The sequence below is a fragment of the Acyrthosiphon pisum genome, chromosome A1 (genome assembly GCF_005508785.2).
Source record: "Acyrthosiphon pisum isolate AL4f chromosome A1, pea_aphid_22Mar2018_4r6ur, whole genome shotgun sequence".
NCBI lineage: Eukaryota > Metazoa > Arthropoda > Insecta > Hemiptera > Aphididae > Acyrthosiphon > Acyrthosiphon pisum.
In genome coordinates, this window is record NC_042494.1 from 91,251,019 (window position 1) to 91,313,100 (window position 62,082).

At 29.9% G+C, this 62,082-nt stretch overlaps 3 protein-coding genes across 10 annotated transcripts in view; 1 reads left to right on the forward strand and 2 right to left on the reverse strand.

The window, feature by feature from the left end:
* Positions 1–11,085, reverse strand: part of LOC100161941 (zinc finger protein 33A) — a 12,169-nt gene extending 1,084 nt beyond the window's left edge. The window contains exons 1-5 of one of the 4 annotated variants that reach the window (XM_029487764.1): positions 10,876–11,085; positions 10,616–10,653; positions 10,153–10,548; positions 9,949–10,077; positions 1–3,476 (exon numbers count right to left, since the gene is read on the reverse strand). The exon at positions 1–3,476 is cut by the window's left edge and continues 1,084 nt beyond it. In XM_029487764.1, coding sequence (XP_029343624.1) covers positions 486–3,476; positions 9,949–10,077; positions 10,153–10,317 — 3,285 coding nt within the window. In that variant the 5' untranslated portion in view covers positions 10,318–10,548; positions 10,616–10,653; positions 10,876–11,085 and the 3' untranslated portion in view covers positions 1–485. Of the gene's footprint in view, positions 3,477–9,948; positions 10,078–10,152; positions 10,549–10,615; positions 10,836–10,871 lie in introns of those variants that run through there. The other 3 variants (XM_001946166.5, XM_029487765.1, XM_029487763.1) reach the window with 3 other exon arrangements.
* Positions 11,086–24,786: 13,701 nt separating this feature from the next.
* Positions 24,787–54,081, reverse strand: LOC100167066 (ras-related protein Rab-37). 5 transcript variants are annotated; one of them, XM_016803815.2, is made up of 8 exons: positions 53,880–54,081; positions 46,673–46,888; positions 46,240–46,350; positions 30,575–30,683; positions 28,687–28,797; positions 28,446–28,590; positions 28,115–28,234; positions 24,787–25,399 (listed from the first exon to the last, which is right to left on the reverse strand). In XM_016803815.2, the coding sequence occupies exons 1-7, from the start codon at positions 53,901–53,903 to the stop codon at positions 28,126–28,128; spliced, it is 825 nt and encodes a 274-aa protein (XP_016659304.1). In that variant the 5' UTR covers positions 53,904–54,081; the 3' UTR covers positions 24,787–25,399; positions 28,115–28,125. The 5 variants fall into 5 exon arrangements, with proteins under 5 accessions (XP_016659304.1, XP_001948484.2, XP_008182396.1 ...); XM_008184173.3 differs by lacking the exon at positions 24,787–25,399 and having other exon boundaries at positions 27,118–28,234; XM_003244018.4 differs by lacking the exons at positions 24,787–25,399; positions 53,880–54,081 and adding an exon at positions 48,614–48,980 and having other exon boundaries at positions 27,118–28,234.
* Positions 54,082–55,109: 1,028 nt separating this feature from the next.
* On the forward strand, positions 55,110–59,599 carry LOC100160935 (chromobox protein homolog 2). Its single transcript, XM_001948580.5, has 6 exons — positions 55,110–55,918; positions 57,745–57,788; positions 57,852–57,917; positions 58,016–58,073; positions 58,154–58,328; positions 58,646–59,599. The coding sequence occupies exons 1-6, from the start codon at positions 55,865–55,867 to the stop codon at positions 59,497–59,499; spliced, it is 1,251 nt and encodes a 416-aa protein (XP_001948615.1). The 5' UTR covers positions 55,110–55,864; the 3' UTR covers positions 59,500–59,599.
* The last annotated feature ends 2,483 nt before the right edge of the window (positions 59,600–62,082 follow it).

Sequence of the window (62,082 nt, forward strand, 5' to 3'; positions counted from 1 at the left end):
TCATAACTCATTTAGATATTTTGGTGTACTATAGTTTATAGAATACGTATTAAAATAAAAAATACACAAGGCATTTTAGGAATACAAAATTTAAATAAAAATCAGTACGTAGTCTACTTTATGTTTAAACTTATTCACTAAATTCAATAATAATAAAAAATGTTAATTGTATTTTAAGTTAACTGTTTTTCCAGTTAAAATACAGTTATTTCAAAAACTTAAATAATTTTATGACACAAAATTAGTTGCAACAAACATTATAATAATAATAAAAAAAAAATGGGTTATCCAGAAAAAAATCAAATAAAATTATAATATTTTCAGTGTGTAGGAGTTTTTTTCTTTTAACTTTAGTTATAATAAGAGATTTTTCATTACACTTTACTAAAGTTTCATACAGTTACCTTCACTGATTACTACATGTCTGTGAAATATAGTAAAATTTATTTTAAAAATTTTAATTTATTTATTTGTTCCTCCATTTTTTATTCATTTGAAGAAGGGAGTGCTTTAACAGAGTTATTGATTTTGTTTTCATTTACACGATTAACATTTTCAGTATCGTTTAATGCAACCAATTCACCGCCCAAACAATTTGTCTTCTCTTCTTCCACAACAGAAGATATACTTGTTTCATTTTTATCTATTTCAGTGATTGTTTTGTCAATATAATTGTTGGTACTTTCTGAAACATTCATTGAGTATGCATGCTCAACTACCATTGTATCTTCATCATAAAGGAGATCAATTGTTTCACTATCATTCAAATGATCTATAATTTGATTTATACTTTGAGCAGTGTAAACATCAGTTTCATTTTCTCCATCATCATTATTATTAGTTATGTCAATGATTTCAATATTTTCTTCATTTGTATTATGTTCAGTTATATTTTCTTTAATTTTGTTATCAGGCCATTGAGATAATGTATTTTCATTTGCTTTTTGTTTAATGTGTCCATTGTGTTCCTTATTATTTTCCATAATTGTTTCAGGAATATTGTTAGCCATTGATGTTGTTTCGGGAATATTGTTAGCCATTGATGTTGTTTCGGGAATATTGTTGGCCATTGATGTTGTTTCAAAGATATTGTTGGCCAATGATGTAGTTTCAGAAATATTGTTGGTCATTGATGTTGTTTCAGGAATATTGCTGTCCATTGATGTTGTTTCAAGGATATTGTTGGCCAATGATGTTGATGCAGGGATATTGATGACTTTTGATGTTGTTTCATGAATATTGCTAGCCATTGATGTTGTTTCAGGGATATTGTTAGCATTTGATGTCGTTTCAGAGATATTGTTGGCCAATGATGTTGTTTCAGATATAATTGGTAACATTTCTACATAGTTAGTAGGAGTTACATTAGATGTAACAGCTACAGTATTATCTTTTACACCATGCTCATGTTCAATATGCATTATTAAAGCTATTTGGTACATAAATTTAAAGGGACATTGTTTACAAGAATACCGTCTGTATTTATGATATGGAAGTCTCTTTCCATGATATAGTCTCCAATGTTGAAAAAACGTTAGACGTGTAAAATATTTTTTACATTTAGTACAATAATATCTTTGAGGTTTACTTTTCAAAGTATTTTGCTGATCACAAAATTGCCAATGTCTTGCCAATCCTGAATTTGATTTAAATTTTCTTGGACAATTAGTACATTTAATTGTGTATGTGTCATGATTAACAGATTCTGTTGTTTCATTACTTAGATAATGATCAGATAATGTAGTCATTTCAGCATCTATTTCATTATTTTCATCAGCGGTGGCCATTTCAATGATGGATTCAATTTCTTCATCAAAGTGAGAAGTACTATTTTGATTTGTTTCTTCAGGTTCTTGTTTACAAGTGTTGACCACTTCAAGATATTCAGCTTTTAAATTTGGACTATTTAAATTACCCAATCCAAGATAATCAGTTTTTAAAGATGTATTACTCATTCTTTTTTTTGCAATTTTTTTTGGTGGAGATGGATTGTGAATCTTTACATGACTTGATAAGGCTGCGGCTGTAAGACACACTTTATTACAAATTATACATTTATAAGGACCTTTATACTTTTTAGTATAGGTAGTTTTAGATTTAGGTTTTATTGTTGAATTTGTTTCTACATTATTGTATTGACATGCGATCAAATGAGATTTGAAGTTATGAATAAGAATTCCTTTATGACAATATGCACAAATAAGATTCTTATTATTTTTTTTATTTGATATTAAATCACCATCATGCAAGGTAAATTTATGAATACTCAAACTTTGAAGATCATCAAATTGTTCAGAACATTCATAACATTTGAACATGCCAGGAATACGACAGTTACCTTTTACTTGATGACCTCTAAGATTATTTAAAGTAGAAAATGGCACACAACATTGCCAGCACATCAATGAATTCCCTAATTCAAAATGTTCACGATGATGAAATTTAAAAACATTAAAGTTTTGGAAGATGAGATTGCACGAAGGTTTTAAACAGGTAAAAAGTATATGTGTCGATGAACGTGGAATCTTTTTCACATTTCCTCTTTTACGTTCCAGCACATTTTTCAAAGGACTTTTATTAACCGGTAATAATTCAGTTTCATTTTCTGTAGGTTCTTTTAGTTTCATACCGTACTCAATTATATTTTTAGCCTGAATTTCAAGACAATGTTTAGTGTGCTCAATAATTGTTGTTAGATCTGGAGCCGATTTTTCACAATGAAAACATAAATAATTACCGAACGAGTTCATCAATCGGCCATTATGTGATTTTAATTTGTGATAAGCAAATTCTTCCATGCTGTTAAATACAACACTACATGCATAACATTTAAATAAATTTACAGTACGGCAGCGAATGTGATAATGACCACTGGCGTCGCGGTCAGTTTTTTTTATTTCTTGATAACAACGACGACACATAACTGCAGTTGAAGATAAGCCAATATGTCGTCGATAATGTGGTGTAAAATCTTTTTTTGATCTTGACAGAATGTTACAATTAGGCACCAAGCAAGTAAAGAAAGATTTATTGTGTTGAGAACAATCATGGTTCAAAATATTCTTCTTTTGACAGATGGAACAGTAGTACAATTTTTCAGCTTCATTTATAGATTCATTTTTAAAATTACTTTTACAAGTTTCTTCATTGTCTGATGATAATAGATCAACAATTTCAACAGGGTCTTTTACTACTGAACAAGATGGATCTTCATCATCTGATTCACTATCAACATATGCTGATTTTGAATGATTTGTAATAAATGAGCGACTAGAATCACCTTGTATATTATTACTGTTAATACTACTACTAGTACTGCAACCATTTATATTGTAATTATTTTCATTTAAATTTTTTGATATTGATCGAGAATTGGTTAATGAAGATGATTTTTTCTTAGTAGCCACTTCTTTATTCTTTGAATCCGGTGTTGAATAAGATGCATTAGATGTTCCAGGAATAGTAACACCACCAAACTAAAATCAGAAACATAATAATTTAAAATTAATTAAGGTTAGAAAGCGTTAATTGTACATTTGTAAAAGGGTATATTTCTAATATTAATATAGTATGGTATCTATTCACTAATTAAAATAAATAAATACTAAAATTTAGATCAGTGATCAATTCTGAATTGCTTATTAGTTCATAAAAACTAATACTCACTAACATTATTGTTAATATCTATAATAATACATTTTAAAGTAAAATAAAATAGTTAATAAAAGATTCCATTTAATAATAGAAAATATTGTTTAGGTTGATTATTTGAAAATAAAAATTAAAAATGACAATAAATGGTATTGTATGTGTCAAACAGGTGTCAAATAAAGATAAATAATAATAGTAAACAGAGCTGTTTAGGAATTAATTAATACCATGCTCAAAAGTAAAAATAGAGCCTGTTTATGAACAAAATGTATAGTAATTTTAATGTGCAATTCTTTTGGGATTAGCCTAATGGCTTTGTCAGTTCAATTAGGAACATATTTAATCAACTGTTCTGAAGGCTCCATATTCCAATAGGTATTGGTAGAAGACAATATTAATTTTGTAAAGCACAAATTATCTTATAACCTAAGTAAATAGTCACTATCTAGTATATTGTATATTTAAGAGGATGTGAGCGCACTATTCGTTTTCTCTCTCTGGCCCACGCACGACATAGACAAAACGCATTTACGCAAAACCATTTTTTTCTATGCGTTTAATTAATCTTAGAGTAAAGTCACTTATTAAAAAAAAAGATAGAGAATAATATTTTTGAGGGAATGACATATCGATTTTATATTTTATTATTATTTGACTTTGTATTCCACTTTCAAAAAAAATAAAAAAATGTTGTAAATTTAAATGATGTTTAAATTGTTTTGAGGCAATATTTAGACAAATCGATATGCCATTCCCTCAAAAGTATTATTCTCTATCTTTTTAGTCATGGGTGACTTTACCCTAAGATTACTTAAACACATAGAAAAAACGATTTTGTGTAAATGCATTTTGTCTATGTTGCGTGTGAGTCAGAGAGAAAACAAATAGTGCGCTGACAGCCTCTTAATATGAATTTATTATTTTTAATAGAGCCGTGTATAAAAAATATACAATATGAGTTAAGTTAAGTATATCTAGAAGTAGTTTCAAATTATAAATACCTAGATAATACAGTTAACTATAGTTTTTGTAATATAAGGATAAAACATTAAAATACAATTAAACCAGGATATTTTGGTTATTGTAGACGGTTGATATTTTTTCTTTAGAAACTTTGTTTAACTGTTCATAACGATTTATTCAGTGATGCCGAACCTATATATTTTTCAATAGGTGGGCAAGCAAATTGAATTTATATGAATAGATCCATTCAGGTTTTTGATAGTAAATTATTACTTTGAATCAAAAGTATACTTAATATGTAGGTATAATATATACTATATATTAATTAAATATGTTAAAAGAACAGATTAAATTGTATAAGCAATACAAATAACATAGGTACTAATCATAGTAATAATTGGACTGCTTATCTACTATGTTGTCCATTTTATATTATTCCTTACATATAAAGCCCAAACAAAATTCCCATATAGGTATAATGAAGCTGTGTTGTATAGAATAAAGTCTGACAAAATAAATACAGTATTTATAACTTTTTAAATAATAATTGTAACTTGTAAGTTTTATCGATATTTTCCCTTATACATTTGGTAATGGGTGTATAAAGTTCAAATAATAATATATTATATTAAAAACCGGCCAAGTGCAAGTCGGATTCGCGCACAAAGGGTTCCGTACTATCATCAGCTATAAAGATGTTGATAACACTGCTTATATTATATATTCTAGGATTTTTAGTATTTGTTGTTATAGCAGCAACAGAAATAAATAATCTGTGAAAATTTCAACTTTCTAACTTTCATGGTTCATGAGATATAGCCTGGTGACTGACGGGCGGACGGACAGCGGAGCCTTAGTAATAGGGTCCCGTTTTACCATACGGAACCCTAAAAATCAAATTGCTACTTATTTAATTTTGAGTAACATATTTTAATATTTCAGTATAAATAGTACAAACAAAAATACTCAGCTATATAGTAGGCGCAAATGTACCTTATAATCAAGAAGCTGGTACTGTAATAGATGTATTAAATTTAAATTCAAGAATAATCGTTGAATACAAATGGATTCTGACAATCTATATATTATCAAAATATATTTAATTATAATTACTAGTTTATTTTCTTACAAGTAAAATAATAGGTTGAATTAATTTTTTCCAAAAACATTTTTTTTTTTTTTTATCTCATTTATTATATTATCAATTATATACCTATTATTATATACCTAATATATTATTATTGTTATTAAGAGGACACTACACTCCTATTTGTTGTCTTCGTCTTACAAGTGCGTAACAAAGAAAATTTACACTCAGAAGAACGCGTTTAGCTATAAATGTTGAAAAATATATGTCATTATCATGCTTTAATACAAGGTTTTTTTCTCGGGTTTTTTATAAGTTGTTCTTACAGTAAATTTAAAATACAAACAATTTGATATACCTACTTAATTATATTAAATTTGCACAATTTTTATTTTATTGAATTCAATTGTTAACAAAATTGGATATTTAAATGTAAAATAATGATTTTAACTACTTATTGGTTATTTTGTTGTAATTCAAAAAGATACTATTTGTGGAGACTTTAAACTTTTCCGCTATTACATATAATATTATTCTCTATACACAATGAAATTTTCAAAATATTTAGATTAATTTATAGCTATTTATACCATGAACCTATTCACACCGTTAAACGGTATATCGATATTGACTACAAAATTAAGAAGACGCTACACAGATATTTGTTATATCCATCTTACAAGTGCATAACATAGAAAATTTACGCTCAGCAGATCACGTTTAACTCCGTTAGTTTAAAAGTTACAGTGAATCGACCTATCATCAAACTTGATGGTAAGTAAATTATTTGTGTTTGTAAGTGGGTTTTTTATGATAGTTCAATATTTTAGTAAGTTATGCGTTATTATCTACTCACTTAGAACCTAAATTATTGTTAAAAATACAAACACAGATAATGCTCTTACCATCAAGTTTCATAATAGGTTGATTCACTCTAATTTTTAAATTAACTGAGTTAAACGTGATCTGCTGGGCATAAATTTTCTATGTTATGCACTTGTAAAATGTGCCTCAATCGATTCCTCGTACATATTGTGGAAAAAAAGAATATTTTTCAGAATACAAATCGAGTTAATCGTTGCGAATTATTGTTGGAACTAGAATCGTATGTTTGAGTGAAAAATAAATATTTTTTCATGATCTCAATATTACATACTGACATGTGAGTGCGAGAGCCCTCTGTACCGCTACAATTGACCCGCATAGACGCCGCTCTCACTAACAATCATTTATGACTAACACATAGATCTCGGGTAGCGAAAACGAGATTAGAAATTGCCTAGATGATTCTCCTTAAATCAATGACATAGCGAGGCCCCTTAAACATCTTTTGTAGTGTCTGCTTAACCTTTAAATTAATAGTTAGAATTTGGAACAGATTTTACTATTTTAGCCACATTAGAAAATAAATATTATTTTTTACATAGCATTACATAGGTACTGTTATAAAATATATATTGAGGTAATAGTCGAAACTTGAAACATTGAAAAAACTTAAGTCTAATCAGTTAGTTATGAAATGTTTGTTGATTTATGGTAGTAAGGTGGGCAAAGCCCTATACTGTTTTATTCAGTATTTTAAATAGGTAGGGACCATAGATCTTATACTTATAAATAGAAGATTTTGTAGTTCACACATTCCATGACAGGTAGCATTTCACAAAGCACTAAACCACATGGCACATAGGCAGTAGTGACAGGTCCATATGTAAAACATACGATTGCTGAATAATTAAATCTATTGTCTTATATTAATACTAATTCTTTCGACCGTACCACTCTACCCCACCAATCAGGCATGATCCGTCTATTAGTATAAGGTCTATGGTAGGGACACAAATTTTGTATGTGTCATCAGAGTACCTTTACTATTTCTTAATTATTTTCCAAGTTAGCACTAGGTAATAAAGAGCTTAAATTTAAGTCTAAAATGTAGAAAATTGCATAGTACCTATTTGAAAATTAAATTTGAAGTATTAATGATACACTTCCTGATACACTTCCCACCACGCCAGGGAACCTCCTCAACATTAAAAGAAAAAGTAATATTGTAATGTTATCTAAGTTTCTACAAATAATAACAAAAAATTCAAAAGTTGTTTAAGGATAATAATTATTTTACGGCTGAATATCTATGTTGTCTAAATTTTAATTTCAAATGATCATAACAAATGTTAAGCTGTTAAGCTTCAAGTTTGAATTTTCTATAAATTCAAATAAAACATCTTATGAGGGATATTTTACTAAATTGTCAAGCTTTAGGTGTTAAGAGGATGTCAGCGCACTATTTGTTTTCTCTCTCTGGCCGGAGCACAGCATTGGCAAAACACATTAACGTAGAATCATTTTTTCTGTTTTTAAGTAGTCTCTGAGTAATAACCCATTATAAAAATACAGAGAACAATGTTTTTGAGGGAATGACATATCAATTTTATGTTTTATTGTTATTTGACTTTCCAAATAAACAAAAAAATGTTGTTAATTTAAATGATGTTCAAATTGTTTTGAGACAATATTTAGACAAAAGGATATGACATTCCCTCAAAAATATTATTCTCCATCTTTTTTGTAATGGGTGATTTTACTCTAGGATTACTTAAAAAACATAGAAAAAATGATTCTGCGTAAATGTGTTTTGTCCATGTTGCGTGTGGGCCAGAGAGATAAAACAAATAGTGCGCTGACATCCTAAGTTATAAATTTAATTTTTTTAGCTACACAATTATTTATATATTTCCCATTGTTAGCGTGATCACGTGGTTCTCAACGCACCAATCGAATCATTCGACATGTGCGAAAGCGGTATGTTCTCTTTTGAAAAGGAGTATAAGTAGGTATTAGGAAAATATTATTCTTTTTTATAAAAAAAAATTCTTCAGAACATTTTTTATATTTTATTTTTTTATATAATGGTACTTAGTTAGATATTTCTTTTATGGATTATTAAATTTAAAAAAAAAAATGATCTCAAAAATAACTTCAATTTTTATGTTTTATTACTGTAGACTAATATTTAAATTTAATTAAAGGTACAAATACTCAATTGTTTTAGGTGACAGATGAGATTATTGGGGTATACCTAAGTTTAAGTTGGGGGTGTGATTGGTAATTTTTGTAATTTTTAAATGTTTATTGACATCTAATTTTAAATCAAGTTTAGCCCTACTGTATTTATTCAACTGTCTATAATTTATAGGATTAATAGAATATTATTTATTATTTATAATTATTGTACATCAATACTTTAGTCGAATTTAGTTATTTCAAAAAAGTGAAACAGAAGGCCAAGACCTAGTTGATATTTAATGCTAGTTTAAATTGAGTTCTATACAATAAAAAAATAATTATTATTGGATATATGAAGTAATTAAGTTTAGTAAATCAGTTATGATTAATAGTTAAATAAATGTAGTAAGATTAATGTTAATGAACTACGGAAATTTGGTTAATAATACTTAACTTAATTAATAACTGAAATTTTATTAAACTAATATCTAGAACATAAGTTCAATAATTGAAAAAATACTATACTCAAATATTGATGTTTGAATAATTTAATTTATTACTTTTTCAGTAAAAAATTAACTTATATAACTCCAATACAGATTTTAAAACCCTATTAAGAAAAATTTAAGAGGACGTATCACCGCATGATTCTGCTGTAAGTGCGTAATAATAGTATTTTTTTTTAAGCAGTTCTCGATTAGCTTTATTAGTTTTAATATTAGAGTTAATTTACCTATAAATAAAACGTAAAACATGTTTTCTGTTTTTTTTTTTTTTTTTATAATTTAATTTACTAGTTAGATAGTTAAAAGCATTTTAAAATTAAAATATTTTACTTATACCTTCATCGCTTCAAAAATAAAATAATACATTTAAAAAACCACTGATAATGTTAAATTTGTTTAATAAAATTAATTCACTCTAATATTATAACTAACAAAACTTATCACTGAACATACATTTGCTATGTTATATACTTGTATGACATTTTCTTAAATGAGTAAATATCAATCATACAATTTTAAATTAGTCTATTTTAGAGATTTAGCTAAATACATATGTTAGATGTGAGTTTTTATAATTTGACTAAGCTAATGCTTACTAATATAGGCATATACTAACATAAATTTATAAAAACATACCATATTATGTTGAAGCATTTTAAAAATAAATAAACCTAAATCTTATTCTGTAGGTGCATATGTTAAAATATATAAATATACTTTTAAAAAGTCTCATACTTTTTTCGTAGCAATGTAATTGATAACAATCTGAGATTCAGCCGCTTTCTTCTTCAGTTCAATAAAGTCCACTAATAAACTATGACATTTTTCGCATATCATTTTTGGTTTTATATCGTCCTTCTCCACCTAAATATAACAATGAAAATATTAATTTAATTATTTGATTAAAATTTTTTTTTTCTTATAAAATATGGTACGAACTTTGATTCCTAATAGGTCTATCAACTGTTGATTCATATTAATTTCTCCATTACTAGGAGTGAATATGTGTATAAACTTTACGTGTCTGTTCGATTCCGGTTCTAACAGACAGAGTCTGCAGAGATCGAAGTTCTCGCTGTGCAAATGCATCTGATTGTTGCTCATGTTGAACGGTTCTTTGAGGAATTCTGCACCAGCGAAAACCAAACGATCAGACGGCGGCACCCAGCCGGGCAGCGGTTAAAGTTGTCAGCTACGAACGGTGGACCAATGACAGGCGGACATCGTTATTTATTGATTTTCGACGAAATTCAATTTCGTCTGAGCGGTGAACGACATCCACCGATTCAGTTGGCCAAACCCGGCGGACAGCAGATTTTCGGAGTCAACGTTGCACTACAAGTATTAAAAATATAATTAAGTTAATTTTATGATCGAAAATATTGCTTTAAGCGAAACTAACGTGTTCAGGGCGAACAAGGCTCTACGACGTCACGTCACCTACAAAAGTCATGTGTTATACATAAAATGACAACAATGTCAAAAAAAAAGCAAGAACGAATCAGCGTAAGCTGCGCCGCTACAACTACAGTGTCGGGCAACGGACAACGTCATGATAACGTTGGTTATGGCCAAAATACCAAATTTGTTTACTATAATATCGTTACATAATATTTATATGGCAATACCATGAAAAATTAAAATAATAATATATATACCTACATTGATAATTGACATTCAGTATTTTGGTAAGAACCTGCTTCGCGGAGTAAAATTATTAGTTATTACTTATTAGGTATTACGTAATAAGGTTACTAGACCGTAGGGTTAGTAAGGTACTAAGGTTGAATAAACTAACAAACCAGCCACCGGTCCAGGCTGTTCGTCGGACGTCGGTCGTCGATCGCCAAGATGGTAGCCGTGTAGGCATATAAACAAATAAATACTACTACAGTATTTGTTCTATGGTATTACTACTATACCAGTAAACAGTAAACATACCAGTAATTGAGTATGGAACCGCAAGCCGCAACTGCTGGACGCCCTGATTGATGAGTGGATGGGTGGGTTTTCTTTGATCTTCCCTTACAGTGGAGCCACAGAACACATTATGATGACATTTCGACAAACGTGATTTCTCCACAGCGAGGTTTTTGTCCGATTTCTGATTTTCCATGAAAAATGAACATGAATAGTTCCTTTGTTCCAACCGGTTATGGCCTTATGGGTGACGCTGGTGTGGCGGCACTGTGACTGTCGGTTATTTAAAAATTCGCTGTGTATAGAGACGGTGTATATGTACATACTGCGCATGCGCCGGAACTTGATATATTATATATTAACTTTTAAAAGTATTTTTGACTGAACATCCCCCGATTTGCTATGCAACACCCCAAGTGGGTCACAGGGTTAAGAAAATTGCATTTTTGTTGCACTGAGTCACCGAGCGGGGTCACTCGCTCGCTGCGCTCGCTCGGACAATTAAAAACGAAAATATCCCCCGATTTGCTATGCAACACCTCCCCAAGTGGGTCACAGGGTTAAGAAAATTGCATTTTTGTTGCACTGAGTCACCGAGCGGGGTCACTCGCTCGCTGCGCTCGCTCGGACAATTAAAAACGAAAATATCCCCCGATTTGCTATGCAACACCTCCCCAAGTGGGTCACAGGGTTAAGAAAATTGCATTTTTGTTGCACTGAGTCACCGAGCGGGGTCACTCGCTCGCTGCGCTCGCTCGGACAATTAAAAACGAAAATATCCCCCGATTTGCTATGCAACACCTCCCCAAGTGGGTCACAGGGTTAAGAAATGTTGTATAGTATATTGTGCAGTGATAACACGTTTTGCGGCACTCGTCGCTGCGCTTATAGTAGTGCTTATCAATACCCGAATGGTCGGGTCTCTTATCAATACCCGGATGGTCGGTTCTCTATACACTGTGTTAAAAATTTTAAATTTCAGAATTCAGATTTCGGAACTTTGTTACTTTACCAGACACCCTTTTTTTTGCAATTTTTTTTTTTAGATTTATGTGGTTAACTATACTGAGAACGATGGTGAAGTCAGAATTTGGCGGTCGGACTTAGTTTCGAAGTTATAGCTTAATGAAGTTCGCTATTTTACGATTTTTGGGCTTTCGCGCGTCAATAGTTTACTGCACCTATTACGAATATTAATTTTTTTTTCGAAACCTTTGTACTTCAACGAGTTAAGAACGACGGTGCAATCACAATTAGATAGCCAGACTTCGTTTTGAAGCTATATGCTCAGGCAGTTTCGAATTCTAAGTTTTTACGCATACGCTCAACGCTCTATATAGAAGCTCCCTACGCCTGCCGGCTCCGGTCGCCAAACTCGAGGTCTTGCGGACCTCTCGCTGGATGGGGGCTCGGCCCCCAAACCCCCCGGGGCTTAAATGGCAAACCAATGGGGGGAAGGGAGGCGAGCCCTTCGGGGTCAGGGGGGGGAGAGCATGCCTGCCCTGCGGGCAGACGGACGACCTAACAAATAATTTTAACCTTGTTAATTAAAGTAACACATTTCTAGTGGCTCTCGTCGATTATTGGCTCCGGTCGCCACACTCAAGAGACCTCCCTTCGCCTACCGGCTCCGGTCGCTATACTCGATGACCAGTAATATAAGTTTATAGAGGCTCGGCCCCTAACCCCCCCCCCCCCCGGGGCTTAAATAGCAAATCAATTACCATTCAAATTTGTACATATTGTTTGCAGCTATAGTCGAAAACCTTGGCTTTAATAAAAAAAAATAATTAGACATACTCGTACATGTCCGCGTCAAATACGACTTGAACAGTGAAGATGACAACACACCGGCTTATAACATATTCTAAAATTTATAACAAAATTATTAAAATGTTCAATTTTACTATTATACTTTTAACTTTTTAGTTTTTGAGTGAAATATAGGTTATAGATACTACTATCATAATAGTACCATTATTCTGCGCTTTTACCGTGCGTGAAACACAAATAAAATGAGGTAAAACAGAATACCGTGGTAAAAATGATCAGCCTAGATAAGTCGTTCTCGTTCATATTGACATAATATTATATTCCGATTGATAAATATTATATTATGGCAACATGACTAATGAACCTTATGTACTGAGGCACTAAGCTTATACTACAATTATTATAATAATAGATTAATTGTTATCGAGTTTTCAGGTAAGAGCGAAAAAAAACTAATATTCGTACCTAATAGGTGCAGACGTGCAGTAAACTAGTGACGCGCGAACGTGCAAAAATCGTAAAATAGCGAACTTCATTGAGCTATAACTTCGAAACTAAGTCCGACCGCCAAATTCTGACTTCACCATCGTTCTCAGTATAGTTAACTACATAAGTCTAAAAAAAAAAATTGCAAAAAAAAGGGTGTCCGGTAAAGTAACAAAATACCAAAAAATTGTTTACAAAAAAATAATTTTTCATAATAGGTGTATAGCTAAAAAGAAATAACATAGAATTGGGACTATCAAAGAAATAACTGTAAATAGGTACATTTGTTTTATTACAATAACTTACTTGCATAAATACATGTACATTGATTACACATAGTGACATAGTCAGTATAGATCAATAGATTTTTCTTTTTTAGATTAAAATCTGATATTATATATTTAAAAAAATCCGTAGAGGACATTCGTTTCTCACACCTGGATGTTATTAAAAATGAAATCACGCAGACACCCCCTTGGATATTATAAAATTACTTCAACAGAGAACTTAATAAACTTTCAAAGAAAGACTCCAATACATTTATAACCAACATCTACAATTCAATCGTCTCAAAATATCGCGATTTTACCGAAATATAGGTACACTGACGGATCAAAAATTAAAAATGGTGTCGGAGCAGCTGTAGTATTGCAAGATTACGTTTACATGTTGGGACTTTCTATTTCTTGATCTATCTACACAGCTGAGGCTCAGAGTCTGTGGCAATTGCTCATGCTTTGGACCTCTTAAGAACAAGACTCATACTCAAAGCAGTCATCCTAATAGCGACTTACTAAGCACTCTGAGGAATCTTGTAAACGTCGGTGTATAAAAGAATTTTTTCCACGCCTAATGAGATTGCCAGAAAAATCCAAAATCAATTTCATAACCTAATAAATTCTAGCTATTTAACTATCGTGATATGAATTCCAAGTCACGATGAAATCTTGGGAAACGAAAGAGATGATGAAAAAGTAGCAATAATAAATAATAGATACTATTAAAACTTCCCGCTCTCCTATAATTGAATCAAAGTATATTATGTCGTCTAATTTCCTATTAATTGTGTCAATTAGCCATAAACAAAGTAAAATATTTCAAAAAAAAAAAAAAAAATAGTGGACTGCTTAAAATTTACCTAGCGTTATGCATTTACGCGTATCAAAAAGAAAAAAAAAGAAAATGATGTTCTACCTGGAATACTTTTACTCAAATACTTTTACTTAAATACTTTACAGGACTGTATATATATAATATATTATGTAAATATGTTTAAGTATTTAATATTTATTACTGCTTCAGCCGCTTCAGGTACTTATCGGTTATCGCGACTACCTATGGATACGTAATGAATGGTGGTTATTAATAGCATTGCTATGGGGATTTCTTTTAGATAAGTAATATGACCTTTTACTTGCTACCCTACCCCTACCTAATACTTACCCTGTAAACTACTTAAGGTGATGTTGCATAGCAATTCGGGGGATATTTTCGATTTGCGGAGCGGAGCGACGAGTGTCGATACACGCGCAATCACTGCAACTTTGAACTTCCATAATTTTTTAACGGTAATTTTCCGGGAATATTTGGTAGTTCAAAGTTGCAGTGATTACGCGTGTATCTGCACTCCGCTCCGCAAATCGAAAATATCCCCCGACTTGCTATGCGACACCACCTTTAGTAGGTTACAGGGTAAGTTATGTCGTAGTATATAGGCAGTGATTACACAGTTAGCGGCACTTATTATAACACTTATTAAATATCTACAACCGTGCTGGATAGTACTATAGTAGTCGAGATAACAGAATTGAGTAGTCGCGGTAGTCGCGGCACCGGCGTGGTAGTCGCGATAACCGATAAGTACCCTGCTTCAAATTTTTGATACCAAACTTTGTCTCCTAGGACTCCTATAGGTACCTATTTGGTTTTAGTAGACTGAGGTTTATAAACATAATCAGTCCAACACTACAGTCGAAAACGGCTACATTATAGGGAAGACCAAAATTATTACTAATAATGTAATTGACAACAAAAATGTTTACAGACGGTAAAAAAATGCACATCATTGTAAAATCAATACATTAATTGATCCGCTCAGAATCTAAAAATGTTTCATAGAATCAACTGGTTAGAATGAAAATGACTCGTACCAATACGATCACACACAATTCCTGTAGTCCTGTGTATGCTGCTTATTTTATTGATATGTAATAAGCTAATAATTACTGTCTACTATAATATTATCATCGATATTCAGCAATAGTTATTTGAGCCGAAACACAGCTAAAAGGTTATCGTGGGGTGGCCGATAAATTCACCGGTCTCCGACATAAACAACACGTTAGGCTGCAACTGCCTATTTTATAATATTTTATTTTTACCTTTTTTTTGTTGTCGTATCGCCACATGGAAATGTGGGTAAACAGTTTGCACAATACTTACCCCTATGGCCCCATTATACAATATGGATATTATGGTCTAAAAAAGTAATAATGCAAGCTATATGCCTATATATATATCGTAATATCGTATACATTGTATATATCGTATATTATATCGTATACAGTGTGATTCCAAAAGCATGCTCCTCGTGTCCTTAAATAATGCATTTTTGATTCTAGGAATTTGTTAATTCCTAAACTTATTCTTGTACTTATTTATAAGAATATAAGACTTAACTACCTGCTGACCATTGACCATATCTAAAAATATTAGACTTTTTATAAAATGTAATAAGTTTCCTAATACAAACATGAAATACAGAATTGGTTGTGGCCACATTTAACATTTCTAAGAATGTAAGGATTTATAAAATATATTTACTTTTTCTGTACTTACTTAACTTTTTTCAATAAAGAGTTACAGTCATTCAAAATCGGTGCATCCTTTTTGAAGCGCCCCGTATATAGCGGCTATAAAAAATTGATTGTGGACTGCGTTGATTCTATAAGCCGAAGTACGATAATAGTTAGTAAATATCTACACAGATGCTTCTTAATTACTACGAATGTTATCAGTGGCGTCCTCGGGAATTTTCAATGGTGGGGGGGGGTTGTGGATAATTTCTAGGAACATAATATGTAGGGGGACTATCGAAGCACAAAAACACGGGCGCGTAAAAATATTGTGAATGGGTTGTGGGGGGGGGGGGGTTAACCTCATGACACTCTCCGTAAGTACGCCAAATAAATGTCATCTATATAATATTTCATTGCATTTCAAAGACAAAATTACGATTGCGGAATAGCGTGGCGTAACAGATAGATGATAGCCGATAGGTCACTAAACCAATAACAAGACAAATTAATCGCTCTATTTGCGTACCTACTATATTCAGTGCCGTAACTAGAGAGTCAAAAACCCAGGTGCAAACAAATGCATATGGGCCCCTCTTTCTTGAGATACATAAAAAAGTCGGACTGACTTTACATCATGGGAATCTTTACTTCTTAGATAGGATAGTATTTGTGGATGTATTGAATTTATTTACAATAAAATAGGTATAATAACAATTTTAGTTTCCATGTGACCATGTAACACTAGAAATAAAAATAAAAATAATTATTACTATTGTAATATAATAATATACCTGTTACATATTTTATAATATTTAAGTATTAAAAAAACATTTTCTTCCGAGCATTTGCGAAATCAGCAATAATCTTTTTAATATTTATTTCATCAGTATGACCTCTTTCAATACTTAATACTGATATATAACTGATAAATATTACTTACAAAATCTGTAGTCACATCTTACTTATGCAGTTGAGTAAAATCAAAGATTAGTAATTTTTCCAATATTTAGATAAACAATTAGTTTGATAAGTTTAGGGAATTTTAAAAATGAAACATGTATAATACGTGTATTGTCGTTAGGTTGTTAAGTTGTTCGGGACCCAATACTCAGGGGAAAAGGGGGCACCCCACGGGTCTGTGTATTATTACTTATTGCATCCCCTCCGGGCCTCCCTCTGAACAAATTCTTAAATACCAAACAAAAAAATTATTATCCTCCCCACCCACCCACCACTACTTTCCAGTCATCTAAATTTAAGAACTGAAGCAATCGCGTAATATGATATATATATGAGTTCGGCGCCACTGCACTGTGTGATTTTAGTACCCATGCATGGTGAATTGGTGAATTTTTGTCTCCACTACGCTGACCTCCCCTGTACCCCGAACCTTCACACTTCATAAACAATCTGCGCACCAGGTTCAAACTTCACTTTAGCCCGCTTACACCTTATCTCGTTATAGCCCGCAGTGACAAGACTTTTGATATTTTGGTTAAAGGCAAGAAAATTACTGAGTCCGTCGACTACACCTCATGCCGGTATACTTCATTAACCCTTTATTTTCAACCGGATACTTTCAATTTTCAAACAATTCAGCTGAAAAGAACTTCCTGGTTAGGCGTTGATAATGCCTCTGCCGCACGAAGCACATACAACGAGTAAGTCATACGACAATTCGCTCATGTCACCGTGACAGTTTTTCCGTTGTTTATCGAGTGCATTTTAGCATGAACTACTACACAGGACTGGACACTGCAGTGGGCTGGGAGTGGATAGCATGACGGCCACAAAGTTGTACGCTACCAAGTACCAGCCATAGACTTACAAGCTAATGGTCGGGGTACGATATAAGTAGGGTTGCCATATACGTCCCGGAAAGCCAGAACTGTCACCGGTTTTTGACTTGGTGTACCGGTGTCCCGAAAATAAATTTAGGGACCCCTTATTACGTCCCGGTTTTGGGAAAAAAATAAAAAATTGTTCAATTTTGACAATTTTTTCGAATAATAATTTTAATTGAGAGTCAAAATATTATATGAGATAATGTAATGATACGAAATCTATAGGCTAATTATAAAATAATAATATTGGGAAAATTCGAGAATCGAGGTGAATAAACAACCGCGCGTGCATTGTCTGTTACCGTGAGTTACTAGTTTACATGTTTTAATTTTATATTTTACCGACAGTTGACACGGGTAATGTTACAGAATAATGGCTATTAGATACAATTTATTGTATCAGTATTCAGTTGTACCATCTCCGATTAAAGTGAACCGAAATTTAATTGGCTGAATTTGCCCGGTTAAATAATCTGTCATCAGCTGATTAAGCGTAATCGGAGTTTAACCGTAGACGGTACAACTGAAGGTTTATAGATAATATTATATTATTTAACACCATGACAAATTATATAGGTATCATTACAGCATTTTGATACGCATCCTCCGCTCTTTACTTCGCCTGTAATGTAGTTCTCCACTTTTTATTGGCTGTCAATCATGTACATACATATATAACATAGAACAAAATCAACCTATGAGAAGTGGATAACTACGATATAGGCCGGAGGTGAAGAAGATGCGTATCTTCTGCGCAAAATTAGTACAACTGTAATGATACCTATATAATTTGTCATGTCTAATACTATCTATATACCTTGGATACAACTGGCCCTAGGTTCCTACATCAGTAATGCTCTATTGTATTTGTAGCGTATTTCACTTTTAGTCATTATGGCACCTAAAAGAAAATGCAATTTTCGTGATGAGTCTTCTGAAACTTGGAGATTTATAATATGAGGTAGAAATTAATTTGAAACATAATATTTTTGATAATTGAAAAAAGTATTAATTTTATAATTTATAATTTATTAAACAATAAATAAAATTTTCGAATAATACTTATTTTTATTATTTTTGCATTGGATTTATAAAATAATGTGTCATTACTTGTTTTCTTAAATAGGTACCTAATATGATTCAATAATATTTAAAAATTTTTTTTTGCTCTGTCCTGGATTTGCTTGATGAAATTATGGAAATCCAAGGAATGTTTATTAAGGGGGCTCCAGTCAACGAAAAAAAAAATGAATTTTAGACCAATAAGCTAGAGTGCTAGACAAAACTGAAGGAATTTGGTTTGACGGATTTTTTTTTTTTTGAAAACGGATTATGATTGATTAACAAGTTTACTAGGTTTTGCCAGAGGCAATTTTAAATATTAATTTTTTTAGCTGTGATATCCAAGAATAAAAATATGATATTTTTGTATTTATATTATTCATCATGTCATCACGAAACTAAAAATAATTGGAATATTAAAAATCACCTCTGGAAAAACCTAGTAAACTTGTTAATCAATCATTACCCGTTTTCAAAATTAAAACCCGTCGAACTAAATTCCTCCAGTTTTGCCTAGCTTATTGGTCTAAATGTCACTTTTTTTCATCTACTCAAGCCCACTTAATAAATTTGGCGTGTGAATAGGCGCGGATCTCCCCCCCAAAAAATCCCCAAAATAAGTTTGTGTAATTTATATAATAAATTGGGTTTTTGATTATTTTCGTGGTTCATCACAACTACAAAATAAAGTATTATAAAATATAAATTTACGAAAAATAAAATAATATAATTTTATATGTATTGTGTGCGAGTGTGTAATTGTGTTAGGTACTGTGTTAATGTGTTATAGGCTTATAGCTAAATTGCGTCCCGTCATCGATCGTCGTCGATGATAAACAATTTATTGTTATCGACGACGACAATTAGATTGTCTTCGTCGATAACTATTACCCAAAACCACTATTATTTTACCCGAAACCAAATATCATTATTATTGTACCATTATGGCATTATAAATAAATAAAATTATCGGTATGACTTGCCGTCGTCGACCATCCTTACCGTTGTCATTTCTGGGGAAAAAAAAAACATTACAAAAATATAATTAATAATATTATTGAAAACCGACCTCCATCGTCGCACATCGTTCAGTTTGTGAAAAGTGATATTTTTGTGCATTCGGCAATCGGCATTGCATACCTAGCGTGAAATATAATGTACGCTGCGCATAATATCTTGTATAATATTATACTAGACGTACTCTGTGTCTACGTTGTGTAATAAAACGGTTTTTGCTGGAGCCCTATACGAGCTGGATACGATTTTAAGGACAATTTTGCACACCCCCCCCCCCCTGATAAAAGTTGGATTTTATTTTTTCAATCTAGATAAATGTTAAATGCAGTAATCTTTATCTGTATCTAGATAAATGTATATAAAATATGATTATTTAAATTAAAGTTATATATTATCAACACTGGGCTAACGCTCGATTCCCGAGAGGCGAGAGGTTATTGTGGTGAGCGATAGAATATTCTCGATATTGCATCGTGAGAGACGAGGGTACCTACACTCGAATATTTTCAAACAATCGTCGCGCCACATGGCACGTATCGCGGGATGCCGCCGCAAGAATGTTCTCGAGCACTCGACTACGCGCCACCCGTGCGGCCTCGCAAACATTCTTCAGCCATTATAGTTTACACGTCCTGCAGCCAGTAAGTTGACCAATGACCAGTCTTTCTCCATAGTATAATAAGGGTTTAAGGAATGTCCGATACAATCGGTGTTTTCGTCCTAGTTCGCGCATGTGCACCACCGCCTCGTGTTTATGTCCATACTGCATTGTATGAGAATAAGATTAAATGTTACCTATGGGCTATGTTATAATGTTATATATGGCATTGTGACGTCACCTCGAGTTTTCTGTTGGTTGCATACTTGCGGATAAGTAATATAAATTATACATTGCCCTTTAAAAAAATATGCACAGTGTTATCATTGAGCATACTTCAGACTTCGTATTTCTTGTACTGTATTTTTCGACTTTCCATAATCCATGTTTTGAGTGTTGTTCATTTAGCCTTGTTTTGTTACTTGTTTTTACTATAATATATTCAGTTAATCACTGACCCCGCCACCCCGGTGTAGTATACAACAAGACAGCGTTACATGTATTATTAGGTTGAGTATACGGAATAAAGACTATTATGGTTATATGTTTACAAAGACTTGTAATAAAAAACACAAAATTACTTCTCGATGGTTGACGGACTATTACCGAAAAATCTATGGACGTATAAAATAGATAACAATACCGACTGTGATATAAACCTTATACTAATAGCAGTGGCGTATTTACGGGGGGGGGGATATGGGGGACAGATCCCCCCTTGACCTTTTTTTTTTGTGAAGCTAAGTTTACTTATTTTCTGTATTTCTCAATATGATACTACTTTTAAGTTTTAAGTAGGTATATCTGTTTTCTAAATGTTCTAGCCGTGGTATTTTGACCGCTTTGATATACTATACGCCACTAGTCGTTCGTGGCATAAATATCGGAGAATAAAAACATATTATACCTCTATGGTGGTATGGTATACTATATTTTTGAATTTTCTGCGAATTATTTTTCATGCATGAATGTTTATAATAAACCCGATAAATAGTCGGTAAATAAAACAAAATTACCACGAAGAGTGAAGACTGTATATTTACCATAGGGCATGGGTTTATTTTTAGTGACTGAAAACATTGTATTCACCTCTAGGTTACCTACATGCTTTAGATGTTTGTGATAAAAAGTTTTATCCAAATATTCATGAACTCTTGAAAATATTTTGTACTTTGCCTTTATCAACTGCTATACACCTGAACGATGTTTTTCAAGTTTTTATTAAGTATTTAATCTTACCTAATAAATAGTATAGGATATAATAGTATCACAGGAGTAAATATTTTATCAATTTTTCTACCTAATATTGAATATTAACTATAAATTAAATAGTAATTATTATATACTTTGTTTATTATAACCGACTTAGGGCCCTTAGCCCGTTTTACAATCACAGTTTAAACCTCGGTTACGCTTAACCAACTGATTTTATCAGTCGAATTCCGCGGTTTAACATTAGTTTAACTATTGTAATACGGACCCTTAAGAGGACGCTACTCCTGCGTGTGTTGTCTCTGTCTTACACACGCACGACATAGCAAATTGTCGTGCACTATTCTCAATAGTGAGCTCTTAGTTTTGATACTAGAGTGAATCGACCTATTATCAAACTTTTAGGTAAGAACATTATCTGGGTCTTAGCGTGGACGATTTTTTGATAATTTCATTTTCGAGAAAAGTAAGGGTATGTGAAATATTAAAAATTAAAAATGCTCATATCTCGCTTGAAAATTAAAATATTAAAAAATCGCTCACGCTAAGACCAAGATAATGTTTTTACCTAAAAGTTTGATAATAGGTCATTTCACTCTAGTATCAAAACCAAAAGCACACTATTGAGAATAGTGAACGACAATTTGCTATGTCGTATTGTCGTGCTTGTGTAAGACGGAGACAACACATACGGGTGTAGCGTTCTCTTAATGTGTTGGCTTTATTGGCATGTCACCGGTCAATACAATAATCATGCCAGATAAGGTTATCGATGAGTTGAGCATCCAAAAAATAGAAAACGGGATTTTGTATTGTGACTATTTTTTTTGTTTATCGTATTAAACACGGGATTGTCGTTAGTATGAATTTATAAAAAAAAATTTAATGCTATTAGGTTCTATACAATTTGTATTAATTCTTATTTCACCTTGATCTACAATAATCTCAACAAGTTAGCGGATTTTAAAAATGTATATTATATTCGTATTTATTGAGTGTACCTATTATTATATATTGTATCCCCCCCCCTATCAAAATTCCAAAATACGCCACTGACTAATAGGAAAATCAAAGTTATATAATTCTGAAAAGGTAACGGTGATATTTCCAAAAGATTGAGGAAATTGGATCTTGTTTATATAATTTAAATAATAAGTCTATTTCAAACAAATTTGATATTGTATCATATATCTTTATCAACTGTAATCTATAAATTGTGTTCCATATGGTTTTTTGGATGAGGGATGATCAGACACATATATAATATGTACAGACTACAAATATTACTAAAAATGTATCTCTTGACTCTTCCCCAAGCAAATTCCTAGAGACTATAACGAATCTGTTAAATTTGAATTGAATAATAAATCATTGTATACGAAAAACCAATCTGAGCTAAGACATTCACGAACACACGAACGACGATTTGTTAATTTATATATAATAATATAGTTTGTACCTATATAGCATGTATTCATTAATATTTGTTGTATTTTTGAATAGCAATAATAATAAGATAAAATCATTTTGAAATATCCAATTTTGGAAAAATTTTAAATTTTTAACTCAAAATATAGAAAGAAATTGTGCCGATCAAACACCCAAAAATTCATCAAAGTCAGGAACATTTGTAAATTATTTTGTTTTTTAGAACTCGGAACATAAATACATATACCAGTAAAAAGCAATTCCATAAAAATATAAAATAAAATATATAGTAATTTGTTCAGTGGGTATCTATTTAACGCATTACTTTTAAATTTTCATCAATAACACTAAAGTAATTACGTTGCATTAATTGATTTTTAATGAAAGAGTAATTTAAATAATTTAATTATAAGTACTTTTTTTCAGTGCAACAACTATAATAAATAATGAGTATTTTGGTTGTATATTATATTAGTGTAGGTATACTAATACCTACTTTTAAAAAGTAATAAAAAACCCTACACTGAAAACATATGCACATTAATAGTGTTTATGTGCTATATACACTAATTGCTCTGCATAAATACTAACGAGTTAATTCATTCACACTCATTCGGTCCAAATGTCGATTTGATGAATATTGGGTTTTGGGTGTTATTCTTTGGAACGGCGCGGCGTATAAATATAATATTATTAATATGTTTCGGCGATGAACAGTCGACACGTACGTTGTGTGGCCGCGAGTTTAGAATTAGGAGTTCTCTGCATGATCGAAAATCAAATTATTTCAAACGCATGTAAGTGTAAATGCCTGCTATCAGCGCCTGACTATAATTTTAAGCGCATACTAACATAATATTTTGTTCAAATGTCGAATTCATCAATGTCGGCCTGGCACACCAAAATATGTTCATGGAGCAAAATTTGAAAACTAGTTTTATTTTATTTTTCATTTTAAATTTACCCACACACATAAATAACAAATTGATACAATATTATATTTTATTGTTTTATCGCAGTCTGCGATATTCGACTAAACAATACTATAAGTATTTAATTTATGACTGAATAGTAAATAGCTAAACAGAAGGCAAACATAAAATACAGTCAGTACTCAGAAGTTGAATTACGGTACTTTTATAGATTTTATTATAGTATAGCCAGACTGACATAGGACGTTGTGTATAAATACCTTGATAAATATATATATATTATATATTATAAGGTATGTATAATATAATATGTCAAGTAAAAAAAAAAAATAAAAGGTATAAAAACCATGCACGTACAACAGTACGACGGCAGTATATTTTAAATATATTTAATAATTCACTCATTTTTTAAATACAAAAATGGTATTAGTTAATGGTAATATTATAAAAATCAACATCTACTAATTTATTAAATATATTATTTTTGATAAAAAAAAAATATACATGTATATTATACAACGTTAAATTAGAAACAATAACAATATTTTATTAAAATAATACAAGTTATAACAACAATAGTTCCTATACATATGCGGCATTCATACAAATAAATATAAACACTATTTAAATTATTAACACATTAATGATTATTGTTGTCTTAATAACTATTACTACATATTATGTTTACATAACATATTTTAATATTATATATTAATATCATTGTAGTCAGTACAAAATAACTGTTCCTGGTGATTATTGTTACTTGAATGTCAGAATGTATTATTATTAAAATCATTTTACATCATTGGTACCAATCACTACCTATATATTATACCTACCTATATTCTTTTGTAATGAATATTTTAGAAACAACAAAATATTTAACATTAAATTGCTTATATTCATATTTTTGTAAGACAACAATATTATAAATTAATAATCAGCCAGTTTTAGTGGTATAGATTCATCTCGGCGATTAGGCATCGAATTACGAATAAAACGAAATAGATATATAATATGTCAATATGCATAGTAAATAAACAGCTATTTGTGTTCATTATGTGTAGAAACTCATTTTTGAATTCTTCATGTATCCAGTTTATTGTTTTTGAAAATCTATAGATTAGACGTAAGTAATGAATCAACCAAATACAAGCATTATATATAGGTATAAACTATACTTTATTTTTGTTTTAAATATTCATTGCTATAATTATAAATACAATAATTATTTATATATTTTAGAATAAGTTTGTTTATTTACCATTATGCATTAGTATAGACTATAGGCCAACAATAGCTAAATAGTTTTCAATTGTTCATATTATTATTATAGTTATTAATATTAAGTCTACAAGCGTAATGATACAATTTATAGCTTAATTTAATTAACTAATAAGGCTTATGTTTACTAGGCAGTAATGACTATTAATAGATAGATAAATACAATTCAAATATTCAAAAGGAACAACAGTTCGAAAATAAAAATGAGTGTATGATTTTGAAACATAATACAACTGACAAGTAAATGACGATTACATACGTATTACATTTATTAACTAAAATAATTTTAGCTGTCGTTTTGAGTACCTACCTACTATCTACAATTCTTTATACCTGTACACCCCCCTCCCCCCCATAAGAAAAGTATTAGGAATTTAACTTTTGACTCTTCAAAATACCAGCTAGATCGAATTTTCTACCGGAATCCATACTTGAAGTTGAAGATTGAAACATTTTTACTATTCCAAAAAGGTGTTAACTGATGACAGATAAAAAAAATTAATATTGAAAAAACACACATGACTCATCATTGTAAGCCAATGCATTTATCGCTCCACTCAGAATATAAAATTAAAGTTGGACGAGTGTTCATTAGAATATTATTTTTCATTGACGTGGAAATTTACAATGTTCTTGAAAAGGAGGTTGGGCAAATGAAATATATTCATATTAATTTAAAATTAAAAAAAAAAAAAATGTTTTAATAAGTTATACATATTTTTTTATTAGTTTTCTGGTTTTATAAACCAATACGAAATCATATATTATTTACATTTGTATTTTTAAATAAAGTCCTTAGGGTAGGTAGGTATACGCAGGGTAGTCGTGATATTTAGAACAATGTGGTAGATAGTCGTGATAACAGGAAAGTTCCTTGCATATTGGTATTTTCCATAATATATTTGTTATTACCTATATGATTTAATTTTTAAAACACACACCATATACAGGGTATACATATTATTTTAATTTTATGTTGATCAATTGTGAACGGTTTACAGAAATTTAAACTACAAATGAATATAGATAATCGACCCTCAGTTTTCCAACTCTTAATTCAATAGGAATTTAAAATAAAAACGAGTTGTTATTAATAAATAATAATGTTGAGTTTATATTCTGAGAGTCCAATGTATTTATTTAAATAAATACTATTGAAATACATTGAAATGTTAAATGCTATTTAAAACTTTTTATTGAAAACAATATTGAGCAAATACCTGGATGTTTATACTTTATACCTGTTTGGCTTAGGAAAATTGTTGTTAAATAATATAAATTTCAAACTTGGTTGATTGTTGAATATTTAAGTGTTATATAATATTTATTATCTATTATAATATATTCTATATTCTATATCTAATATCTATACTAATAATTAGTATACAACTTAATATAGTCAAATCAATTTTATTATTATCGTGTTTATTACCCAAACATACAAATAAAAGCCTACATAAATAGATTGGTTAATTTAAAAATTATATAAATACACAATATGAGTAGTAGGTAGTTACGTATAAATATTAACGGTTATAGTTTATAATACTAAAAAATAAGCGATTTAAATAGTTTCAAGCTAGACTACATAATATTATTTTTTAAATTATTATACAGGTATTCTTATTTTTACATTTGAATACAGATTAATAATGAATCAGTCTGTTAAACGTGCTCATGTCACAGAATCAGCATGACCGTAGTTTGTAGTTAATTATAGTTATAAACACAGTTATTTTTCATAAAGAAAATAATATAACACTTATCTACATTTTGGGTAGGCAAACATTATTAAAATGTCAGTACCTTCCTAAGTTAATACTATAGGCTATAAGCAGGTATAATATTATAATTCTACCTGTATAGTAGCATTATTATATCAACACTAATTGCCAATTGGTGGAAATCATACTTATCTGTTCCCTGTGTTGACTTCACGTTTTACTAACATATAATATTGCTGCGTTACGTTGATGTATTAGGTATACAATAGGTAGGTACTTATTGTCTAGGTATTAAGGATTAGGACATGTTATGTAGGGACTAGCAACCGTATATATTTTACTAAATTTGCAATATTCGTAATTTCCGTAAATTAATAGTTTTAGTTTGGACACAAACTATTTTAAGTCATTATGAACAACAATTATTGTTTGTTGCGAACGTTATACGTTGTATAATCATAATGTCGAGAGTTCGACAAATTTGAACAGAATAAATTTGATACAATAAACAAACGCCAACACAGAAAAACAAAAAGTATGGTTTCATTGGTTTCTAATAAATAATATATATTGCATGTTCAACAATGAAACAAGCATTTCAGTATTTTAATTGTATTTATAAAATTTGTAATATACATTCATATTATGTATATAATTTTATATCTACCATTCTTAACAAAGAATGCTCAAGCTTAATATTATATAACATAAATACATAGGTAATTTAATTAAAATTGTTCCATTTTGACTCTCTACTGTCATATTTTTTATTTTGGAACTGTTTAATTAATTACACTGAGTAATTTTGACCTTTATACTTTACCATAATATGCATTATGTTGTAGAGCATGCCGGACAATTGGATTTAGTTTGTTCTTTCATGTAATCTTGTACATTAAAAGATCCTTTTTTTTCAATCCCTGTTTTTTTGAATAATAACTCCCTAAAATTGTAAACGTAATATACGTATTAAAATATAAATAAGGTATCCGGGTATATGATAAATTATCATAATTATAATTATTCATAGGTATATATTCTCTAGTTCCACTTTGTTACATATACAATTTTAAGTATTTTTACACTCGTAGGTAGATTGTTTATATATTATGTATATATAATAATTAATAATTATGTTATAGTTTTATAGATACCTTGCAACAGCCATAAAAGCGATTTCGACATTAAATCCAGATTTAGCAGAAGTCTCCATAAAAGTGACTGAATATTCCTTGGCCAATTGTTCTCCGTCTTCTCTTTTCACCATTCTATCGTTTAGACTGCAATCAGCTTTATTTCCTAAATATAAATAATCATTAGATTAAACTTAAGTACAATGCATATCTAAAATCAATAAGTATAAAAAGTTTTATAGTTAAGTTTGGATATATATACCTATTAACATTATGACTACTTGATCATTAGCATAATCTCGAATTTCACTCAACCACGCTCGTATGTTGTCAAAACTTACTTTGTTAGTTACATCGTACAAAAGTAAAAGTGCTGTAATACAAACGTGAATTAGATAATAAATTATTTACCATACACATTATACAATATATGCAAGTTGCAGTTAAAATAAAGCAATAATTTATGAGAAATGTTATCAAATATTATTTTAGTTTAGAATAGGTAGGTACCTATTTTAATGCGGAAATATTAAAAAAAATATGTGGTAATCACATGCGTACTTTTGAAAATAGGTTCATACTATGTTGAACAAATTAGATTTAAGAATTCGTATTGGTAGTTGGTTATTTTATATTTCAGGAGTAAATAACCGTACATTTAATGGTAATTGATAAATTAAATAGGTAAAAAATAAATACAAGTATACCTACTTAAATTGGAATTTAAAATATTAGTTCTCATCATATAAAAAACCTAATTCGTAATCATTTTTAAAAATTTTATATTTGAAATTTAATAACGCTGTGAAATGTAGAAGCTATATTACATTATGTACAGTTACACAGTTTATATAGTATAACTTAGTATACCTAAATTATAATATTATGGATGAGTGTTTTTTTGCCAGATCAATATGTTATATATTGTTATTGTGTGGTATACTAAATAAATATATCAATATTTTATATCACTTATATTCAATTAACTAAAAACCCTTATGATATTGTATTTTGATCATAATAATTAATAAATTATTATTATATGCGCCTATTTTCAAAATAACAATTTCGTAAATATACGCCTAAATTTGTCTCCAATAAATAATAATTATATTATATTATAATATAAAGTAATATTAGTAAAAAAAAATATGTAGCTTAGAATTTTTGACGTGAATTTAGTCCAGTTATTTTTCAAGTATATATCTATTATCTACCAATTAAAAAAAAAATTATTTTCCATTTTTGAGCTAGTACGTAAGGTATGGGTACAATTTTTAACGTCAACCTATAATTTATTTTTATTTTGAACCGATGACATGAGAGTATACGTATCTATTTGACTATTATTACTCCAATTGTCACCCAATTTTCAATTTTAATTTATAAGTATATATTATATCAATTTTAAATTTAAAACGGTTTCACATAATATGTAGACATGTTGTAAATACCAGTTAAATATATAATTATAATTGTATACTTAATAAATTTTCTATAATCCAATAAGATTATTATCCAATGAATTATACCTTATTTAATATGACGCCCCACTCACATATGATGTCTCTGTCTTACAATTGTATAACACGAAATATTAATTAATCAGTTCTAATTTTGTATTTTTAGTTTTAATATTTGAGCAGTGCCGTGCTAACTCTCATTAGTGCCCCAGGGCACTAATATTTGGCACCTCTAATAAACATACATATTTAAACATTTGCCGCCCTTTAAAATGTTTCAAGTTTGGCCACCCTAGGGCACTTGCCCCATTTGCCACCCCCTCAGCCGTGCTCTGTATTTGAGTAAACTAACCTATTATTAAACTTAGAGTTACGAACATCATCTGTGGTCTCTCATTACATAACTAATAACTTGCTTAAAATTATATCATATCGTAAGTAACCAACAAGTTAACACAAATAACGTTCTTATATATTTTATGGCTGATATAATAGGTCACTCTAATATTCAACTTAACAACACGAAATTGGAACTACTAAACGTAAATTGTAGTATGTTATGCGTTAGTAAGACGGAGACAACACATAGGGTACGCCGTGCTCTTAACGAGTGAACTTATCATATCCGTTTTTAATTTATGTACGAGTATGATTATTGATTTAACTTATATCAATATGATTACTTACCATGGGCATCTCTATAATATGCGTGTGTTACGCTTCTAAATCGTTCTTGACCCGCAGTGTCCCAAATCTGTAGCTTAACTTTGGAGTCGTCGACAGATATAATTTTATTCTGAAACAGATAATTGTTGATTGTGTTTTAAAGTAAAAGTACAAACCACATGTTCACAAAAAAAAACATTTAATGTATACCAGGAAAAATAATGTAATTTCATTAGTCATTAAAAATATTTAAACGCATCAGCTACGTTATCCAACTGTTATTATTTGACTTTGCCTCGTGTAGAGTATAATGATCTTAAAATCGCGATAAATGATCAAGGTACAGGTGCTTCTCCTGGTTATTCATAGTTTCAAAAATAATTATATTAATATAAAATACGTCAATTTTATATAGGGTACCTACGACTTCAAATGAGTTACCACATGTTCACAGCAACTGTTTAAATAATACCATCGACCTATACGACGCGGCGCGGCGTCTACATTATCTTATCACACGTGCATGTTGTATTATAATATAATGTTATTATATACGGGTTGATTAAATTTTTTAGGTCACGTACAAATTGCAATTATGATAATTTAAGTAATCGAAATATCATTCATAATGCTCGTCAGTAAAACAATAGAATTTATAGTCATTCTATGCATTTGTATGCGAGACGATCAATGATTTAACAAGATCCGAAGCCGATCGTCGTTCTCACCCTGAAATCTACACCGACGGTAGAAATATAATTGCCACCCAAAAACATATCGTCCCTGAAACGGACCAACAGGCAAGTCTTCCCAACTCCGGAATCGCCGAGTACCATCACCTAAAAACCAAATATTGCAGCAGTTAATACTAAAATATAAACTAATCAAAATTATGTTATTTATTTTATGAAGAGAAGAACACGACTCTATGGTTCTGGGAAAGTATAGAAAGGCATAGTTAACCTATACCAATACCTATACTGGCTATGCTGTATAGGCTATACAAATGTTTAATGTAGAATACAATTTGGTGTTTACATCGCTATTATCATGTGTCGGTAGGGTTAAAGTTATAAATTATAACTATATAAGATAGGTTATCATCGTATAATAAGAAATATACTAATAAATAATAATAATGCATTCTTTTATGACACACTTGATATTCTACAAAAATGAAGTCGGTCGAAAGCCGGCAGGTTTGAAGAGTGGGTTGTGTGAATCCAACCAAGTGTAATTGGGAGCAGGAGATCCAAGCTCGGATTAAATTAATATTTAAAGTTGATACCTACTCTCTATAAGCAATCGCTTGTAAGAGTAAGAGTAGGAAGTCTGTTACAATATTAATTGATTAATCATACACTATTTTACAGTACATAATATTGATAAAAATGAAAACAAAATAATATAATTTTTGGTGTTAACTTTTGAATATAACCTAGAATAATGAACGCATTTATACAATAATATTTTTAATGTATTATGTATATTACCTATGTTCATTGTTCAAACATTCATATTTTATAAAAAAGTATTTAAATACCTAATGAAAATAATGAAATATAATAAACCTATAAAGTAAAAAAAAACGTTATCTCTGCTGATAAAATATAATATTTATTTGTGGGTCACCAATATTTTGATTATGTTTATAGGCCCCTAAAATTGTTTGGCCCCGGACCCAAAATTATCTTAATCCGGGCTTGAGGAGATCCATATAGTTATAACAGGAATTTAACTTATACCTATATCCTATTGTACTTTTTACAGACTTGTAATATAGTTTGTAAAATTGATAATAATGATTTCACTTCAATGTTTCGTATACATGTATAATATATTAATATACAACTATGTATATACATCTATACATTTTATGAAAAAGCATGGTCTTGTGTTATAGCTTGTTAGGCTAATTGAATGTTAAAATAAAGTTATATATGATATGTAGTCGCAGTTATGCAAAATACATTTTTAAAGGCACCGAACATCCGTAATATTGTATAATATTAGATAATGGATACTATTCTTCACAGTTTTATATATAAAAGTTATTATTATTTTTCGTTATATCAAGATAATTTATTACATTATCGTTTAAGATAAATTGAATGGCTCATTTTCAAGTTATTATAAGTTATAACATTGTTGATTCAACGTCAAAATTATTTAACATCTAAAACTGATTAACATGTCTAAAACAAAGTTCCTTTATATACATATTATATTCACCTATAGAGTGTGTTTTCAGTCAATGATAAAGATGTTACATTGTTACTGACAAAATTATATTGTATATTTGTTTCAATGAATGAAATTGAAACGTCTGTAATATTAAACATTTTGAATAACTTCTCCCTAGCTATTATTTGTTGAACAAATAACAATCGATATTTTTGTAACAAGAAAAACGTATATTTCGTGTATCTACAGCAATGTTCGGATATTACTCCATATCGTAAGAATGTATTATTTTGAATTTCGAGAATGAAGAATAATGAATAATCATGAATATCTTACATAGGTACCTATATCTTTTTTTTTGGTATTGATAATTAACTAAATATATTTATATTTAATTGAAAAAAATATATATAAAACATAAACTAAAAACATATCCAGATTAACAAAATAATATGGGTTTCTAATAATTTCTTTGACATTTTATAAAATAGAGATACATAAAGGTATAATAATAGAAAATTACTAGAGTACTCGTCTTAGTATTAAGACTTATCACTTATAAGTATCTCAATTTCTTAAGATTGGTTTAAAAATTTAACATTATGACTTTACTCGTGATTTGTTTGTTTTTGATTGCCATTATTTTTTTTTTATTCTTGTATTTCGTCTTTCTCTAAATAATAGTTGACAAGCAATAATTTTCTGTTAAAATCTCATTAAAATAATAAAAAAATTATCAATAGTTTAGTCTTATTATAATACGATATAATTATAATCATATTATATACTCTATAGATAAGGTTTTTAGTTAATTAAATATCCAGTTAATAGTTCATTGTACCTCGTTAATTTATTGTTATTAAGAAATGTATAGTTTTCGTAATATTTAACTCATTATGGATACATAAATTTAAAAACATGTCAATTAGGCAGGTCACAAAAGGGTATTAGACTCGTATAGTTGATCATCTACTTTGCAGTTATAAATTATAAATAACAAAATGGGAAACATAACACCTGCGGGCGGTGGCACTTTGTATGATGATATTATTAGTAAAGAATCAACAAAAAAAATTGTCCGCATAAAATTATAGTTTAATATCACAAGTGCTATAAAAATAACGATCCAATAGGTAGGTACGCAATAAACTCAATTTTTGATTTTATTTTTCCATGTTAAGCTTATTATATGCATTGTTATTGACGAACACGTGGGGTTGTACGTTATAGTTGTTATGTTGGAAAACGATGTGCATGTAATGTGCAAATAAATTGTTTAGATAATTATTATTATTGAGGTCAAATAAAAATAAACTTTTAATTTGTTCTGCTGGATTATCTGATAATCTAAAAAATATAACACACTATAATATGTATATATGGCATATAAATGATATGCATTTAATACGAAGCTTTTCTTAACATATTATTCAATGGAGTGTACTTCAGAGGGATTACCGTCACACCCGTGGACTGAAAAAAAAGGTACGATCTTCAACCGTCATCTAGACTCTAGATTATATATGGGATATTTGAAAAATAAGTTGGGAATTATTGTGATTTGTGAGTTATCCGGTGGACATAATATTATATTCGGTACATGGCAGAATACAAAGATTGTGTGCGTAATATCCAGGAAGAAATGTATTCAAGTAACAAAGAAATTACCATAGTACCTACTACTGCCATACAGCAGCTATTCCACTGCCCCGATATATTTTATTTACACGCCTTAATAATAAAATAACAAATGGTAGTATTATGTTAGAAATAACGAGAGTCGTGTGTTTAGTATGATTCTATACAATATAATATGTATCGTTGTCTATACATTATAATATTATGTATACAGCGTCTAAATTGAAAAATAATAACAGAGATAGGTATTTGATAGAACATATTTTAAACAGAGTTTAAAGTATTTTTATGGGTGCTCCCCTTATAGTGGTGCCAATAGGAGAAGGATGCTTACCCATCCAAAGTCACTCAAAACCCCTCAAAAACTTATTACCTATTTAATAAATATTATAATTTAAAAAAAATTGTCTTCGGGCTTGAGCCTCACCTATCCTCACCTTGCTCCACTGGCTCCCCTCACCTATCCAACTATTGTTGATTTAAAAAATAATGAAAATGTATATATTAAAAGTAATACTACGTTAAAAGTAATACTATGTAATTTACTAATGTCTTATACATATTAAATTATTTAAATTAATTAAATACACTGTAGCAATTAAAGATAATATGTTAAACAAAAGTACTGATGTAGGCACTTATTTTTAAATTTGAAAACAATGATGAATAATTGCATATGAACAACGATTCTGAGATTGGCTTATCTCAAATAGTGTCACCAAGTTTTGATTAAAAACGTACGAGTATTTGCTTCACCTTTAACTTGTTTTAATGCAGTTTTTTAAAAAGCTATTGGGAAAATAAAAATATCAAAGTGCCATCTGTGCTCAATTTTCGGTCTATAAAGGGAAGGGGCATGCAAGTTTTAGAACTTTTTTACTACCCGTAAAAGTATTATAACCTATAAAAATGATAAATCATTGTAATACCATTAGCTTCCCCTGCTCTGTTCCGAACATAACATGTCAATTTATTAAGGAACCTTTTAGTTTATTAACTTAGTTGTTTTAATTAATAATTTATTATAAAAATAAACTGTTTAAAAACAAAACTTTAATTTAAGATATAATATCGTGCTTCAAAAAAGTTTCAGAAATTTCTAAAAAAATCTGCATAACAAATATAACGCATTTGCATTATATGTAGAAATTATTGTTTACACGATAACTCGTTTTATAAAGCATAACATATTTTGATTATCAGACCTAATAGTTAATATCATTGTTTAGTGTGGTATTTTGGAGTATTCAAAAGTTCAAAGGGCTTTGTGGAGCACTTCAATTTAGAGCAGCAAAACTAAATCGTATAAATAATAATATTCAGCACTTGTTTAATGTTTTTAAAATAATTTAAAACCTTTCTCGGGTTGACCTGCAACAGTTTGCAGCCTTCAACCTGCTACTCTCCATACTCTCTCAGCAGAGCCATATTTACCATAAGGCAGGATAGGCAACAATCCTATTGCCTCCGTTGTTAGAGGGCCTCAGATTTTTATGAAGACTATTTTTTATTTATTAGAGTACTACCTACCGTTCATTGTATAAAATAAATATAAGAAACATGATATTTCAAAAAAAATGAAGTGATTAATTCTTAGTATAGTAAAATGTAAATGAAAATAAATAAAAGTTTATTTTTAATAAGAAAGAATTGATAACTTAGGTTTACTATCAATAGAAAGCGATCTTACGTCTTCTTCAAACTTTGATGACATAATAAATGAATTTGCTTTTTGCTTTTAAAAAAGCAAGAAAAGTAATTTTATAAAATAGCTTATTAATTATTTCTATTAGAAATATAAAAATATATTGTCTATTACAGTTAATAAATAATATAAAAAAAAGAAATGTTTAATTTTGTTTTCAATATCAATAATAAATATATATATATTAATCAATAAATAATAGGTACAAGAAATCTGTAGCTTGTATAGAGATAACAAATGTATAACTTTATAATTATGTTTGTGAAAATGTATAAGTAAATACTAAATTAATATAAATTATTATTTTGTTTTATACAACTTGTATGGGGGGGGGGGGGAGGGTCATAAATGCTACTGTTGACAAGGGGCCACTTTTTTATTTTGCCAAAGGCCACAAAATGCCTAAATCAGGCCCTATCTCCTAGTTCAAACCGTTGCTGCTTATTTTAACCCAAACATAATATATATTATAATAAAATGTTACAACTACGTATTTAATTAAATTCTATGTACCTATATAATATAATATAATAATATGTGCTATTATTACTGCAAGTGGGTACATTAATACCCTCGAAGACCTTATACCATCATACGTGCGATACTGAATGTCTATAAATCATGCGTTGATTTACTTACTTTGAAAAACCAATCGCAGATGGAATCGGGATGCGGTTGAAACGTCGTCCTCTGTGAGGTCTTGCAGGCGGCCGCCTTTTGCCGTAACGTCGACGACGAAGACGACGCGGCTGCCGCCGCGGCCGCCACGACGCTGGCCCAACCATTCGGACACTGTTTCTCCGGCTCGTCCTCCAGGTTGGCGGACGTTCTTCGCTTGGACACGATCCGCCGTTCGAACACTCGGTCGGCAGACGACATGGCGTGCGTGCGTAATTTTATAATAATATTATATTGTCGACGCGATGTAAAAGTTATTATAATAATTGCGGACGCGACGCAGTCGTTTCACTGCACTTTTGCGAACATTTCGGGCTCACTTGCACTAGGTATATAATATTATTACAATTTATAAACAACAATTTTCGTGAAGATGAAAAAATAACGGTCAAGTACTCGAGTACGACGACGACAAAGATAATGCCGAGCGCGTCTACGCGGTCTGCGTATTGCGCGGTTCCGCGAAGAGGACCTTCGATAAGCGACAGCGGCGGCGTTTGACGACACATGCGCGGCTGGCGGCACGCGAACTGTTGCGACGGTCCTATATCTGAACACTTGTGGCGCGCGCGGAAACTTTTCAACCAGCGTCCCTCCATCCCGCCCGCCGACGACGCTGCCGCGTGCGCGCGAGCGTGAACGTGCGTTACGCGCGCACACGTACACACATACGCATCGTATTTCACGATACAAACTTTTCACCAACGGCGCGCGCGAGCTTATGGCTTTCCCGGGCGTATCCATAGTGACCGTCTGGGGGCTAATGATGCGCGTCCTGTCGCGTATATATCTATCGCTGGCGGGCACATCACGTTATTATTGCGAATTTGCGACTATAATACTATACTATTATATATCATGTATATAATATATATTATATTATACTACGTACGCGTTACGTAACGTCGAAAATTCGTTGTATATTATTATAAGTAATATAATATCATTACTTATAATATATATACGCACATGGTTATTGGCCAAATTAAAATAGACTGTTATTTAGTAAAGATTAATTTTATTATATAAAAGAACAATTGAATTGTTTTAGACAAAATTAAATTTTTTTTTTTAAATACCTTTATGAGTTATTTCAGCTATCAATAAGGATACTACCGTGGTAATATTATATATTTTAATTTGTTACCCTGAGTCCAATAATTCATATAAATACTCGTTACTCTTATACCTAACATACAGTTTCAAAGGGTAATAAAAGTTTAAAATCATGATCCCGAATGACGAGTCCAAATGTCCTGCAATAGTCAATACCTATATTTTAATAACGTTTGTTTGACGTTTGTATTATATTTTATATTATTTCAGACTTAACAGTACGCTCTTAAATGTCTAGCTCTATATTTTAATAATTTATAAACTATATTTGGTTTTGGTATATAACATCAATACCTATATGGCTGAAACTAATATTAATTAGTCAAACACACAAACAAAAACCAAAAAAAAATTATGTTTGAATGGGTTAATACTGTTTAAAACAACCATAATCGTTGATGTACGAAACGCAATCTATTACATTTTCAGGATAGATCAAAAACTGATTCACAATATAAATCCCTGAAGTTAGGGGATACGTTAGTTAGTCTTCATCGATTTTTTTGGCCAAGACACGGAGTAAATCTGCTAAAAAGTTAGTTACAAAATATTGGTGTTGTTGGTCCGGAGTTGATCGAACAATATCAGGGGGCCGAATTCACGCAAGACACGTAGGTACCATATATTTATATTGACTTTTATTTTATTACAATATTATGTATTATGGTTTTGCTATTTTATTACATATATTTTAAAACGAACGTTGTACATTTTTCTTTGACCACTTTAGAACTTGGTCATTTTTTTCTGGACATAATTTTTCTGCGGTCATTTTTACCAAGATTTATACATACCATATACCACCTATTGGTATATATATATAAGAGGTAATATATGTTTCGTATAATATTGTTTAATATAATATGAATCAACCAAAATTAAGTGCTGATATAGTTTGCTGTCATACCTAATATTTTATGTATACTGTACATTCAATTTATACCTATATTACTGTTCGTTGTTTTATGTGTGGGACGTCCGCAAACTCTTTACAGACGGGTCCATAAGGAGTATGATATAATATGTAGGTATATAGTGTATAGTGTATACCTACTTACTCTGCAGCCAGTGGTAACTTAATAATCGAACTATAATTGCGGGAAACGCGTTTACCAGCATAATAATATTATTATTGTATACGCAAGTATAGACGGGTTTTTAGTTTTTCCTAAAAGGGTCTCACAGCAGCTCCCTTATAGTATTATTATACTTCACGCCGTCGGCCGTCGCGTATTACTATATCCATAATATAATAACGTATTACATTATTACAATGTGTGTGTAGGTATAATAGTAATATAATATTATGTTATAAATCGTTTACGTGACAAACTTGAATAATATGTCCAAAGAATTGACCGTTGCTACGATGCTACCTGTAGCAGTGCTACATCATTGTGCAGTACAGTCATGGTGGACATTTTTTTTGAGTGGCATACTAGCATGTATAATAATTATTAACATGTTGTTAGCAAGAATTGAAGAATTTACCACTTAATCAGTTTTTGATGTTATTAAATTTGTATTTTAAACAGAGAAATAGGTACATGGCTTATAAATGTTTTCCATACCACTATAATAGTATAATGTGCAGCATCCAATAAGACCGACTATGTCATATACATGCTTATAGAATGGATATAATAAACTTTAAAACAAAGTATAATACACGCGAGAATATTATGCGAGGGCTGGCGGTATTTCAAATTTTAAAAACCGGTATCCGGTATTTGTTTACTACCGGTATCTACGGTATTTTCGGTATTTATCGAAAATACCGTACCTCGGTAATTACCGAAAGTATCGTGGGTTTGGATTTTTTTGGAGGGCTAACATTTTAACATCAATGTGAGCGAGGGAAGGGGATCTTTGATCACACATAACTAAAAAGCTGTCGGCTTTTTTAGAAGGCTAATGGGATATTATGGGGGTTTAGTCTTCCCCCTCATTTCTGCCTATGATAACCCTCCGCCTTGTTAATATCACATTAACAGTATTACATGTATCGATAAAAAAAATGTTCCAATACGATTTACTTTTTGCGTAGTTTTAACTTTTAGTGCCAAATTTAAGCAGATTTTTTAGAATTTTTTTATGTAAGAGTGTAAGACTATGCAGTTTCTAAGTAAATATTTGTGTCATAAAATAGAAAATATATTTTTTAATTTTTCTTATACCACTTTAATTTTGGAGAAAAATTAATAATTATCAGACGAAATAATAGGTTTACTAAAGTCTGCAAAACTTTATTTGACTATATTCTGTGCTTATCTGTATCAGTGTTTTATGTTTCAATTCCCTTATAATATATACCTATCTAATATTTATTTTTGTGTAATAACAATTGATTGCTGGTATATGCTTTAACCCAAAATTCAGTAAATATGATGACAGAATTTCTTAAACTAAAATACAAATATTTTTATTTCCATGTAATATTGTTTTTATCCTATTTTTGATACACTTAATTTATATTTTTGTCATCTTTTTTCAATTTTATTCAGACGTGCCGAGTTTATAAATGATATAAACTCGTAAAGAATACATTTTTTCCGTTTTTTGATTAAATATTCAAAATACTATTCGGAATACGAACTCAATAACTTCAATTTTCAAATAATATATCTAGAATATTAATTAAAATACCCAAAAAGCTGAATAGGGTAATATTAAAGTATTATACATTCGTCCTGCATAGCTAACTAAGACGTAGGATACTGGTATATTATTACTATATATTTGGATGCAATGATAAACCAGAATTTAAATAATGATTCTGAAAAGAGATCAACTTATTACCATTGTAGTTTTAAAGTTTTTAGTGATAAAAATGTATAATAAATTGACGATTAATGATTTTGATTATTTTGAATATTTATTGAATAAAGTAATGTTTATACGAGTAGAATAAGCCTTATAACGTTGTATTAAAGCGTCAATTCTTAATACCCACAGGCCATATCTATAAATCAAATTTAAATAAATCTAAATAATAAATATCTTAAATTTAAAAAAATCGTACTACTGTGCAGTAGGTATCAGAATATACCACGATATCTCGTCATTGATTAAGTCACTGTTGTTAAGTCATGTATTAAATACTTCAATATAAATTTAATGAAACTTTATTTTAGAATAAAATAGTTCGACAACTACTTAATATATTGAAGTGCCAAAAAATTCCTTCATCAGATGGCAATCCTCGGTATTATTCGTCTCTATTCTGCCAATAGTGGCAATAATAATAATAATAATAATTTATTTACGGAAATAAATTCCAATTACAAAAATATTGTAGTGACAGTTTGTGTTAAGTGCATATAATATGGGTTATGTAATAATAATAATAATAATAGTATGATACTCTTCAATATACTAGACGCACTGTATACCTACATGGTCTGTGGCTCACATTTGTCTCATATCTTAGTTCCAAAACCCATATAGATACCATAGCTTGGGCCCTTAAGTTACTAGGTTTCATTAAAAAAAACGCTTATGAATTAAAGCTTTCTACTCTCAAATCACCATAATAATTATACGGTGCACCTGTCAGACCAATAATAGAATATGAGTCAGTTATTTACTTATATGGAACCCTTAAAATGTCGCTGATAGATAATACATACTGAAACGTGTTCAATGTACATTTTTATTTTTTGCTAGTATTAAATTAAATATGTACCTTGCTCACCATCTCACGGTCATCATGGTCCAGTTCTCTATAAGCTTAATTATTTAGCATCCGTTGTAGATCGCCCACATGCTCTCAACATTTCATTCCTTCAAAAACCCATCTCTGATTCAATTGATTCTCACTCTATTCTTTCTCTCATTAATTTTAAAGTACCAAACCGCAGCACTCGTATAACAGTATCCCATTTCTTATACCTCTCCATTCTGCTAATTATTTGAGAAACGCAAGGCTTTTCGTTCGTATCATGGAACTTACCGAAGATCCATAATTTCTATTGGTTTGAAATATCTGTTTATTTAGTATTTTATAACATTTTAACATTTATTTATTAAATTTTTTTAAGTACGGGGTCTTTAAATACAGAAACATATAGCAATAATCTAGAACAACTAAAAATAAAAAAAATACTTACAATGATATTTTAGTTTAGATTAAGTAGGTACTGAAACATAATAATTAATAATGTGACATATTATATGCAAATAATAATGGATTTTAACTTGAAAATATAAATAGAGGTTTTGTTTTAAAACATTCACGAGGAATAAAAAGAAATCGACATCATTACAAAGTAGACTACATAGCAAAAGCCCTCTCGGGAAAAAAGAATCAGTGCTCATTTTATTTTAAATAGTTACAAAAAAATAAATTTGAATTTCTAATCGAATAATTATTGTGAGTACAAATACTCATCTTATTTAATAAATCAAGACATTAAATATTATTATTAAGAAGATCATATGTGAATAAGACATCAGATAGCTTACGTCGAATCACACATATTAATGTCAACCAATTTGTACTTTATTTAACTATATTGGACTCAATTCTGTATTCCATTATTAATAAATAAATAAATAATTGCATACGAAAAACAAATCTGAACGGAGACGGTCAGTCAGCCTATACCTACTTCTATAAGGATATTTCATAGTAAATTTATATTGCTGTTTGTGATTTATTTTTCTAATAGTAATATTATACTAATACGTGGTAAGTTAAACTAACATTGATTATGCCAACAAATAATCGAATTATTAAACAATATTAATATTATTATTATTACTATTATTTCATATAATATTACTAGTTGTTGCCTGTTATAAGCTTAGAAGTTAATATCGGCGTCCGGCGTATGCCTGCCGTAGAACAGTGTGAATAGATTCGTGTATAAATAGAAAAAAATTCGTCTTAATATTTTGAAATCTTCATTGTGTTTAGAAAGTTATAATTTAAGCCATAATGTACTATATTTCAAGTTTCTAAGGTTAATATTTTTTTAATTACAACAAGCTAACAAAAATCATATGACTATATTGTGTGAATATTTGTACAATACCTATCGTCAAAATTTGATCTTATATCACTCATACAATTTTTATGTGGCGTTACATTAAACTTTTTTTTTAATTCTTGTAAAAAAACTTTGCATTCTATTTTCAAACTTTCTTCGTCACAAACAAAAATTCCATTATACATAAATTCAAAAAAAGTCGAAAACTTCAAACGTATTTAAACATCACAAAAGGAGCAAACATATTTTCAAAATTATATCATGTCTAGAAAATGCCAATATAAATATTTGTTGAAAAGTGAAGTCTGTATAATACAGTTATTCATTTTTTAACAAGAATAAAAAAATTATGACACACACAAATGTCACATCATTGTTATGCTCAGAATCTAAAACCATTATAATTCAAAAATGTCAAACTATGATCCCTTAAAACATAAAAAAGGCCACTAATAATAAATTATTTATTTAAGTTAAATAACTATATGAAATAATTGTATGATTAAAAGTATTGAAAAATACTATTTTGATTAAATTATATTACATATAACTTAGATACACTACATTTATATAGTAAGTATTAGCATAGGTGGAAATGGAGTAGGGGGTTGGGGGGACTCAGCCCCCCAAATTATGTTATGTTTCATGTGAAAATATATGATATAGATTTACTAATTGTATCGAATATTATATTATTATAAAAAAAAATTTTCGTTTAACGATTGGTAAATAATGCTTAGAATCTGATAATACTAACGTATTATCATTGATTATGATTATTTTGATATCACTTAGATATACATATAGCCCGTGTTTGATACTATTCATAATCAATGATATAATAATATATATGGCCTATGCTTCAAAATCGTTTTAACACAATTGTAAATACAATATAATATTACTTAATATTGAAAAGGATATTGTAAAACATATGACTGCATAATTAACAAATTTGCAAAAAAAAATAGAACGATTTTGTTGCAATAATTTGAATAAATTATATTATTTTAATGGTCTTTTGTTGTTATATTTATGTGTACTTACAGGCTGTTAAAAGGTGTTATGATTCAATTTAATAAAATAGTCGACTCAATGAGGTTTATGTTTCGATTTCTATAATATTATTTGAATAAGGTTTCTTTTAGTTAATTTAGCCCCCAGAAATTCCAATGGATTTCCGCCTATGGGTACTAAGTACCAATTTGTGAATAACGTTCCCTAAAATGTATTTATTAAAATATCTTAGTTTTAAAATCGGAGTTTATGGAGATTATATGGTTTGACAATGGTGAAAAACATTTTGTTAGTGTTATTGAAAAGGCCAAATGCAAGGCTAACGTTTCAACATTTGACAGATGTTTTTAAAAATGTCAGTACCTATATTCTTTAAGAAAATCGTTTAAAACCTATTATAAGATATAACAGAGTGAAGTGAATACAATGTAAATGTGATTTAATTAAGTTTAAAACATTTTCGTATAATCTGATCTCACTCTCAGAAATCAGAATCATTGACTATATATATATATATAATTATATATCATTGCTTTCGGCTGCATACTAATTTCGTCCCGAAGACAACTAATCAGGATCTAATCCAAATTGCCGCCTGAGTTATGTGTTATATCTGAGTTGCATCCCGATTATTATTTAGGTACCATTCTAATGCGTCATGTGTCTATCATAGACGATAGATATTTATAAATTATAATATTATTTATTTTAAAAATAACAACGACTATTATGCGAACTACTATAATTATAGCTGTGAGGCTTTTCGTTAAAAGTTCAACGGCATATTACGTTTCATAGACTATAGGTAGGTACATTATACTACCAAATATATTTGTGTTCATCGACTATCGATGTTTTGAAAAATATGCAGTAAAATACCTATATAAGCCTATAAGAAATACTCCTTAGATAATGGAAGATAAATAGATCTTATTATATATAGTATTACTATATTTATATAGTTGACAAAGAAGCATTAATTAATATTTAAATATTTTGGTACACTTATAGAAGAAAACCAAATAAATAAGTTCAAAAAAATTCAAATAAGTTTATACCAGTGCCATAATATGCCACAAAATGACATTATCAGAATAAAATACAATACAATAATATAATAAACACTTAGAAAAACATGACAAAATTTAACAATAAAAGTAATAAAAATAAATAGCCGTCAAGTACAGTTAACCGGTCGGTTGTACTTAAGACCTCAGTGCTCAGTGAATCTCGTCATTGAGTAGAAAATTTAACGGATGTGTTAAATTTAAATTCAATGATAAATCATTGCATATAACGAAAAACGTTTCTTAGCGATAACGGTCCAACTTTTTGGTAATCTAGGTTGCCAAACAATTATTTTTATAATAATATAAACATTTTAACAAATGTTGATTTTGAAATTTTTTTCTCAATTATTATAGTATTGAAAATTTTCAATTTTGACTTCTAAAAAGTACCAAGTTAACCAATTGTTACTAGTAAATCAGTTAAAATTTACTACCAATAACTTTTCTCAGAGTTGATGATCAGAGCATTTTTCTACGAAAATTTTTTTGCCTTCAGATAAAAATAAAAATAATACACATCATTATGTAAAATCAATATATTATTGGTTCCACTCAAAATCTAAAATATATAAATATATAAATGAAACAAAATTTTTAAACTACCTGCAGTAATGATATGAGGAGGAAACTTAGGTTTAGAATAAAATCTAATTGTAATATATAATATACAATATATAATTTTATATTTTTAATTAATAAGTAGTAAGTAACCGTAAAAAACTTAGGGTTGCAATAAATTTGTATGTAGTCTAAAAATATCTGGGCTACAATTTGACTCCACTTGTAGCCCCATTGCTTTTGAATATGAAAGTCGTCAACCGAGTATACAAATCGCATAACTTAAACTTATTTATAGTTTTATGCTAAATAGTCTGACAATAATATACCTACGGGGTACGGCCCTTATACATAATAATCAATAAAAATAAAAATAATAATAATTATATAATCTTATTGACTTGTTGTACTTTTAGAATAGGTATGCAAAATAATTATTAAATTTATAAATAATTAGAATAATAAAGTATATATAGGCATATATTAAATCATATTGGGTTATCAGCGTATGTATACTGACCATAGGCTTAACCCATACAATACAAATAATATTGAATACAACGGTGATATTATTTACCTATATTGTAAATTGTAATGTACCTACTTAAGACGCGAGTATTATGGTTGCAATAATTATAATATAAAAAAATTCTTAATACATAAATAAAGACTATATTATTTAAATTTAAATATCAAATTGTTTAATCGTTCAATGTTTATTGTACTTACTGTAAAACCTATACCGACGGTAGCAGAAAAGTTCCCAGTCTGAAATTTTCCAGTGTCAAATTTGACCAATAGTGATGTTTTTCCCACTCCACTATCGCCTAATAAAATAGTCTGAAATATGAATATTAATTAGCATAGTTATTTTAACTTTAAAATAAGTATATATCTATATTTTATGTATGTCAATGACGTTTAAAAATAGTAATTGTAACATATTTTCCAATCTAAATACCTAAATTTCTGTTATAATTTAATACCGATGTAAGATGTTGTCGATGTTGATGATTTTGGTATACATATTATCAAAAAGTTATTATATTACGAAAAGGGATAAGTAAATAATATTTGTTTTCCATAATTTAGTTAATTTTAATATTTGATTACTATTAAAAACTTCGTACCATATAGTTTTTAAATAAATATATTTTTTCACCTTGTGTACAATTTTTAAGGATGGATCCGAAGGCTTTCTTGTGGTACTTGGGGGTTTATAATCCCTGTACCCAGTCGTCGAAGGCCTTTTATCATAATTCGGGTCTGTGGTAGATAGGTTTTTGGTGTTTTGGTTAATTTCAGCCTCTTCGATGCTTTCGAATACGTCGTCACTTATGTTGTCATGTAGTGACATCGCTAACACCGGTGTTTTTATCTAAAAATTAATGTAGTTTTAGTGAGTTATCAATCAAATTAAATATTGATAGAGACAAATCAAACATTAATATTCAATACATATTATACTGATGTTTTATGTATATTTATTTAAATAATAAGATAAAAAAGTTTGAGTTTAGAATTTACTTATAAATTATGAATATTCTCACTACAAATCTACAATCAATACGGTATAATTTAATATTGGTACTTGATTGGTATAGGTTGTAATTTATTACATCAATTGCAGTTAGTCAACATATTTTTTATCTTATTTCGTAAAAAAATGTCATACATTCTAAATTCCTAAATAGTTTATTTATACTATATAACCTTCAAAAATATTACAAGTACATAATATTATAGTCGAGTTAAATAATTTCTGAACAAAATATTTGCTAAAATATACATATTGTATTGGTGTATTATAATATAATACGAAACGTTTATAAACGACATAAACAATAAAGGTAACATATAAAATTATAAATTGCAATTAAATATTAGTTGTGCCCCAGCACGTAAGCATGCATACAATCTACATGTTATGAATTATTATGATACATCTGGTGTCTACAAAGTATAAACGTTTGTATTTGGTACCTAACTATTTCAAATAAGCTTTACATCTTAGAATTACTATTAAGTATCAACTAAATATGAAATATTACATTTTTAAATTCATCCAGGGTTGTCATGTTTAGGACACAATGTTTTAAGCAACTTGGGTTCAACATGTTTAAAACGAATAAAACATGTGTTTAAAACAGTGTAAAAACAAGTGAAAATTGTGTTTTTTTTGGTTTGTTTTTAATAATAAATAATAATAGATGTCCTCCAGGAAAAATTCAAAGTATTAAATAATTATATCTATTACCATCATCCTTCATTTTAATTTTATTGAATAAATTATCAAATTTAAAATGTTTTTATTTAATAGTTTATATTATATACATAGGTACCTAATATAATGTCCACATAAAACATTCATTCAGAAAATATTTAAAAATTAAAATACATTTCGAATATTTTTAATATTTAAAATAAGAAATAAACAGTGAATTATAATAGTATAGTACACGGAATATTGGCATATAAGTAAATTACATATTAATTAATTATACATTTAAATTAAGTTATTTTAAATATGCTTTTAACATCGTTTTAAACAGAAAAAAACAATTTAAAACACAAATTACAATTTTTTTTGTTCTTTAAAAATTGAAAAATACATCAACTCTGAATTCATCTCGACAAAGCCATTTGTTACTTTATTGTACATATATTAATATTTTTGTAAAAATGATACTTCCGAAATTACTTATATAATATTTTAAATTGTTCTCAGGGTAAATGTACTTAAGTTATAAATATTAAAATACAATGCATTTTATAAGTAGATAATAATTAATAAGAATAATATTAAAAATAAATTAATGTTTTATTTAGTTGTTTCAAATGTCGTAAAAAACGAATACCTACTATACCTATAGTATATTCATGCATGTACAGCCAATTGCCAAAAGTAAATACAAATAATTATAAGTCAATTAGTGATATTATATTATTAAGTGTATATATTGTGTATATAATTGTTTGTTACATAAACATATATATATTATATAAAATATGTATATTGTATACATAACATCTGGCTATGAATAACTGTATTTAAGCATCGGTTTATATAGATTAAGCGTATCGTATTATTATCATAACTTACCTTTTTCATCATTAAATGTGTTTGCGTTGTAGATAATTATCAAGCTTTTAAAGTCGAATTGCAATAATTGTTGTCGTTTGGTCGTCGTAAAGGAGGGTAAATACATAATTGAAGAAACATATTTTTCAGGTTGTAGCTGATGTTGTCTACAAAAACACTTGTTGTGTTATGAAGAAATTCGAGGAGAAAATATAAAACTGGGGCGAAACAATCAATTTTGGGAGTTTCCCAAACATGGTAGCGCATGCTCTGTTACCTTTTGACCCTTTATATAAGCAACTACTGATACACTTATGTCTTATCATATCAACGCTAAATACATCTATATCTAACATATAAATATCTAATAGTTGTCATATGATTTAATCGGTAAAAGTTTTACTCCGTCGATAATGTATAACTAAATTATTAACCCCATAATTAGGTAATATAATTAAACTTAATAAAATATAAACCAATTTAAAAATGAACCTACTCATCAGTCATCACCATATCGTCACAATGTAAAAGTACATATTTTAATTTAAGCTCGTTAAGATTTGAGATGTTTATACTTTAAATACCTAGGTACTGTTGTTTTTTTCTTTCGCGTCACTATTATTTAATTAGTTTATAATCATTATATTATGAATTAGGTATGCTCGCCGGAATTTTCCCAGAGGTATAATTAGGGCAGTTCGAGAGTTTTGAGATTGAAAAATGAAAATTAATGAGTTGGGTACCAGTTAAATTTATAATTGAATTTTTTTTATTATATCCACCGTTCTAGTAGAACTAATATAATAATAATATTATTTATATCACGAAATAGATAACTTATTTATTTCTATCATGATTTATATTATTATAAAGTATAAAAATATTGGAATTATTCAGACGAATTATGTGTTTTTAATTTTGTTTACGATGATACTGATATTACTTATGTAGTTATGTGCAATGTGCATTTGCGAATTATTTTTAGACAATAACAAAAATAATATAGTAGAGAAAGCTTAAAATTTCTTTTGTGATGCATATTGTGCTATATGTGCTTTTGTGCATGCCATTATAATTGTACATATTTTTAGAGTAGTTTTTCATGATTCTTAATTCAGAGATGTCGACGAAATTTTTATTGTTTCTCCCAGACACACGTGCATCATACTATAGTTATATTATGCTGACATGCTCACATATCATTATAAGTAATAACAAATAAAATAAAATGTTATAGAATAATAAATAACGGCCGGCCTTTCATCCGTAAAAATCGTACATCCCAATAAAACCATTGTGGCATTGTCACCGACAAAAAGGTACGGTCTGTATTATACGACTACAAATTAAGAAATCGGCACGAACTTGCTACTACAGTAGAACTTAGGGTGTGTAGCTTTCTTATATGGCGCATTAGCGCCAAATTAAAGGACTGGTCAAAAAAGGTCTTTACCGCCGACGAGAAATCTAGTGCCAGGATGCACAAAAACCTTTGATAAAACCGTCTGCCTCTCTCTGGTCAGCATATCTGTGTCGTCCCTTTAATCAGTGCATGAGCACCAGTCATCTTAGTAACAACCTTCCAATACCGAATCCTAATATGAGGGACAAGTGACAACTAGACTCCTTGTGACAGCGAACATTGTGTTCGTTATTTCGATTTGTGTTTTTTGAAGTATTACCTACTTTGTGTTACATAAAACTGCTACAGCATAACCCAGAGATATCTGAGAGTCAGGCAAGGCATTTAATATATTTTATATTAATTGTGGATATTACATTATATGAGTATTTTTTTACACACAATTATATTGTATCGTGTATTTGATCAAATTCTCGAATACACGATCTAGAGAGCTCTCCAAACACCTGGAGGAAGATAGGTGATAACGTAATTTTTATATATGCTATCGATATTATTCTCCAGCACTTATAAGTGTAGAGAATCATACAGGTTCTTAACATCCGATTTTAATATAACTATCGACAAGAGTCGTTTTCATATTTAACTTACTTTTACGTTATTACAATATACTATCATGTATAAAATGCATTCATCGCGTAAAACTATTTTTTTTTATGATTTTTGAGTGATTGTATAAAGTAAAATAATAAAGGATAATATTTTTGCGTGTCTGACATATCGGTTTTATATTTTATAATTATTTTAATAAAAAAAAAATTGTAAATTCAAATGGATTTTAAATTGTTTTAAGACAATATTTAGACAAATCGATACGTTATACCCTCAAAAATATTATTCTCATCATTTTTATAATGAATAATTACAAAAAAAAACATAAAAAAATTATTTTGCGTGAATGCATTTTATCTATATTATGTAGTGAGTGGGCAAGAGACAGAAAACAAACAGTGCGCTTGACATCCTCTTAAGGAAATAAAAATATTATAAATATTATAATAGCACATTATTTATACGTTTGTAAGTGCTTTAAATCAAACACCAAATACAATACCCTATTATTTCCTGCTGCTGATGATAGCTGGTATAATATCAATAAAAAACCATTGATCATTCTTTCTTATTTTTTACGCGTAAAATGTGTAAGGAGGTCTTTTTAAAAATTTGTAACGTGGTCAATCAGTTCTCAAAAAAAAAAAAATTCAGACTCGGCATTTTCTGTACATTATATTGCTGCTCCTGCGCGTGCAGTAATTATATAGGAATATAATATGTTTGTATGGAATAAATAAATAGAAGCAGCGAGGTCGGTTAGGTATGGTAGACGAGTTGGGGGCTTGGGTATAGTGTAAAAAAAAAGGCGTTTATAAAAAATACTAATTAGGTACCTATATAATGTAGGTACATTGAATAGTTGCTCTTGGTCCGTACTCCGTATACAATGTTATATACATATTATTATGTTATTATATTGTTATCGCCCCCTACACGTCACATCTTTGGTCTTAAGAAGACCATTTTTTTGTTAATGTTCTCATATCGTGTTATTATTATTTTATGGACGTCCTGCTGACCGTCGTCGCCACCGCCGCATCGGTTGGCGGTGAAATTTCATTGGGTGTCCGTCCGGCCGTCGCGACAACAGTTGATTAGACACCGGGCGGCAACGGGCAGAGCGGCAGATGTTCCGGCACGTGAACAGCTTGCGTTTTGTCTGCCGCGCCGGTACGGCTGCCTTCGGCCCGGACGATGTTCACACCGGCCGCGGCGGCGTCGAAGGAACCATAATAATATTATAATATTTTATAAACCGCGGGTGGCTGGTCCCGATAAATCAATATCACTACTCGCACAATAATAATATTATATATATATAGATTGATATAATATTATGACGTTTATCGTCTTGGATGATACATAATAATATTGTGATATTTTTTACCTAATTTATAATTTTTATAATATTATTATGATGTACAACTGCGGCGTTCGATTATCGTAGGTAACGCGCAAAACAGTCGTTAAAATGAAATCCGGTTTGGTTCGCTAGTTTAATGCGCCAAAAACGGTCGGGAGATGGTTGGATGGGTAACAGGGGAGCCCCTGAATACAATGGAAAAATGTCTTATTATTGTCGTTCAATCTTCGTAACCATAATTGTAAGTATATATAATATTATAATATCATAATATTATATATATTTATTATAGGTGGGTACCTCCTATACAGCTGCTGTGCTTAGAACGTGCCCTTCGAGACGGTTTGCTAACGACGACGACGGCGGTGGCGGTAGGTACCTAAATAAATTATTAAACTACAAGAAGGACGATGATAACTCATACACGCGCGCGCTCCGAGCGTTTCATCTGTCCTTTTCAACCCCTACCGAATGACGACCCTTCACCGCCGGCGCCCGTCTTAACTAACCGGAGGGAAGAAGGTTTATAATATTATTATTATGCATGCGTACGTGCATTGTATTATTGTATTGTATGAGCGCCGAAAAACTGAGACACATCTGCAGCTGCCCTCAACAGACTTGTTGTACACCACGAGGCTTGCTGCAGCGACGACGATGCGCGCGCGTATACCTACCTACGGCCGAGTGCAGCTAGCAGCAGCAGTCTCGGCGGTGCATAGCCAGACTACTGTGCATATTGCACTAATATATATTATTAAATATAAATCACGGCGCATACGCGTATACGGCTAGGCAGTGGTGTAGTTAGGATCTCTATTAGGGGAGGGCTAATAAAAAAAAAGGTGGGTAAGTAGCTGTCGCTCTGATGTAATGTAAGTTACAAGTGGGTCACTGTAATGGATAGTATTAAATTTGAATTCAATGATTTAATATCATATTGTAGAAGAAAAACGATTCTCAACGAAAACGGCCAGTCAGCCTATGATATTACTAAGTATATTTGGTGATGATATTGTTGTGAATAAAGAAATTTATATATTTACCTATTTACGTGAAACTTTGATTTAAATTTTCAATACTTAGCTATAAAAGTTGAACATTTTATAAATTTTTAACTACAAAATAATTATTAAATTTTACATTCGATAAATTTTGTCTAAATTTGAACTTTAAATGCTTATAAAAAAAATTGTGGCTATGTATTTCTAATATTTTTAACTGCTATCGTAACAATATACCAGAAGCCTTGCATTAAATGTTCACGCCTTTTTACCCAACAAACAAAATTTTATTGATATTTATAGAAAAAAAAACTAAAAAAATTTAAAACTGACAATGGCCGTAAACAGTTTAAAAAGTGTTAAAATATTTTCAAAATTTTATGATGTATAGAAAATAAAAATAAAAACATTCAGTAAAATGTTCTACAGTTATTCATTTTTGAATAACAATAAAATAACAAAACCGCTACATGATAAATTGAGTGAATACCCAATCTTGTAAAAATATGAACTTCAAACGCTCATAAAAATTTAATTTGATTAGCTTGTAGAAATTTTTTTTGATAAAGGTAGACAATCTTATAAAGAATCTTGTATTAAATTTTCAAATCTAAGATTTGAAAAGAAAATTTTTATGAATTCTCAACTCAAAATAATTTGGTTGCTAATTTTCGTGATTTTTCCGTATTTCGTCAATATTTGAACTTTAAATTCTTATAAATAAAAACTGTGACTAAGGGTTTTTCAAACGTCATTGTACCATTATAGTAGGAGCCTTGTATTCAATTTTCAAGCTTTTTTACCCAACAAATAAAGTTTTATTGACAAGAAAAAAGCAGTTTTTACTGTCCTAAAAGGCGATGACAGACACAAAAAAAAATTTTGAATAATTGTACACACTAATCTTCTTCGATAATTTCGTGTTTATTGGATATACTATACCTCTAGATCACCGGTTCCCAACATTTTTAGTTGTGCGGACCACTAATTTTGTAAAAAAATCTTTGAGGCCCACTATACACACATATATAGGTACACACATATATACATACGTAAGTTATTAGAAATAAAAAAATTAAAAATGGTATTTAGTAACTCACAACAGACACAACGATGCATAAACACTCAATCACTGTCACGGAATAACTAGTCAAACAATTTACGAAAACGAAAGACCGATTAAGTTTATCGCAAAATAAAATACGATAAAAATGACAAACAGGAACCAATATATATTATAAATATTATTATAATCAGAAATATCATGAGGTATATAATAAAATTATAAAATAATATTATTTTATGTATAATATATAATATTACTTAATATTATATGGTTCACGGCCCAGTACCACGTTGCTCGCGGCCCTCAAGCCACAAGTGGGCCGCGGCCCATGGGTTGGGAACCGCTGCTCTAGATCACTAGAGTCTAAAAGAATCACTCTAGAATCTATTTGTGATACGGTCATAGACGCAAATTGGGGGAGATTGGGGGGCTAGATTTATCTTTTATCTATAGGCTATGCCCCCCAAATTCAGTTGTATCCCCCCAAAAACCTAGGACATACAATTTTAAAATGCTATATTTCAATGGTCTGCTTGCTTTTAATACATTCAAACCCTCCAAGTCAAAAGTTGAAATTGCACCTAGATACGGTTGACCTCAACTACATTTTATTTTTTCCTCATATAACTTTCAAGAAAAAGATTAAAGAACCAATATAAAATATTGTCGTGCGTCTCATTGTATTTCTGAAAAAAATATTACAACCATTTACATTCAAAATATTAATAAATATTATATTGTATTAATATAATTTATATGATATTATATAGCTATTGATTATTATACTCATTGAACCCGTCATGACATGACAAAGTATTTTTTACAAGGACTTGGTTTAAATTCCAAGAGGGGGCTAATGCAGAAATAATATAATAATATTAGGTTGATGTATTATAACACTGTAAAAGTGTACTGCCGGCGTGGCGGCGCCGCAACGGGCGTGTTGCGAAAACCAGTTTGCGTCGGATTCGCGCGAATATCCGTCGCGATCTCCTTGGCACCGTCCGTCCACCCGTCCACCCACCACCTAACCGGCCAGCCGCGGATAGGTACGCGGCGACATAGAAAACAGATTAGAGACAGCACCGCCCAAAACGGTTGTCGACGTCAGTCGTAACACAAAACAATAATCCGTTCGATCGTCGTCGGCGTGCCGCTTTAGCTGCTAGCGAAACCGAAAAACCAACGTTTCAACGACGGGGCATCGATATAAAATATTGTATTAAAATATCGCGTGAACCGTCTCCCGCGCAGCCAAACCAATCGTAGGATACCTATATTATAATACAACAACACGTCTGCTATCGTTGCCGTGCGTGTTAAAAAACATAATACTTTTTTATTTTATTTTCCGGTTTCGAAACGTGGTGGCCGCGGCACACACCGGATACGGTTGGTCACACCGCATTTTACGTTGTGATTCGCGTGCGTGTGCGTGCGACGTAAATATTTGTTGTGTTTACATGTTATTGCTTATTATTATTTTTCGTGTCGAAACCGAATAATTGTTATGGACCGTCCGCCGTGTACGGTATTTCGCCGTCCGTAAACATCGTTTAATATTGTTATTTTATTTAATCTTTTAGGTGTACACATGTAGAATTTTTTTTTTATTTTGAAATTTCGTTATTTTTTTTTTTTTTATGATTATTACTGAACTTAACTTTGCCGCCGCCGCTGACCGTTGCCGACCGTCACCAGGAGGAGGACGTCCGTCAACGTCGCCGTCACCGCCGCCGTCGTCGCCGTCGCCGTTTACCGCTTGCCGTGTCCGCCGCCGCCGCCGTCGTCGCGCGTGTCCGTCGACCCACGTAACTTTCGCCGTTTCCCGGTTACGTAGTGTGCACGACAATCTTCACCAATGGGGGACCGGGTGTACGCGGCCGAAAAGCTCATGAAGAAGCGTGTCAGAAAGGTGAGTCCACCTCGTCCTCCTCCTACGCGGGAGACACGTCTCGTCCTCGCGGCCTACCTAACACCAACTTTTGATAACGGCTTGCGCGCCCTTTTTTTTTCCCGGTTTACTTCTTTTTGAACTTCTACGCCACACGGGTCGATTGGGGCCGGCCACGATTCTTCCATCACTTTCGTATCCAACGAACTTTCGGTAACCCATTTTTTTGTGTCGTTAAAGGGTCGTGTCTACCTTTGATAACCCGTTCTGGGTATACCTTTTAAACGACACTGGTTTCGATCCCTCACCGACCTGTCTGGGATCGTTTCGTTGTAAAAGTTAACTGGGTCAGATTCTAAAATTTCCCGAAGTTTTCACGTCCACGGACTTTAATGGTGCCTTTGTAATGTTTTTCGAATAGTAGTCGTGTTTGAAATTCAAATAATCATTTCTTTCAACTTAACATTACCCATATTTTAGACAGATAAAGCAGGAATAATATACCTGGCTAGTAGCTAATCTCATACATTTTAGAAAGTAAATCCTGATAATTTGGGCAGTGAATACTAGTCCAATATTATGAATTTAATCTTTGTTAGAATATTTCTAATCATAATTCTGAAAATCTTAAAGATTATTTAGTAACTACCTATCTATTTTAAGTGTTTATCTTCAAAAACTATGACCCAACATCAAGCTGTCTAAATAAGAAACATATTTCAACCAAATAATTTGTTGATTTTCAATCAGCTACAGTGGTTTGATTCTGAGTGTAGTCTCAGTGCTGCAACCAGGTAGGGTGGGCATATCGGGCCAGTAGCTATGAATTATTCCAAGCTGCTGTAAAGCTTATAAATAGGTACAGTCTCCTATTATATCGTTGATTTTGAAAGAACCAAAAATGATTCAGTTAATTGTGCCACATAGACTGTAAATATTTACATTTCTATGTTCCTTAGTACATATTTTTTTTAAGGGTATGCTAGAAATTTTGTATTTCAGATAGGTAAATGGAGGGAAAATGTTGGTTGGAACTCTGGTTGGAACCTACCTACTATTTATGAATTCTAGTCATTTTCTTCTTTGAATTTTTAATTTCTGTTATAAATCTTTAAAATATATCATACTGACTTATTGTCTACCTTTACACCCTGATTTTCATCATGAGCTCAATATGTAGGTAGTTACTATTTATTTTAAAAGCTATCCATTGTTTGACAATATAGCATGTCTGTATGTGTTTGGTATTAATTTAAAAACTTAATTTTATGCTACTGATTTTAATGTATAATAATTTATAATAATACTACATATTACAACCAATAACAAAGTTTCTGATAGTTATACGACTCGGTATAGGTACTGCGTCACTATAGGCAACCTGTTAGACAGGTAGTCTGCTATGTATTTTTCTAAATAAAAGTGGTTCTCTCTGGTATATAATAGACTTGATAATCATTTTATTTAAGGTTTTCCACAACAAACTAAACGTATATTGTGTATACCTAGGTGATATGTGAATAGTAGATTTTATATTTTTATTAACGTATTTTTCACTCAAAACTAACATACAATACATTCATACAGAGTGATTATATAAGTTTTATTCAAAATATTCCAAATTTTATATTTTATCAGTTCTATGAACATTTTTTCCCCAGAGACTTCTCCTAAACTTTTTTTTTGAATGCATTTTTCCATTCCCAATTTTTATGACTTCGATTTTTTATTTAAATTTTAAACTAAAATAATGTATAATATTTAAGTTCTTAATCGGAACTGTGTTAATGTTGTTATTATTTATGTCATGTGTACCAATTAGTATTAATATTTGTGTATATTTTTAGGGGAGAGTTGAATATCATGTAAAATGGAAAGGATGGACACCTAAGTATGTTTCATAAATATAAAATTATTTAATCTTGATGTTAACATTCATTTTAAATATATTTAGGCACAATACTTGGGAACCCGAAGAAAACATTATCGACACAAGGCTTATTGATATTTTTGAGCAAAGGTAATTATTTATTTTTTATTTGTATGAAAATACTTTAGATACCTTAAAAAGCATTAAACTCTTCATATATCTGTGTATCATATGTTTATTTTTTTTAGTCAAACCCGAACAGATAATACTTCTCATAAACGAGGTCCTAAAAGAAAAACCCAAACTGTAAGTTATCAAAAACAAAATCAGGATTTTTGTTAGATATAATGCATAGGTATTTAATTTGTATACTTGGCAAATTTCAGGCACATACTGAAACACCAACTACAGAACCTACCCGGAGTGACTATGAAGATGAAACTGCCGATGGTGATGTACCTGATTATAACAGCCAAGACGAAGCTGAAGTGCTTCCAGAGTTTACTAATGGGGCACCTTTATTACCCAGACATGACGATGACACCGAAGAAGATAAAACAAGTAATTCTTAAATTTTCTTATAATGCTTACACAATATACCTACATATTTTTAGAATTTGTAGATAATGCTTTGATTTAGAGTTTAGTTCATAATTAATGAATTATGTCATAAAAAGGTATAAAACTTAAATATTTTTCTTCAAATTTAAATTTACCTTTTGTTTACTGTAGGCGGGAGCGCACACATTAAAAATGTGTCAGATGTACTCAAATAAAATACCTACAATTTTTATTAAATAAGATAATATATCAAAAATTATAAATTAAGTTTTGTTTGTCCAAAAATTGATTTTCTAATTGTTTTTATGTTTATACAGTTGATGATGATTCATTGGCAGAAATGCCAAAGTTAAATGCAGCTGTAAAGGTTGAAGTGAAAGATGAAAAAATAAGTGAAGAAAAAAAGACACCAGTCATAGAAGTCAATGATACACGAGAAGAAGAAAAGTTAGCTCCGGTGGTGAAACCTGCACCTTCACTTGTAGTTCCATCTACGCCGAAGCAGTCTTCCAAATCCCCTCCACCTTTACCTAAACCTCATAAAGTTAAACGCAAAGCAGAGGTTTTGTCTAAAGAATCTGGTAAAGTTGGTGTTACTATAACTACTAGTCCTCCTGTGACAGATTCAAAAGTGCCCAAATTACAATCTCCTCCAAACGTTCAAAACACCAATAGTTTGCCTCCAGTAGTACCTACTCAAGATGGTGGAAGAACTCCTAAAAGGAAAACGTCAGAACATGCAGTTCCCGCAGTTTTGACAAATCAAGTTTCTCCAGCTCCAGAAAATCAACATTTAACACTGACAGCTATACTTCAAAGTACTCCAGCAAGTGTAAAGTCAAGAGATACTTTAGCTGCAGCAGCTCCCATCAGTTCTCGAACATCAGGAGAACCAGCTAGGCCACAGGAGGATGCTGCAACGGCTGTAACTCAAGGGGCTGGAGGTCAACATCAGGTACTAGATACAGCATCTGTTGCTGAAACTCCTACTCAGCGTTTACAGTACAAGACAATACTGGCAAACCCTGGACCAGAGTATTGGCTTGCACGCAATCCAGTTGTAGATAATGTTTTTATTACTGATGTGACAGTTAATTTGAACACTGTGACAATAAGGGAATGTAAAACAGAAAAAGGATTTTTTAAATCTAGTGTTGAAACTAGAATTTAATGAAATTTATGTTGAGGTTTTATTTAAATAATAATCCTATGGTGTTAGATATAATAATATGGTAGGAGCAATATTTTTCTTTATGGCTAGTAAATATATAGTTATAACAGTTATTAGTAAAATATAAATATATTTTTAAAACTATATATATTATGCATATATACATACAGGGTGATTGATGAAGCTGTGTTTCAAGCACTGAATAATATATTATTATACATATTGAAACAATGAGAAGTTATTTGTTTTGATGGTTTTTTAAGCTGTGTTATCATCTCATAATATGAGATAATCTATAATTTTTTAATTTAAGTGACATTCAAATATTTTGTATTTTGCTCACTCAATGTTGCGACATGAAGTTTATTGCAAATGTTTTGTCATGTAAACATTTTTATACTTCTGAAATTAAATGTTTTTTTGTCATTAATTGTTCTTGACAAAATTTATTATAGGTCTTCCATTTGGACAACCAGAATCTATTTCAGTGATTTATTCAAGCCTATACATCACCCTGTATAGTAAATATAGAAAATTCTTCAAATTGATTTTTGTGAGGTTCATAGCTAAACAGATTTACATTTAAAGTTTTTTCCCTAATAGTTTTAATGTCTTTCAATCAGATCTTAATTACAATATTTTTACCTTAATAATGTGAATGTTTATTTTATATTTAAATGATCGTTGATCGGTCCTATGTGCTTAAAAATAAGTACAAACGATGCCTACAATTCTTCCCTAATATATTCTAAGAGTCAATTTGAAATATAACAGTATTTATAGATTACCTAATAATAATTAATATTATAATGAACCACTTGATTTTTAATTATGGATTATAAGTTTATTTAATATTGTGTATGTCATATTTTTTTAAGTTTTAATTGTATTATCGTGTATTAACTCAACATATTATGTGTTATTGATTTCCTCTATTAGTGAGTTTACAAAAACAATTTTATCCAACCCAAATGATCTCTAGTTTATCACAAATTTTGTTTATATACATACTATAATATACATGCTGATTGCAAAATAAAATTATATATTTCAAGCTTAATTTAAAGTGTTACAGTTATAACAATTGTTGAAAATCCAAGTTAAATAAATATTATAGTCTAAATTCTTCTTCTAAAATGGTATAGGGGAATCCAATTAATTTCCAATAATCTGAAATCTAATTAAAAAAAAAAAAAAAAAAAAAACCGATAAAATGAATTTCTTGTACATTATATTTTCTTCTAGTTTAATACTATTTATGATTATTTATAAGTGTTATTTGTTGTTTAAACTATGTTTCTCTTCATTGCTTTTCCTCTTTACACTTATTAATTTATTATTTTACCTAACATTTTTTTTAACATTATTATTTGTATTATTATCATTATTATTATCATAATATTATGATTATGATTGCACATTAATTACACCATAATTTTTAGCACCCAATATTCAAAAAATTCAAAGTAGTTTTTTTTATTTTGTTTGAGGATTGTGCCGTACTATTACTTTGTTAATTTTTTTTCTTTATTGTTTCATGGGAGATACGGTACACTTCCTTAACAAATTAATAGTAAATAAGTTCTAACATTCAACAGTTAATTTATAATTATTGTGTTTATTTGATTATTTTAGTTAAGTTTTAAATAACAATTTACGTAACTGTATCACTGGTTAATTTACGTAGGTATTATTAAAAATTAAATATAATATGCTTCGTTTCGTTTAAGTTTTCACATGGAAAAAAATATTGTGTCCAACTATCTTTATGATCTTATGTAAGACACATTGTGGTTTATTTTAAACCTTAATTTTTATTTGTTCAATATCTTAACTATTATTGACTGTATACAAAATTCCCCAAAAACCAAAACTAATGCACCTTAATGCCGTTCTCTATTTTATACCCATCTCTAGTCATGGCCGGTCTTATCTAATTGAAATGAATGTATTGTTTTTTTTTCTATGAAAATGTAACGTTTTATTGTTATTAATTATTGTGAATTTTGATGCAAAAGTATTAATTACAGGACACGATATTATAAGTGGCATATTTTTGTGTTGCAATATTTACATTGTAGGAGTTTTACTATAGTTATATGTGCCTTTGTAATAAATGTCAAGGATGTTTAAATAATTGTTTGTTTTTATTTTTTTTTAACTTTGGTCTTTGATTTTCATGAATAATTGGAATAAATATTGAATATCAATGTTCTGTGACGATGCTCCAGAGAAGTTTTCAACTAATTTTCCATTATTTTGTTGAAAATTAACCAAAACAAATTTTTCCACCCAATATTTATATTCAACGGTATTATCAAACTATCAAAATGTTCTTAGTTGTAATTCAATATGTTAAAAAATTTTTTGTATTTTAATAGAATACAATATGTTTTTTATGAGTTTGTTGGTTTTATTATGTATGGACATTAAAACTAGTATGCTAAAGGTTAGATAATTTTATGAAAAAGGCTTCTTGACATTTGACATAACTCGTTCGTATATTTAACCAGTTAATCAAAATATTAAATGATCCAAGACTTGTTTGAGGTCCAACTTCCAAGTTAGTTACTAACTTATCCT

Excerpts from the sequence above, each read along its gene's own strand:
- LOC100167066 (XM_016803815.2), bottom strand. The coding sequence starts at position 53,903 with ATGTTGGGAACCGGTGATCTAGAG. Across the intron at positions 46,889-53,879 it reads TGGGAACCGGTGATCTAGAG|ATAAAAACACCGGTGTTAGC; the intron begins GTATAGTATATC and ends ATTAATTTTTAG. Across the intron at positions 46,351-46,672 it reads CCTTAAAAATTGTACACAAG|ACTATTTTATTAGGCGATAG; the intron begins GTGAAAAAATAT and ends TTCATATTTCAG.
- LOC100160935 (XM_001948580.5), top strand. The coding sequence starts at position 55,865 with ATGGGGGACCGGGTGTACGCGGCCGAAAAGCTCATGAAGAAGCGTGTC. Across the intron at positions 55,919-57,744 it reads TGAAGAAGCGTGTCAGAAAG|GGGAGAGTTGAATATCATGT; the intron begins GTGAGTCCACCT and ends GTATATTTTTAG. Across the intron at positions 57,918-58,015 it reads ATTGATATTTTTGAGCAAAG|TCAAACCCGAACAGATAATA; the intron begins GTAATTATTTAT and ends TATTTTTTTTAG.